Source organism: Anastrepha ludens, chromosome 5 (genome assembly GCF_028408465.1).
Source record: "Anastrepha ludens isolate Willacy chromosome 5, idAnaLude1.1, whole genome shotgun sequence".
NCBI classification, from domain to species: Eukaryota; Metazoa; Arthropoda; class Insecta; order Diptera; family Tephritidae; genus Anastrepha; species Anastrepha ludens.
This window is the reverse complement of record NC_071501.1, coordinates 65,512,077-65,584,165: the sequence shown is the minus strand read 5'-3', so window position 1 is coordinate 65,584,165 and position 72,089 is coordinate 65,512,077. Positions and strand designations below refer to the sequence as shown.

The 72,089-nt window shown below is 37.6% G+C and overlaps 2 protein-coding genes across 2 annotated transcripts in view; both read left to right on the top strand.

Moving 5' to 3' along the window:
- Positions 1–21,534: 21,534 nt before the first annotated feature.
- Positions 21,535–32,750, top strand: LOC128864492 (fez family zinc finger protein erm). Its single transcript, XM_054104179.1, has 2 exons — positions 21,535–21,984; positions 29,546–32,750. The coding sequence occupies exons 1-2, from the start codon at positions 21,973–21,975 to the stop codon at positions 31,709–31,711; spliced, it is 2,178 nt and encodes a 725-aa protein (XP_053960154.1). The 5' UTR covers positions 21,535–21,972; the 3' UTR covers positions 31,712–32,750.
- A 37,884-nt stretch (positions 32,751–70,634) lies between these two features.
- LOC128864739 (uncharacterized) overlaps positions 70,635–72,089 on the top strand; it is a 2,435-nt gene continuing 980 nt past the window's right edge. The window contains exons 1-2 of the mRNA XM_054104493.1: positions 70,635–70,899; positions 71,733–72,089. The exon at positions 71,733–72,089 is cut by the window's right edge and continues 980 nt beyond it. Coding sequence (XP_053960468.1) covers positions 70,635–70,899; positions 71,733–72,089 — 622 coding nt within the window. The remainder of the gene's footprint in view (positions 70,900–71,732) is intronic.

The following is a 72,089-nucleotide window of genomic DNA, read 5'->3' as shown; positions in this document are numbered from 1 at the left end:
TATGTACGTATGTATAAATATGTGCTACATTGTGTGCAGTTCCTGTAGGTGCCTTTCGCTACTGCCGCTCGCCTACGGAAACACCTTTTACTGCAAACGCTTTCATCTTCATATTCTTTGCTTTTGTAAATGTCTCGCATCCTTTGTTCAGTTCTGATAGATAATTCTTTAATCCTCAGCTAATTAGTTCATTAAGAGGTTAACTCTCAATAACACCCACTAATTAGTATAACGCTTTATTGTTTTTCGGGTGGTAATTGCAATTAATTTTCCTTTTTAATTTACTCACACGAATTAGTTGTATTTCTGTTTGTTAACTGGTTAAGGCAGAAAATGGACAATTGGAACATTTAAATCCCTCTTTAAACTACTTACCCGTCTATTGAAACCCTTTTCGTAAATTAACATTTTTTCAATAAAAAAAGGATAATACTGAGTAGAGTAAAATAAAGATGTACACCACAAATAGCATAACACAACCGGCTCCCTTATATCCAAAACAACAATACTTTTTATTGCAAAATCTCTAACATTTTAAATTGTATGCTAATGTGAGTGCTTAAATAATTAGTATAAAAACTAAAATGCGATTTTCTTTTAAATAAAAATTGCAATTGATTTTAAAGTAAAACCTATAGACGGAAAGCAGAAAAACATAGACCTCGAGATCTCATTGAGTACATGGAGACAGCGAGCAAAAGGAGCATTGCAGGCATAATTGGTTCTGCCCTATGAAAATAGAATGGATATTTATTACGTAAAGACCTGGTAGGGACCGAGAATTTAATCATTTCAAGAGTGGAACTGTCAATTTCACCCTTAATAATATTAAACAAAAAAGACAGCGAAAAAATCGATCTTTTTCTTTCTAGTTGTTTAAGATTAATTAGAAGTAAGCGGGATTAATATGATGGGATAAGATAAGAGAAATTAGGAGAAGAGAGAGCATACTTAAGAAAAACTTTTTGTACTCGTTCAATTATGTTAATAGAGAATTTGTGGTAAGACCGCCAAATAAACAAGGCATATTCTAATGTAGATCGCACAAAAGCAGTAAATAACAACTTGAGTGGATAGGGTCCGCAAAGTTCGAGCTATTTCTTCTTATAAAGCCAAACATAAAGTATGCTTTAGATAGAAAAAAGAGTATTTGATCAAGGGAGGTAAAACGTGCATTAAAAAAGCCTTGATCTTTCATTTCTTCAGCAGTTTGAAGTATGTATATCTTCAGCGATGTCATAACGAGTAGGTGTGATGTTAGTTATTTTTGAATACGTGTATTTAAAACATCCAATAGACACTATACCAATTAACTAAGCTGTTACCATCAGCTTTAAGTTAGGAATATATCGTCCGCAGGAAGTTGGCAAAAGAAAAAACAGGTACTAATGTATACCATATATAAATAAAGCAAAAAGCAAGGGAGTCAAAATATGTATTTGAAGTACACCAGAGGACGCAAAAAAAGGTGAAGACGGGATAACATCAATAGAAATTATATAATGTCTATTATTTAAGTAAGATCACAGTCAATCTAGAAAAACCGGGTGAAAACCCAGACATAGTACAATAATTTAACTAATAAAATTTCATGCGATACTTTATCGAGTTCTTGCTGCAACGAGAAACTTGCGACGCAGTATTCGGTGATAGCGGCTGGATTGGAAATTGTGGACCTACCTGATATGATACATTTAGTTGGAAAATATAGTATAAGTATATCTTTCCTTTGACAATTTTTTCATGTTTTTATCACCTTTAAAAATTGGACTAACATCTGTCATTTTCCACTCATCGTTTAAGACACTTGAGGTTAACGATTTATTACAAATTATTTTGCGGAACAGAGCAAGAGCAGAACAATGTTAGAGAAGAACAACTGAAAAACCAACATCATCTGATTCTGTGGAGGGTTTTAGAGCTAAAATACTTTCCTCAACATCTTCCAATGACAGACTCAAACAGCAAAAATAAGACCGAAGCGTTGGCTGGCTAAATTGCAACTACTTTATTGAAATTCATAAGTTGACATGTGGACTTGTTATGTCAGATTATATCCGCAGGGTTGCATAATTAATAAGAGTAAATTACATTCAAAACGATTTATTATTTAATGCATTAGATTACATTTTAAAATCGATAATTGGAACTGATAATTTTAGATAGTTGAATGACACTTTTAATTGCTGATTATAACACAAGTACTCTAAGTTCAGAGACGAAATAGCATCTAAAGGACTTAACCAAATTGAAACAGATTTATCACTAACATAATTTGCTTTAAAAAATCAGCAAACAGGTTTACCAGACCAGAAGGGGTGGTAGCTATTCAGAAAAAAAGCAGATGGAACACTAGAAATGAACTTTCTTTAACCTTGTTCTTATCATATCACATATATATTATTTTCAAGTGAAAACGAAATCGGAAGTATTGCAGATTCTTGGAAGTGTTTAGGGAACATTCAAAGTAAAAACCTTGAACTAAGATAAATCAGTCTATTAATATTTCTATAAATATCCATTTTATCGGGCACGGTTTTTCCAGAAACATTCTTTTAAATAGTTAAGATATATCCTGAGCATGAAATAAATCGAATTACAAATAATCATTTTGGTAATATCTGGAACACGGTGACACCTGATGTGTCCAAACAAACCCGTATACCTTCTAAGACATGCTCGCAACAACTTACTATGTAATATTGCAGGAGTTTATAAGCTATAAACAAAAAACTTAAAGAAATCAATAAAAATTTCTTCGAAAGAGCGAAGACGAACTACTGCTCAAATTTTAAAATTTTTTAAAGCGTTGGAAATCCTATAGGTCGTAGAGAGTTTGTGTGTAAAATCAATTTTAGTGGGGTGCTGCCGCATGTTTGAATAAAAAAGAAATAATTTTTTTAAAAATGTTCACCAGTATTACAGCATGGGTATCAAGGCAAATACCTTTAAGAAAAATGTATTCCAAAACGTTTTTTTAGTGTTGCCACCCATATTTTATTGCAAAAATAGCTACCTATCACGAATTTCCTTCGAAATTGAGATATAAGTGTCAAATAATGGTTTTTAAACAAAATAAATGTTCTGATATGGCATTGCCACATAATTTTAATTGGTGGCGCCACCTATCTTTTTTTGAAATTAAAAAATTCATTACAAAAATATTAAAAAAAAAATCCTAGATGAAACCTGTTTTTATGTCAACTTTGACATTTGTCAAGTACACGATAGAATAACGCTTTAAAAGTATTGAAACTTATTATGAAAACGCAAAATTCGTGATTTTTTTGGTGGAAATATTCGTCCGAATTAGTGACAATTCAAAAGTTGGTGAAAAAATTTCGTGAATTGGTTCTGTCGAGGATATAAGCAGTACTTGCAGACTGAAAATTGGACGTTCTATTGCTGCTGAGAACATGGCTGCTGTAGTGCAAAGTGTTGCTGAACAACCTTCAGCATCGATTGGCAGATTTTACCTGTAGAAGTGCTCATGGTGTACATTGAATTGATATAATTTTTCACATATAATTGTTAAAAGCCATATCTTGAATAAAAATAGTGAAACCTGTAAGAATCTAATTTTTATATGTTTTATTTTGAAACAAAATCTGGCTGTGCCTTTGAAAGACGATTTTACAAAGAAAGTTTTCTCGAAATCACGATTTTCGACTTATAGTGCGCACACTGACCGACGTATCGTAGTGCCTTACCGCAGCTCTTATGCTGGAAACAGCCACCGTAGTCCATCACCGTAGTCCATCACCGTAGTCCATCACCGCAGCCTCTAGAGAGCACAAAATTGAGCAAAACTCTTCCCGTAGAGAACAATTGCGTTCTTTTAGTTACATATTTACACAATATCGGTTTGTGTGTGTATGTGGTTGGTTGTATATATCTAGACAATGTTGCATTGATATTTTCCCTTACACACTTTTTCACACATCCGCGTTATCAGTTACAATATTTCATTGTTTAATAAACCAAAGCCAAAAACCAACAAATGCTAATAGTTCATTTATCTATAATTAACATTATTCAACATTGTTTTTAAGTTATTTTAACAAAAATTAAAATTTTTCCAAGTTTATTTTGTGAATGATTTCGAAATGTACTGTTTGGCAACACTGTGTGGTAAGAGAGCAATCCTGAGTGGAATTTTCAATAATCCGGCGATAAAATCTACGATACTACGATACGGAAGGTAAGTCATTTCTCATTTACATGAAGGTCTCATTGTAACAGCTGACAGGGGACTGCGTTTACGTCGGTGACTGTTTGCAGCATTAGCCTCGGTCGTAACGGCCGTGAGATATGGCTCACTAAACGTAACTAGCGGATAATATTCAGAATTTTTACATTACCCAAAATTCTCTAATCCACTGTCTGACAGTCAGATTCGTTTGTTGAAAACTCGTTTCCTTCTGATTCCGAAAAGTTACGTGCTAATAGTTCAAGTTTACGAAATTTTTACATACAAAAATACATATAAACACATGTACATACATAAACGTATTTTTGCATATGCAGATACATATGTACATGCATATCTAGTTAACAAAATTATAATCCACTCCGCATTTAAGCTGAGCAATTTCAACCCATTTCTTGAATGCCATTCGCTTTGCATCATTTTTTCATGGCTGCAAAAAGTCATACCAATTTGCATAAAAAGTGAGTTGTTCATTTTTATAGTAGTTAAAAAATTTACAAACGTTCAAGTGTGCATGTCCATGGAATTTACGTAGCATATGCACATAAATCTTTACATATATGTGTATGTACGTATGTTTGTACATAGAACGAAAATGGTCATGTCATTAGGGCATTAAAACGATGGTTGAAGTTGTTACAAAATGCTTTGCTAATTTTATTGTTGTTGTTGTTGCTGCTGCGCTGTGTACAATCCGAGTAAATAGAGACTGACATTTCGTTGTTTACAACATTTGATGTCCAGTTCGTTGCCATTTGCGCGTCATTTTGTTGTAGGCAAAAGCATGAAAGGATCAAACAAACGAGTAGATACAGATATACTCGTATGTATACATATGGACGTGTACATTATGCAGATGTGCATACACAAAATACAAATATTTATATGTATATGTGTTTGTAGACACAAATTATAACCGCTGACGGGCGAATGAACAATTGTAAATTTAGATACATATGGATGTACATATTTATATATGTATAGATATAAATACCCACATACAAAAGCTTTATATGCACAGCTCTTTACTAATCTCACATCACTCAGCTTGCATGTAAACAAATCAATTTCTAGGGATGCCGATCGCGAAATTTTGTAGTCCCGAAAAATTGGTATTTGTAATTTCTTGCGATTCATATGAAATGGAGGCAGAAATATCCTCTGTTATAGCAAAAAAGCAACATTGATTTTAACTTTTTCATCAAACCTCAATATGGATGGTTTTGTTTTTATTTTCTTTGATAAGAGCATGAAATGCAATACATATGTACATACTGATATGGACATAGAAATATCGCACTTATAGTATCCTCTACACGAATTTTTTTCCTAAAATATTAATTGATATTCATATTTGTATGTCAATGTTCTGCTGTGAATCACTTCTCTCCAATATCCGACAATAAGTCTCACGAACTTTTCAATGCTTTTTTTGCAATCTTTCACTCGTTGGACAACGAAATAGTGTAGTTATATTCCAATCATTAGTCAAGATGATTAAAACTACTCTTTTCGGTAAGTTCTTGTTTGTTATAATGCCAATAAAGAGGAAGAGGACCTCACTGCCCACTTGAAAAGAAGAGCATTATTTGTAACTTTGACGAAAAAGGTACAAAACAAATTAAAAATGCAGAACCTATGAGTTGTTCACTTAAAATGGTGTACAATGCAATCAAATGTACAGACAAAAATACGCTTAAAATAAAAGAAAGTTCGAAAGATGCCGGCGCGAAAGATCTCAATTCAGCAGTACAAGGCCATCGTTCAGAAAAGTAAGGGTAACACTTCTAAGTCCTCTCGAGCGATAATGCTGGAAATAAATGAGCATATATAAAGCAGACTTGTGCGAAGATGCCTTAATCAAAATAAATTGTATGGGCGTGCCAAGAAATTAAAATTAATATAATTGGTGCTGATTAGAACACAACCCAAGAGTTCAATTCCCGGTACACAGCATAGACCGTAAAGCATGGTGATGGTAACTTAAATGCTTAGGGATAATTTTTTTGAAATGGAGCTGGACCAAATAGAATAAATGGGCAATATGGATAATGATATTTTCCTTCGGGTCCATGCTATTAAACTGCGCATTCATGCATGATAAAGACACCAAGCATACAACAAAATGGGTCAAAAATTTGCTTTCTAAGGAAAAAATTGCAGTTCTTAATTGGCCAGCACAAAGGCCTTACCTTAACCCCATTGCAAATCTATGAAACAAGGTTAGAGTTAAGGTTGGGCAAAAACAATTTAAAATGCCAATGAATGACGACAAGGAATACGGGAAACCTGCAACTCTATTCCTTTGGAGAAATCCCAAAAGTTAATGGAAGGTTTACCTCGCACGCGTGAACTAGTTGTAAAAAATGTTAGACACTCAACAAAATACTAATCAAGTAAGGAATTAATAAACAAATTTTATCAATTCGAGATATCGAATTTCTGTTTTTCTTGCAGATCGATACAAGTACGCTATTTCAGTCTCTAGTTCAAAATGTGATAAATTCCGATTTTTCGAGCTTCCTATCGTTGTAGATATTGAATTGTTATTTGTTGAGCGTTGCTTTTTTTATATATTACTAAAATAAAAGAATAGTTTTCTGCAAAAATAACTGTTTTAATAGGCCATACAAACATAATCATCATTACATTTCTTTGTCCATAGCTGTATGTTTGCCTCTGTTTTAAAAAATGGTATAACTTGTTTAATTTTTTGTATTAACATTGATGATTTATAAAAGATCCTTTCAACCACCAAATAAATTTGTTTACTTTTTCAATATTTTTCCATTGATTTTTTTCGACATACCTAAAGTTACTTTATCCGATATTTACACGCTAAAGTATTATTAAATGCGTACATATTTAACCCTAAAATACTTGATTTTTCTATTGTGCTCAAACAATCAGTGTAGACTAATTTTTGGTCAAAATGAACGAATTTGTAGTCCGTTTTTTTATTAGACTCTTACTTTACCTTGTACAAGTAAAAAAACCTAAAAACCGGGATCAGGCATTTACACTTAAATTTTTCATATGAATAATTTTTTTGTATAATAAATTATTCTTATTTTATTCTTTATTTTTGGTGGTACATTTTGCATAAATTAATGTTACATTGTGAAAAAAATGCCTGAGTTTCAGATTTGCAACCGCTCATTTTGCAGCTTTTTTTGGCCGATCGATTAACCATTTTACACCAATGCCAATCTGGTCGTAACGAATATCATTTGTTGGAAAGTAGGTTTTCTTCGACACGGATTCGCATGAGATGCCGAATGTGATGATGGACAACCACGGCCACGGGATTGGCAAGAACAAAACAAACACATTGATTCAGCGACTTCACCACGAAAGTTAGGCAGTTAGGCGGTGATATAAAATGTACGCATTTGCCATTGCCATATGGAAGATATGATATAAGATGCGAAAAATGCTAAGTATTGATTGACATTGTCCGGAACTTTTCGAGAAAGTGTTACAACGGAATTTGATGCAGCGCCAAGGTCAGGAGTATTTTCAAGTATGACGTTATCTCCAGCGCCTGAGTAAATTTTGCAAGCATTAGAGAAGCCGGTCAGATCACATATAGAGAAAAGTTCTGTTCTTCATTTATGAGGTTTAGCGGCATATAAGGCCGGTTTGCCTTGCATTTTTGTCGAACACATTTGCTCATCAACGCACAGCCTTTGGAACCTGGCATTTATTGCATTAATTAATGCATTTGTCGAGTTGAGACATTCGTTGATGTCCTTATCAAAAATTGAGTCATTTGCAGTCTCTTCATCGAATTTCATTCATCATCGGTAAAATCTCTTCCTCAGATAAATTGCTACAAATTTTGAGCGCAATGCCCAGTTCCGTCTTTAGGTGGTTTCAATTTGGAGCAGTTTTAATCTAATTAATTTACGAAATGCCAGCATATTTTTCATCTCCTAATATATATCTTAAATTTCCTAATCACCAATATTTTTTAAGCCCTGTACAATGAAATTAACTATATTTTTTCTTTTTATAAAAATCATTGTTTCAATAAGTTTGGTTTTTTATGCCCGAATGCTGCCAAATGTGTCTTTAAAATACATTTTCTGCGAGTTGAAGTAAGCCAACCCCATGGGTTTTGAACAAACACATGTTAGCATATATTACTATTATTATTCATTACATGATAGGAAAGCTTTCAAATGATATTGATGTACAAAAATTTAAAAAGTTGACAAAATTACATGGCTTTGGCATATTTTCATAGGAAAAAAATTAAATTTATTCCTATTTATATAAATTTATTATTGTGTGTATTCATAATCTATTTCGAGATATTCCTCATCCTATTTTTTTTTATATAAATTTATTTTTATATAAACATATTTTTGTTAAGTTTATTGTTATTATGTAGAAAATACTCTGCATACTTCTGTTGATCCAAAAGATTTTTTATTAAGCTTGTTTGTACAAAATCTCGTAAAATGAGCAAGAAAAACAAAAAAAAATCAGGATGGAAAAAATTTCCCCAGCGACAGTGCATAAGGTAAAAAAAAGTATAAACAATCTTTAGATGAAATCAAAATCAGATTTAATAGACATCAATGAACCACGTTCTATTTTAAAATCACTTACATTGAAATATTGTTGGCCGCGAAAATACTCCTGTTTTTCTCCTCTGCGGATGTCTTATTTTTTATAATTATCTTGAAAACGAAGAATATCCCAAAATCAACTTTAGCACAATTAGCGGACTAATTAAGAGCTGTAAGTTAAGCTTGATGTCAAAATAAAAAAAATTTTGATTTCGGTTTTTTTCGGTTTGAATGTGTGCGTTGGTCACGTTCAACATGATAGAATTCCAGGATTGTTATTACGAGTTCTCGAAAATCCCGAGCTCGTAAGAATTATACAAATTTACATCCCTAATACATACATATATGTATTTATATGAATAAATACGTAAGCTTGCACAATACATATATAGGAATATATGTGTGTGCTATAGAATGAGCAGCTAGAAAAAAATATTTGAAATTCCATCTTGTGTTGTAAAGCCCCGACACATCTAGAAATCGCCACTCATTTGTATACTCTTGTAATCACTTGACCATTAATAAATTAAATTATAGAGGGTCCCACTAAATGCACTCATTTTGAAATATACTACCGTGATCAAAAAGTTCCCGAAATATATTCACAAAGTTAAAAAAAACAAGTGGACTCCTCTGCCTTCAAAGTATTCCCCATTAAATGGAACGCACTTATGCTAGCGTTTGATCCAGCTCTTGAAACATTTCTGGAACTATATTTTCGGTACATCCATCAGAGTCTTCTTCGATTTTGCCATTACTTCATTTCGGCTTTTAAAACACCGAAGTGGTTCCGCGTAGTGGTTTTGTGACTCTATCAAAAAAAAAAAATCGCAAAGAGTCATATCAGCCGGGTTCGATGGCTACTGGATAACTCGTTTCGTTCTTGGCCAAAAATACACGGATGACATTGTGCGAGAAAGCGGCATCATAGTGCAAAATCCGCAAAATCTTTTTTGGAGAATTGCTTCATGTAAACTTCTCATAACGCCCAAATATGTGATGATTCTTAATAACTGTGAATTCTTCTGGCAATACCGTTGTATGGATGCAAACGTGAGCATAGCTTTAGTTTTTGGCTGAAAACGACGTGATTTTTTTGGTTTTGGTACATTTGGAGCTTTCCAATCAGTCGCCCGCGTGTCGTACTCACAAACCCACGTCTCGTCTCTCTACTGTTTTATTTATAATATTTTTTTTTTGGTTTTTGGTGGTGGGTGAGGAGTGTTTAAAATGCCTTCGCACTTACAGCGACCGTCGTCAACTGCGTCGAATGGTGTAGCCACTAAAACAATCCCTCCTCCTCTTCTGGGGAGACTCCCTTCCCGGAACTACCTTGCATTACTTCGGGAAGGCCCAGAACGGTGTCCACTAAATGAACCAAACTATTCACCCACTTCTGGGTCTAGCATATTTGTAGCCAGCTTCACGCTATAGACTCGTCTTGTAATGTCTCAGTGCCGTCATATCAGTGGTATGTGCGGCATGCTCTCAGGCTCCTCTCACATGGGCTTATGGATGTTATACGCTATCGAGGTTTCTTTTGCATCTGCAGCAAAGAAGATGTTGCGGTAATATTATACTGTTAATGCCGTCGTGAGCACGTGACTCGACCATCTGTTATTTGTCGTCAGTTCGTAGACAGCCCACTTCCTATCGAGGGCTAATTTGTTTTTCCCTGCGTTTTGCACCGTCATTCCGCGCGTTGCAGGTGCAGCATTATCCTCTTTGCAAAACTTTTAACTGCGTTCCAACAGTCATGTGATGTACACATGTTATTGATTAAGCTGTGTGGGCTCAGCTGTTCGCCCAAGACCAACTTAAGCGTTCGAAGTTCTTTGATAAAGCGATTGCAGTAGAACACATGCTCCACGCTTTCTATTGCATTGTTGCAGTTGGACAGAACGAAGTGTCCTCAATGTGAAAACGATGGAGGTACTCCAAGACACATCCGTGACCGCTTAATATTTGGGTTAAATAGTAGTCTACGTCACCGTGCTTTCTGGTCACTCATTATTTAGAGTATCATTACCGAAAGAGTTTACCAACATTTCTAAGGTTTTCACATAACTGAGTACATTTTTATCTCAAAATTCAATACAAGCTCGTTGCAAATTCAAATCAATTTTTAAAAATGTAAGAAACTGAAAACAAGTGTAAGGTAGATTTACTCAAGAAGGCGTAACTTTTACAAATATCAAGTAATGGCGATAAAATTTTGGCAGAAATGTTAACCACGGATACGAACGTAATTAGCCAGTGTTGGTCGTCATTCTCCAATTAAAAGCCTGTTCTTTATATTTCCACCTGTTTTGATCTTTTCCTTCTTTTTCTACCATCACTGGAGTTATAAGGTTTCATCGGATCAACTTCAAAATTTGTATATAGACAAAGTTCTGGACACATGTGCTTTGAGAATATGTAAATTTTTGGAAGTTACAAATGCGGGTGCCGCCTTATGCGTCCGTGAAATTTTCCTTGACTAATATCTGGGCAGTGGCCGCCGCAGCCGAAAGGATTGGTGCGTGACTACCATTAGGAATTTAGAGCGAACGTAGGTTCGAAACTCGGTGAAACACCAAAATGAAGAAAAAGTTTTTTCTAATAGCGGTCACCCCTTTGCAGGCAATGGCAAACCTCCGAGTGTATTTCCGCCATGAAAAAGCTCCTCATAAAAAAATATCTGCCGTTCGGATTCGGCTTAAAACTGTATATCCCTCCATTTGTGGAACAACATCAAGATTTACATCACAAAAAGAAGGAGGAGCTCGGCCAAACACCCAGAAAGGGTGTACGGCCAATTATATATATATATAATATCTGCGCAGATTGGACTCGGCGAAGCATTTGTTGAAGGTGACGTTGTAAACGTGGGCGAACTCCCTCAATGAAGATAATTTTACTAAAAAAAAATTTAAATCTCATTTTGTAATAAAACTTTTAGATTTACGTTATAAGCTGTTTTTAAGCTGTCAGAACGTGGCATCAATTGCTCATAGTATTCTTCTTCAATATTGCTTTCGTCCCATTTTACTTGGGGTCAGCTCTCTTAGTTCATAATCGCCAAATTTTTCAAAATTTTGGCTCGTCCCGGTGTTTAATTTAATTGAATAATGAATTTAATTGTTTAGTCGCTTTCAGTCTGCTTTGTACATGTAAATATGTTGGGGCCGCCTTGGCTTGATCGGTGCCGTAACGGTGTTTAGACCTTTCTTTGTCAAGTCGGATTCAGGCTTCCTCTGGATAAGACCATACCAGCGGAGACGGCTATCTTGTATTTTTTGCTCAATCGCTGCCATTTTAAGGCTTCCTCGAATCTATCGGTTTGACATTTTGTTCAACGTGGCCGCACAGCGCGCCGGTTAGTGCTTGCTATTTGAAACATGCTGAGTTTACCCTATGCTGCACGTCTTCATTGACTTCTCCGGCATTTGTCACAATGGATCCCAAGTAATTAAGTATGGAGACCTTGTTTAATGGGCTGCCATCCAGCATGATCGGTGATCTGTTTGTTGATGTTGATTTGGTGGAAAACTCGCAGCACATGACCTTTGCTTTTTTCTGCTTATTTTCAGCCCATGCGACTCACGTTTGTTTTGCCACGATGCTCACATATTAATTTGAGTCATGCCTTTGTCAATTACTTTAAATCATTTTAAATTCTACATACGAGGGGTGCCTTTTATATGTCGGGATTTGGCAACCCTGGTGTTGCAATCTGACAACTGACAGCTGTATCGAAAAGTTTGACATTTTTTGGCTTTTACGTATTCAGAACGTTTCGAAATACCAGCTCTGTTTGTGTTGTTTACAGTAACTTAAAAGATTCATCTCGGTCCAAAAATGGAATTAAATCGTGAACATTTTCGTGCGATTATTTTTTACAACTTTCGATGTGGATTAACTCAGCAACATTTCATGGATGAACTTAATTAATTTTTTGGCGATGAAGCTCCATCAATGACCAGTGTTTATCGATGGTATGGTGAATTCAATCGTGGTCGTAGCTCACTCCAAGACGAATTTCGTGAAGGTCGTCCAAAATCAGTTGTTGTTCCGAAAACTGATATTGCAAAATCGTCATGTGACCTATCGTGAGATTGAGACAATCTTAGACATTAGTGGGACCAGCATACATTCAATATTGCATAAACATTTGACTGTCAAAAAAATTTGTTCGCGTTGGATCCCACACAATTTGTCAATCGCTCAAAAAAAGGCTCGTGTCGATTGGACGAAGGAAAGGCTCAAAAAATACGATCGCGGGGCTTCGAAACACGTCTATGACATCGTGACAGGTGATGAATCATGGATTTACGCGTATGAGCCCGAAAGTAAACAGCAGTCGACTGTATGGGTGTTTCAAGATGAGCCAAATCCAACAAAAGTTGTTCGCGCACGAAGCACTTCCAAGCAAATGGCCGCCTGTTTTTTCGGAAAAACTGGATATGTCGCAACCGTACCACTAGAACAACGCAGAACAGTAAATTCTGAGTGGTACAGGATACAACCATTTATTTGCCAGTTGTCTTCCAAGAAATTAGGAAAACCAATCGCCAAAGACGAATCATTCTTCACCAGGAGAATGCGAGCTCTTCGACCCAAATTGGGGGACATCAGAATTCGTTTTAGAGGTATGGTTCCCTCGGCAAAGTTCCTTATTTTGATCCCTAGAATACGATTTTCACAGAGCAATGGGCGATTTTTTTGCCTCCCCACAAATCGACCCGGCCTAACATACATATATTATACTATTTTTATTTCCTAAGGTCGCTGATCTTGACCAATTTTATATAACTTCGTGATTTTTGCTGGGGCGCATTTTTATATGGTGTATCACACTGCCATCGCTTGTATCACGTAGTTGCAGGGGTCCTAGGTTTATCCAGGGTATATCAAAGTCCACGTAATGAAGAACATTTTTTACCTGCCATTCTTGGAGTGACCAAATATTACTCTTTTGCGCACGGCTCAAGCAGCTCAAAACTAGCTACTAAACACGCGTTTGAGAGCGAACTAACGAGAGAAGACTAACTCAGATACGGTTACTTCGACACACTTGATTTGAGAGCTAATCTGTAGCGGCTGCCCATTATTGTCAAAGTGCGCTGGGTGTATCTGCGAGTGGGTGTTTGTCTTGAATCAAGCGGCTTGCTATGCAAAGCGGGGCTTGAGATTCGCCAAGTATTTCACCGCTAATTCCAATGCAAACATTAAAAATGCCTCGAATAACTGGCTCAACCTCGCATAGGACAGAGGAAACTGACGAAATTTTATGATTTCAGCCCGATCTAATGAACGGTTGCAGTGTCACATCCAAATATTATATATAGACTAACATAGATAGCTAATTACAACGCTAATTACAACAAAAAGGAAATATTTAAAAATATTCAGGTGATTAAAAGTGAATAAAATAGGTACGAAAGAGAAATAGATGCGCTACAAAAAATGAGTTTATTAATAAGACTGTTAAAATTATCAAAGTTTAATCAATAACTCTGTGCCCACCATTATTGGTAATGACGTTTTGTATTCGATTTGTATAAAATTTATAATCTTACATCAGCTCTCTGTGGGAGTGGAATGCCATAGTTCTTTGATTTTTGCCGTAAATCCGATTTCTTCGAATCGTTACATGAAGACACGCCTTGAATTAGCAAGACCCAATTTTATGCTTGCGTTAACGTAAGCCAAAATCATACTCGCGCTCATTTCTAGTTCAAATCGCTATACATATCTAATTACACCAATATGTAGAATAAGCTAATATATAAGTGAATCTTAGTTCACATGGTGAAAAGATTTTTAAAGGTGTACTACGTAGCAGTGCTTATGATACCTACCATACTTGGAATGTGTTTCATAAAATTTAGCTTATAGACATTCCAAGTGACTTGGAATCTAATATTCCCCCAAATTTTTTTTTACCATACCTAACGAGCAAATCTGGTAATCTATCATCCTTGACTAGTTCACGTACACGTTAGTAACCAAAATATTTCCCCACTTTGCCTGCAAATGAACTTGAATATCGCTCTCAATTCAAACCAATTCTCAATTCAAACCACTCAACCAAAACCCCCATATATTTTACTTCCCTTTGTACGCTTTCTTTGTTCATGACTGTTCAGCTTCATGGTGTCAAAGTGAAGGCAACTTAAGTATCTAATGGCACTAAAGGTTACGTTTCTATTAAAATTGACAATGCAAAATGGCAAAACAAATGACACAACGTAAGTATGTACATACATATGTACTTGTATATGTTATAGTAATAGGGAAATTTATATTAAAGTGGGCATTTGTATTTTCCGCGAATTTGATATACATATTTGTTTATAAATAGTGGTATATAACATTTGCAATACGCCGAGCGCTAGGGCATCAACGTTAAGTGAACAACTTGTATAATTTAATTGAATTTAAAAAAGAATTATTCGCAAAAATGTCAAAAACAAATGCTAACTAGCTGGAAGTAAGAGCTTTGGTCGTGTATTTTGTTTAAATTGCTTGAAAGTCAATTAATATATAATAATATTGGTACAAAATGAATGCTCTGTGATTGTTAGCTGCATGCAATATTAATATTAATTTCATCTTAATTAAAGAGGTGCTTTCCATTTCAATTCAACCGGGCTATTCGGGCCAGGCCCTTCGATTTCGATGCAACTCAAATATGTTGCTCTCTGGTCAAAATAATGAGACGTATTTTTTTGTTCGCCCGAAAAAAATGTTTTTCAATATTTATCGGTAATTTTGTTTTTCGGCTCAAAATCGATTTTTTTTTAATTATTGTATATAAGAACATTTTTTTTTAAATGCTCATAACTTTTTCAAAAATGAACCGATTTTACCGATTCTGGGTTCTAAATGATTGTAATTACTTACACAAGTAGAAACAATTGCAAAAAAGTAGTTGAAAATTTTTTATTTTGCAAAAAACAAAAAGTGCAAAACAGGGTTTTACTCAAAAATGCATTACTAAAAAACAACTCATTTTAGCTACTGGGCATTCAGCTCAATTGAAGTTTGAGGTGTCCTCTTGATTTGGAAAAAGTTAAAAAAAAATACACTTTTTGAAATATTGAATTTCGAAAAAATTTCGTTTTTTGCAAAATAAAAAATTTTCAACTACTTTTTTGCAATTGTTTCTACATGAAGTAGCTCGTGCAAGTAATGACGATCATATTGAACCCAGAATCATTAAAATCGGTTCATTTTTGACAAAGCATTTAAAAAAAATTGTTCTTATATAATTAAAAAAAATCGATTATGAAACAAAATTGCCGATAAATCTTGAAACAAATTTTTTTCGGGCGAACAAAAAAATACGTGCCTCATTATTTTGACCAGAGAGCAACATATTTTAGTTACATCGAAATCGAAGAACATTCCCCGAATAGCCCGGTTGAATTGAAATGGAAAGCATCAAGATTTAAAAACTTAGAATACAAGGTTATGATGAACAAAATTTGTTTAAAGTTTAAAATAAACTCGGACGTAAAATAACAGGCACACAGCGACATAAACTTTCAGTACGAGAAATTACAAAGCTCAAGGCCACACTTTAAAGCTAGTTGAAGTGGCTTTAAAATCAGCAGTTTTATGCATAACATAGTACAGGGTCGGGCACTCGAAGTGTAACCAACTTCAGAACGCTCGCGCGGGCATCAGCTGTCTGTTAGTTGGCTAAATGATATTTCAGAGTATTGTTTACACGCGTGCGCAAGCATTTTGTCGAGAGTAAACGCGAAAAAGAAAATCAGTAATGGATTTCAAACGTAATAGTGTGATTGCATTATATTTAGTTTGTATATTATTTTCTGAAGTAACGCCGTAACTTCAAAGTTTACAATTTTCTTTGGCTTCCTAAGCAAAAGTAAAAACACATTTGCATCTAATTAAATAATTTTAATTATTTGCATTTCTGCATGGCCTACTTTCTTTCTTGGATTATATCATTTTTGCAAATAAGCGATATGCACAGGGCTGTGCAAAACAAAAACCACAAAATTGTTGTAGTTAAATCGAAATTTTTGTTCAATCTTTTCAAGCAAGTCGGGCAAAAATTTTTGATTTAATATTACAATAATTTCATGTTTGTATATACAGCTGTGAACATAAAAATAGCAGCAAAAAGTTATTTTGATGGCATTTATTTTTTTTCTATAAATCATGGAAAAGAAAAGTTCAATACCAAACCTCCACGAAGGGTTAAGGGGTTTCATATGAGTAGAGTTCACCTGAATAAATCTAGCAACTACGTAACTACTGTGCCTTCAGTTTTTTCAAAGAATATTGATACGATTTTGCACAGATTTTGACGAAAGTGCGTTTTTTACTACTTATTTATAAGTAAGCTTCCCTGTAAGACGGTCCCAGAATTGCAACGTGCTCCAAAGGGTAAGCTCGACCCTCTGACATGACTGAACGTAGAATACTCCGGGAAGTTGCATTAGTAGCTCGCAGCCAACGAAAAAATCCGCTCTTGGCCCCAAAGCTTAAGGCAAAATAGTTTTGTATTACGGCACAGGTTCACGACAATATGCTAGACGTCCACTTGGCACAGAAAATCAGTCAGAATACAGTCTAAAAGCAATTAAACCTGGAGAATGAAGAATAATAGAATGCGGATGTTTCTCATATTATAGCGCAAGCCCCATACACAAAATTAATGGCATTATGGACATCAATATACAAATAGAAATAATGCAAAATGTTATGTAGCCGTATTGCAGAGAGGAAATGCCAATGTTTCAAAATAATAATAAAAACTTCCTAAATGTCTCAAGAGCCGGTTAGTAAGTGCGCAAAGCAAAATCAACAATTCAATATTTTATATAACGTCTGCACAACTGCGGGGCATAGATTATATCAAGCGGTCGATGGAGATTTGTGGGGCACATGCCACCCTATTTTTAATGCTTGGAATGGTTCTATGGCCTAGTTGCGGAAAAGTTGTCTAGAAGCCCTTTTCCTTAATGTGCTGAAAAAGTTTTTGTTTGGACATAAGTCCGGCAATTGGGCAGGCTACTGCCCCTGAGGAAGTCTTTAATCAGTTTCGATATGTGTGCCAGGGAGTTGTAGTGCGGAAACCTCCATCGAAGCAACATTCCATTCGGCATATGCCATAATTATTGTCTGTTAGATTTCTTTATATAAAAATCTGTCCGTTATTCTCTCTATGTTTGTAAAAACACGAGCATTTCTAACAGAAAAAACTTGTCTGCACCATAATTCCGGCACCTTCGTGCTTGAAGCTTATTTTGCAGTTCCGTGGATCAAGAGATTACCATTTAAACAGTACACATTCCGTCGAGCTATTGGGCTTCGATTCGTTGTAAGTTTAGGTATATTTACTGTTATCGTTTCATTACTTCTATAATTTCCTGGATTGAGCTTCGATTCGTTGTAAGTTTAGGTATATTCACTGTTATTGTTTCATTATTTCTATAATTTCGTGGATTATAAAATAACGGTTCCTGAGTTACGTCTCGACTACTAGCAACGACATTCTGTACTTACTTCCCGTTGATCTTCAAGTTCAATCAATTTCCGTTTAGAGCGCTATTAGGTTGAAGGAGGTTAGCCTCTGGAAGTATCTCCTTTAGGACACGGTAACATTTTGAGGCAGATTTCTCCTTTCTTTTTTGTGCTTCGTACAGTTCTCTCCATTCGTAAACTAGGTTTAGGGGGTTGTGTTAGGGCTATATTTCCAAGCAGGGCTCTATTTTATCGTGTATATATTTTTATCTCAAAAACACTATGGCCACAGTTCGGTAGAAGCAGGACGCTTAAAGTGCTGGAAATCCCACGTCGCTCAATTTCCAAACTCACAGCGGTCACCGATCACTGGGTGATTGGAACTTTTGTGGAGAAGCTTCGACTTCCGGACAATCCCTATTGCAAACGCTGTGCGGATCCGGCAAAGAAAGAGACAGTTGAACACTTTTTTTGCAAATATCTAGGTCTGCGGCTAGGCGCTTGAGGTTGCTTAGTTTGCTTTTCGGGGATAGCCTGATGCAGTTCTCCAGCCTAAATCCCAAATCTCCCTTTTTTACTTTTTACGTAATCCGTTAAATTTGTCAGAGTTTTTTTCCGCTCGGATGCAAAAGAATACAGTTAATACACCGTGTTTGTATTTGCGTAGGCAAATATTCTGGTTGAACAGCTAGTTTTAAGTCGTTAAAGATGGTAGCAAAGCTAACACCCGGATTCCTGGAGATTAAATTGATTTTCTGAGCAGCTTTTGCTCTATTTCTCAATCTTTCTATCCATAATAATAGTTTGGGGAAAAATAAATCCTTTATATTTGTGTAAGAATCAAAGAAACTGTAAACTCTATGTTGACTTCCATTGTTAGCATCCTGTAACTCGCATCTGAATAGGCAACGAGCATAAACTTCAAATTGTTTGATCCATACTTTATGAGTTATCGCTCACTACAGCCATCTATAGAGAAAGTATTGAATTTCTTTTTCTCCAAAATAATATAATCAATCATATAATTCAGTCCAATTTTTGCAATAAGAAAATAGTGCAATCCTACTCGAAATCGGGCAAGCGCCTGTTCGATTAATTTGAGTGGAACATATCCATATCGTTTCGGAGCTAATCGCATCTTCTTTACCCTTCATCGCTACCTATTCAAGTAAATTTCAACACTCCAATCCGAGGATATTTCGTGATGCAATTTCATTTGTTTAAGTTTCTCAACAAAACCCGATTCAAGGATATAAAATAAAGATTTGAATAAACTACGTATGCACTTTTCATCAAACTGCTACAAAAGTGATGGTGTAATTGGTATGAAACAATGTATAAGAGCAAACAAACCCCTTTGTCCAACTGAAAGCTACGCGATCAATATCGCCGACCTACCTGCAGTATGCCATTTTGTTTGTCGAACAGCGTGTGCCTCTTTGGGGCTTTTGAGTAGGCAAACATGAAGACAAAATAAAAGCGAAAAATATCAAAATAGCAACTGAGCTGAACTGAACTGAACTGAACTGAGTAAAGCACATTCAAGAGGTGAGGCTTGAAGGGGACACAAGCGATGGCTATGTCGCTGACGACGGCGGGCATCTAGGAAAAGGTTATTAAAAGTGAATGAGTGAAAAAGGCAACGATGACACCGACAACAGCTAGATCAAAAAATAAAAAATAACACAGGCAATAGCCTTAGGCGACGCCATTTCAACAGCCTCGCTAGCCACGACGGCAACAGCAGAGATGCGCAGTCACACAGCTTATTGAAATGCTAAGTCAGCGCAAAGCCACTGCTACTGCCACTTGTAACACAATGGTAAGCAAAAAGGACGACCGATAAAATGACAACATATAGCGATAGTAAGGTCTGTGCTGGAGGCGCTGAGGGCCGACAATGGACGTATATAGCAAGTATGTGTAGGCGGCGGATGGCAGCTGTTCTAAAATCAACTCTACTACTAATAAAGTGTTGGAAAAGTAAAAGGCGAAACGTCGAGCAGCTGCCATGTATGCATATGTAGACACATTTACATTTTTAGCAGTAAATACACACACACATATGTATGAATACATATAAAAGAGGTGTACTATGTACAGGCATATGTATGGGTAAATGCTTTTGCTCTAATGACTTTGTAGGAGTTTGTAGGTGGTGCTGGTTGCGGCTACCATTAGTCGTATCAAATCCGCGAGTATGGGTTTATGTTTAATAAATGAGAAAGAAAATGCTCCTGTCACGCTGCTGCCTTTTAGTTAACTCAAAAAATAGCAGCCACAAGCAAAAGAAAAAAATAAAACAGCAACAATAAGCACTCGAGCAAAAATGACTCAGCTGTGCGCCAGGGTTTTCGTGTTTGTGTGCGTGTGCCTGCACGACTATATAAATATTTTATGGGCGGGATTTCAAAGTGTATGCACTTCATTCCAATTCGACATTTTGTACACCCTCAACACTGTCTCAACAGCGTCCCTGCTGCAACTGTTTGTCCAACAGCTTCTTACTTTCATAAAGAAAACTTAATAATGAATTTGCTATTTAAACGAGAGAACTTCATCAATGCGCCTCACCAAAAGGAGCAATGGTTGTTGGCTAATGTTCATCGGAAACAACATTATTGAAATTTCTCGCTCAATGTTAATTTAAACACCATCATCGCCAACCTCATTAACTACACTTTTGCCTTCACTCTCACGCTCACTCTCACTCTCTCTCTATGCCTGTGTGCTCTAGTCCCGTTTCTGTTTAATGCAACCATAGCAGCCATTGAACCAGTTAATCCTTAAACACATAACAAATGTTGTGCAAATAAGGCAGCGGAATGGTTCTTTTCGCTGTTCGCTCATCATTCACTCGGTGGCCTTCATTCGTCTCTTTCACTCCTCTTGGCTGCTCGAAGGCATTCCTAAGGGTAGTTCATCGAACAGTTGTCTCGTTCTCTGCACATATTCATATACACATATAGACACACTCTCACATAAACACCTAAGTATTGTGTCCGCACTTACCTGAGCATACAAAACGCCGCCAACGTACCTTGCTGACGAGCATTCTTGTGCTCTCTTCGTAAATTTTTGCTCCTTTCACAGTCGAATTGCTTGTGCTTTTGTGTGATGTTTGTTGTTCTTATTGCGATAGTTGTTGCTATTGTTTGTGCGCTTACTTGCTTGCTTATTTGTCTTGTTGTTGTTGTTGTCGTTGTTTTCCAATTGCCACCAACCACCACCGTCATTACCCTTAGCACATTGTCCATCAGCAGCAGCAGTTGCAGATCCTTCTGGCATTTTTCTAAGGACTCACTTACCTGTTTCCCTTCATTTCGTTACGGTCGTCGGCTGTGTAATGACGTTATATGTTCTCGTTCATCATAGTCTTTTGTCAAATTAAGTGCTGCACCATTCAGCTTAAATGCTGGCACGCAAAAGCGTAAAAAAGGACATTACAAAGTGTTTGTTAAGAAAATTGGCGAGTGTGTACCAATTTGGTGGGTCTAAACTTGCTAAGGAAAGAAAAGTTGGAACTGAATTTAATATGTGAAAAAGTGTTGAAGTGCATATATATGTATGTATGCGTTATACTAAATAAGTGAAATATTTAAAATTTATGTCAACAGAATATAAAAGACAATTCATTTACACGAAGTACGCATTGCCAACAACCAACAATAAGCTACAATCACAACAAGACAGCCGATAAATATGGTTTATTTTGTACGTATTTTTGAGTGTTAATTTTTACTAAATTTGTTTTCTTTTTTTTTAATTTTAAAGTGCATGGTGAAAATAGTTTTTAATGTACATAAGTCATAAGAATTTTTTTTTCTATAATATAAACATCTAACAATAATAAATACGGATGCGCCATTTAGAACATCGCTGTTTTAACATTGAATAACTCCGATTCAGCCGATTTCGACAAATAAGCAATATAGATTTAGGATATTCTTATTCACTTATTTTAAATTAGTTTTTAATGCAATTACGATTAAACGCCCATTTCGGGCGTTATAGCAGCTATTTCGGCTCGTATGTTAGCATTGAATTCAACAATGGCTTTCGGCTTGGTGGCGTCAAGCTTACTTTTTAATCAATCCCACGAGCAAAAGTCTGGTACCGTTAAATCTAGAAAAGGAAGAATTTTTATTTTTAAATATTTTTTATTTTATTTTTTTTAATTGTTTTAAATAAAAATTTGCCAGACTTTTTCATGCATTTGCGAAGCCGCTCCGGGAAGTGCGCCAGCACTCAGCATTCTTTGAAGAAATATGGTCCGATAATAGTTTTTGAGCTCAGTCCGGCCCAACAAATTATTTTCTCATCGTGTGGTGTGGTCTCTCTGTTGCTCAAATTCCACAGTTCTTTATTCTGGCCAAACATCTTCAGCAACAGCGAGCTGTGGAGATCAACGAATAAGGAACCCATCCTTTGGCAAATCAAACGGAGAAAGTGGCGATGGATAGGTCACACCCTTAGAAAGCTGGTAGCATCACGAGAATGGCACTGGATAGAAACCCGCAAGAAAGCAGAGGTCGCGGTCGGCCAAGGGTACGTGAAGAAGGTCGATGTTCACATGGGACAGCGCAGAAACAACAGCCCAGAAACGTGTACGATGGAAAAGCCTTGTCGAAGCCCTATGCTCCCGATCGAAGTGAACAAGGGGGAAGAAATCCGGCTCGGCGGGGATAATTTTTGCGACGGTATTTACATGTAACAAACGACGCTGCGTGTGCGTTGCGTTAAAATTTTGGGTAATTTGTACTTTGTATGCGAAGCGATGATGATTTTGCTTGCATGGTAGCCAGAGGCTACAGACCCGTACTAAAAGCAATTCTTCCCCAAACTACGAACTGTGTTGTTTGAAGGCGCCGAGTATAATGTAATGCTACAATTTCAGCGCATTCTCTCAGTGAGAATTGACTCTTATCTAAAGTGGTACTGAACATCATTTCAGAATCGTGCACGTTTGTTAAGACCGCAAATAAATCCAATGAAATCAAATATCAATGCAATATTGAATGCTTGCGAGTGGAACTAATGTTCAAGCATGTCTCAAACTCACGACTTTGCAATATCACTTTAGGTAAAACATCGATTTTTTGTTGACACACAAACGACCGTTTCATAATCTGTTCCATATAGTTCTCTTAGTGATCTCAAACGCTATTCAATTCAATGCTTTTCACAGACCCTTTTTATAATTTTTAATGCAAAGATGCACTTTTCGATGTTTTTTGGGGATGAGCTAATCTGTGGGCAGCCTGGTTTTTTATTGACACTAAGCGCCTCTCTAAGCTTTCGAAACTGCTTGTGCCACTCGCACGGCGTAAATAATTATAACCATGTGCTTTTTGATACTTTAAAGCATTAAATATTTTCCTTTGTTTAATCCAAATGTGAATCACAGCTCTTTGCGCGAAACTCATCTGCCGACCACAGTACAAATTAATAAAAAAATATTGTCTGTTAGCACAAGACTAGGTGCAAGAATATGAGACGCAAATCTTTATTTAACCTTCAGCATAAATATTTAGCATGGACCCGGTCTCCCAGGCTCCTGAACCTGCGTGAACATATTTACAGTACTTCCTACTAAAATTGTTAAGGAAACACTACGAATTCGGAAATATGTCTATGTGAAAACATTTAATGTTGAAGCAATTTGTTTTTATTGTAAAGAACAAAAAAATATTATCAAGATTCCGAAAGCCTCCGATGCTAGCGCTGCACTACTTTCAGTTTGTATAATAATTTTATTGTTATGTAAACCTTTATAAAATAAAATGGAATAAAAAAATATTATCAAGGTTGGCACACGTAGCATACTTAGTCTTCTTTGTCATTACTGTGGTCTGTGAGACCTAATGATGTCAATCCCGGGATCCCGGTCTTTGGTCTTGGAATCTCGGTCTAGAACTTAGTTGATCCATCTACTCTAAAGCTGTTATATACCTCCCTTTTGCCTTCAAAGCTGGAATATGCTGTATTTATTTGGAGATCATATTATGCTCGTCATATTAGTAGGCTTCAACGTAGGTCAGAAATCTTTGCCTGTTATGCTTTGCATTTCACTGATCCATTGAATCCAATAAAAGTCGGTGCTTGCTCATTAATCTAAAATCTAGATATTACAAGGACTATTCTCTCCCTCACTTGACCTTTCGATTTGATAAGTAAGGCGATTGACTCTTCTTCGAAAATTAATTTCAATATTCCTCAGCGAAGCTTACAAACTTACGACATTTTCTGGTTATGGATAGTTAGAATTATTTATGCTTCCAATGCTTCGATTTCTAGAGCATTGAGAGAATTTAATGTGTTTCCAAATCATATTGCTCTAGATTTTTCTTCCACAAAATACTACTGCAAAGTGTTGAATTGTGTGAGTGAATTTGAAGTATTCTCTAATATTCTTTATCTTTAAACTATAAGAAATGTTATATTTTCTTTATGAAAATGAAATAAATAAATTATAAGTTTAGTTTATTTTTGATTGAATTGCTTAGCATTAATCTGCTTTTCATAGTCTGTAAGAAGTACTGAATTTTTAAATTCTTAAATGAATGAATAAATAAATAAATATAAATAATAAAATAAGTTCTGGCTATATCATATCAAGTTCAAACCAGATTAAAATCGAAATAATTTACATCCTTAATCATACCTCTTTTCACAGTTAAAGGCAAAGCTTCCTTTCCATTAAGAAGAATTTCAAACGTTCAAATGTCGTCCATATTTATTTATTCAATTAATAGTCTAAAAAAAAACAGTATTTCTTACAGACTATGAAAAACGGATGAACCCTAAATAATTTAATCAAAGTAAAATTAAACTTATAACCAGTTTCAATTGTAATGAGGGAAAAAAAAAGATAACATTTCTTATAACTTACAGAGAAAGATTATTAGGTAATATTAAGAATTTCACTCAACAATTCATTTAGTACCAATTTGAATTGGTTCTTTGTTGAAGAGAAATCTAGGCCAATTTGATTTGAAAGGGAATTAAATTCTCCCAAAGTTCTGGAAATCGGAGCATTGAAAGAATAATTAATTGCTACCATCCTTAACCAGAAGAAATCATGATTCCGTAAAAGTACGTCCACATATGCAGTGATAGCAATAAATCCACAAAAAATAATCTACCCTTTTACATATGGCAGATTAACTGCAAAATTGACAATCAGCTGTCAAGACTGTTTTGAAATATTTTTCTTCTAAGAAATTGGTTTGGTGTTTTTGGTTTGTTTAATTATTATTAACGATATGAGAGAAAGACAAGGAGAAAGAATAACGAATTTAATTGCGCAATTGACTGCTAGTAACACACAGTAGGAGGAAATCCGTAAACGATGCCTACTGAGGTTGCAAAAAATTATGGCAGTGATACGCACGCGAAATTCGATATTACATTTTATAATAAGCAATAACAGGCCAAAGCGACTATAAACATACGCTTTTTCTGTAATATGAATGCAGAATTCGTAATATCTAACAAAAAACTCATTAGAATTATTTATACAAACCATTATCCTTTGCCGGGGTCCGTTTTATTTAGTTTTTTTTTTTAATTTTCTCTTTACTTTCGTAATATTAATTATTGATTTCACAGAAAACTCAGAGTTGTATAGGGAAAAGTATGATTATAATCAAAAATTATTTTATGATCTCGGATTTCGAGTTAAGCTCGAAAAAGGAGATAATTTACTTATACAAGGTGACGCAAAAGTAACCTTGCGATGTTTTTTGGCTGTAATTTAAAAAAAAAATGAAAAACTTTGATTCTTCTTGTGGATTATTTTTATTTGGTCTTTTAAGTCGAGAATATGATGTCATGTAAATGGCCGCCGCCACAGTTGATTGCCATTTGAGCCCTCCCGGCGAAAGGTCCTCACATTCTTGACGGATATTGTCTTTAAGAGCTGCAAGAGTCTGAAGCTTGTTGACATAAACTCGCGACTTCAAAAAGCTCCACAAAAAGAAGTCTGGAGCGGTCAAATCAGGCGGTCTTGCTGGCTAGTGAAAATCGCCAAAACGGGAGTGGCACGTGCAGTGTGTGCCGTTGCACCATCCTGTTGGAACCACATGTTTTCCAATCCGAATTCATCAAGTTGCGGCAAAAAGAACTCGTTGATCATTGTTCTGTAGCGCTCACCATTCACAGTAACCGTTTGGCCCGCGACGTCTTCGAAGAAGAAAGGTCCGATGACTCCTCCAGCGAAAACAGCACACCATACAGTGACTTTGAGCGGGTGTAATGGCTCTTCGTGGGTTACACGCGGATTTTCAGTACCCCAGAAGCGTAAATTTTGCTTATTTACGTACCCGCTAAGATGGAAATGGGCCTCATCACTCATGATTATTTTTGATGAAAAATCATCTTCCTCTTGGTGGTGATGAAGGATGGCTTGAGCGTATGTTAGACGCGATTGGCGGTCAGCAGCTAACAGCTGATGCAAAGCCAAAGCTGCACTTTGGACGGTAACATCTTCAAATCTTGTACCAAAATTCGCTGTAAAGACCGTCGACTGATACCCATTAGCGTGGCACGCCGTCTGGTCGATGTCGACGGCGCCTCCATGACATCCTCGGCTACAGCAGCAATATTCTCTGCAGAACGGCTACTCCGGGGTCTGCCACGCCTGGCAGCATCTCGTGTTGTGCCAGTCTCTTCGAGGCGAGCGGCTAAACGTCGCAGTGTTTCACCAGTAGACGTTGGACGGCGAGGAAATCTGCGACGAAATTCACGTTGTGCCAAAGTCACCGACCGATTATTGAAATAGTCAGCAATATTCCGCGTTCTGGAGCAGTGTAGCGTAACATTGTTTGTTAACGTGTATGTATTTCGCATGTGTTTACTACACAAATGCCAAAACAGAACTGACATTAGGGGCCAATCGCAAAATTTATAGCATTTTCTGATAGGAGGATTACTTTAGCGCCACCTGTTATGTGAAAGTATTATAAGGTTCTCTAACTTTAAAGTGTGGCAACGCTACATTTATTGGTGCACAGAAAAATATTCCGAAAACCTATTTTTTTTTGGAATAGAAGGCGTATGTATGAAATCTAAATCAAGCCTATTGCAGCATGAGCTTCTTCATTTTATTGCAACAACACCGCTTAGTCTATCCAGACGCACGTCACGAATAGGAGGAGGCCGGTCAAACACCTAACAGAAGTGTATCCGCCATTTATTTATTTTGTTTTAACTCCTCTTGGTCGCCTGCTCTGTATCAGTGCATTGGCTAATGGCTTCTGAACTGTTTTCCTTTCTTGTAGCTAAGCACAACGATAGCCAATCTTCACTTCTGAGATTTGTTTCGATTTGAAACATTGTTTTCAAGCACTCAGCATAGCTACGCATCATTTAAATAACTTGAATTTATTTAACAATCAATTTACGGCCATACTTGCATACCACTTTAGTTTCTAAAAATTATTAATTTTATAAATTACTCTGAGTACCAATTTCCAGCGCCTGCCAATTTAGACAATTAATCAATTTATATAGTGTTAAAGGCGTGTAAATATTAACATAACGGACACTCACATACGTGCATACATATGTGCCCTCATAGCTGCCAACAAGCATGCATCCGCATACACAAATTCTATATGGCAATTCATGTACGAAGTTATTTATGTATGTGTGAGTGCCTGAATACTGCTGCTCGAGTCGAATTTGTGCCTGCTGAAAGAAATTGACCCACTCAAGTGAGAAATCGAGTTAATTAAAACGAGCCCATCAAAGATGGTGGCACCCACTTATATCCACACACACATGTACGCATACATGCATGGATTTGTACTCCATGTGTTTGCACATATCGCAAGTAGGAAGTAAAGGCTGCTAACTCAACTGTAAGCCAAAGCAGCCGCAACGGATGTCTCGCATTAGACTTGGCGGACGCACGTACGTAATATAAGGCGGCTGTGCTATAGCATCACAACAAAAAATTTGGCGACTTAAGTGGAAAAAGAAGGAAGTGAACTTTCACACTTGCAGTCAAGTGTAAAGAGTTGAAAACAATCAAGTAAAAATTTGAAGACAGAAGGAAGTGAGTGAATGTGACTATTGTGAAAGGGAAAGGAAGTAGCGTACCACGATTTGGCGCGAGTGTTTTCATGCAAACAGCACAAGCCCAGCTTTGGCTATGAAAGAGTGCACAAAATCAAAGGATTAAGCTGAATGGCAGTTTATATGCCTCTATAGATGCAAGAAATTAATACAAGCACCAGGGAATTGATAAACTTTGTACAGCATATTAAAGGTCGCCTGAATGGGTCTGGCCCATATGCTGGGAAATCGGTGAGGTATGCTGGCAATAAAGGAGTAAACCACGTTTGTTTGAGTACTCAGTGCGCAACAGGAATAAATAGAAGCCACATGCAAACGGGCTTCGAAAAAAGTCGAAAAAAGTTTTGTTGAAGGCAACGCAGTTTGATGTGTGACAGACTGAGAAGGACGGCAAGATATGGCACGGCAAGGATATTGTCAGGATGCACTGAAGTGTGCACTCGAAAGCGTTCAATTAATGTATCAGGCTTTGTGTGCATAAGGTTAGTGGTTATGCACTTACACATGTTCCTTAAATCAATCGCCAGGCAATCGCTGGGCAGTCGCCGTGGAAAGGGTTCGACTTCAATTGATGGGCGGCGAAGTGCAAAAGTGATTTCGTGTCGTTTTTGTTTGACTTTATATGCAAATTGCGGTGTGTTTATGATTCCTTTTTTATTTATTTCTGCAGCTTTTGTTAAATATTGATTTCGAAAATGCCCTAAAATCGTGCTTGCGTGCTTGAGCGTCCCTAACGTTGAAGTTTTGATATCCTGCCGGCGGGAAAATCGAAAACGTAAACGATGCTGCGGCTCGGTGTTGCACAAATTGAAAAGCGGAACTTAGCGAAGACAACAATAATAACCACGGGATTTCATAGGGGGCGTGGCATATGTTTGGCGCGCTGTTGCGCTTGTTTGCGTCGATTTGCTACGCTTGAGTGCATCTGCATTGTGGCAACAGTTCCGGCGGCAGCACAGCGGTGCGCCGCAAAGCAAGCAAATAAAAAGAGTCTAAAAATAATGAAAGAGGTAGTTCAGAGTTAAAATAAATGCGAAGTGTAGAAACCACAAAATAAAAAAAAAATATTTAAAAATTTGTTTACTCAGCTGATTTCATTGTTTTGAATTAACGTATGAGTTTTTAATTGCTAACCCGTTGCTTCCAATCGCTCAGCTCACACTAATCATACTTTCTCTTTCTCTTCTTCTTGCAGAGTCCGCGTGGCATGCAACCGTGTAGTCCATCGGGCGTTATTGCAGTGATGCCGCCATCGAAGAGTCCCGCCATGGAAACGGCCGCCGGCCAGCAAGCGAATGTCCACGCCGTCAGCGAAAGTGGCACGGACAAGCAGCATAATGTCGAGCAGCACGTTTCATCGCCTGTATGCAACACAACAACTGCCAGCACGAATTTACCCAACACACGCGCTTGTCCGCTCAAGTTTTCCATTGCGAAAATCATGGAACCCGATCAACGCGCCAGCAACGAATACGTCAATGCACAGGATGACTCTGAGCGTTCGTGCAGTCCCATTGAGGTTGCTAGCGATGAGTGTGAGTCAGAGCGTGTAGAATTGCCAATGCACGCTACTAGTCAACAATGCACCAATGCCGAGAATTACGACTCCGCCTTCAAGAAGTACGTGCCCTCCTCCGCCGCTGTGGCTGTCGCCGCCTCCACTGCTACCAATGTCGCTGCTGTGCAGCAGTTTGTCAATTCACGTCATCAGGAACTGATGTCGCAGTATCCTCTGTTGTACTATGCGCCCAATCAGCTAATGTGTGCTGCAGCCGCAGCGCAATATGCAGCGCTTACCGCCGCACAACAACAAACGTTGCTAGCTAATACCGGCGCTGCCACGCATTTGAGCAATTTCACCGCTTCGTTGAGCAGTTTTCATACGCAGTCGTTACGACGCAATCTTAACGCTTCGGGCCATCATTTGGCCGCTGCAGCAGCTGCGGCTCAAGCACAAGCGCAGCATGCACACCATCAGGTGCTGGTAAATGCACATCCACAGCTTCAGCAGACGTTGGAAAAGCAGCAGCATAAGCTGCGTGAAAGCACCGTCGGCAATGGCGCATATCATGGCATGAAACGCAAGCATAGCGCTAGTGCTGCTGCAGCATCTGCTGCTGTTGTTGCTGCACAATCATCCGCGCCGGTCGTTCATGAGCATGGCTCCTCGCGTGCCTCCTCACCCGCATCACGTCAACTACGCTCGCCATCTCCTAATTCACTGGACGACAGCCCAAATTCTACGACAGGCAAGCAAAAGACATTCTCCTGCTTGGAATGTGGCAAGGTCTTCAATGCACACTACAATCTCACGCGTCACATGCCAGTGCATACGGGCGCGCGACCATTTGTGTGCAAGGTATGCGGCAAGGGTTTTCGGCAGGCATCGACGCTGTGTCGCCACAAGATCATACACACCTCCGAGAAGCCGCACAAATGTCAAACTTGTGGCAAGGCCTTCAATCGCTCCTCCACGTTGAACACTCACACACGGATACATGCTGGGTACAAGCCATTTGTGTGCGAGTACTGTGGCAAGGGTTTCCACCAGAAAGGCAACTATAAGAACCATAAGCTGACGCATAGCGGCGAAAAGGCGTACAAGTGTAGCATTTGCAACAAAGCCTTTCACCAAATCTACAATCTCACCTTTCACATGCACACACACAATGATAAGAAGCCGTACACGTGCAAAGTTTGCGCCAAGGGCTTTTGCCGCAACTTTGATCTGAAGAAACATATGCGCAAGTTGCACGAGCTGGGTGGCAGCGATTTGCTGGACGATGATTCGCCGCCAAGCTATGAGCGTCGACGCGAGTATACGCGTCGTGAGTATACACGCCGCGACGGACATCATAGCTATCATGCACATCTGCAGCACGGCAGCCAATTGACGCCTGACTCCTCTGCTGGCAGCTTGTCTCCACCGATCAATGTCACAACACCACCGCTTTCTAGTGGAGGCGGCGGCGATAGTAGCAACTCCGCCTGGCATGCGCCGCAATATCAGACACTAATCAGTGCGCAGCAAACGTCGGCCGTTAGTGCTGCAGCCCCATCCGCCTACGCGCCGCACCATTTGCTACCGCAAGTGGGCAGTAGTTTTCGCACGTCCGCTGGTTACTCCGCCAGCTCTGCTTTCATTCAAATTGCCAACGCAGCTTCGACGAGCGCATCGGCTGCATTATCCGCCAGCCCGACCAGTGCCACACAAATATTATCCGCTCATCATCAGCACCACCAACAGCAGCAGGCGCAGCACAACCACCATCATCATCACAGTCAAAACCATCAGCGACTCTCCGCAGCTGCAGCCGTCTCCGCCATGGATCAGGTACCCTTCATTGCAAAAGTATTCTGACAGCGCTACTATGCGGATAGTTTGGCCACAACCCCAACGCATCATGCCAGTACATTAACCGCTTCCTCGAAGAGCATACTCATCGATTGACTGCAGTTTGTAGCGGCCGCTGCAGCAGCTACAGCTACAGCAACAGGGACAGCGAATTCCAGTTTTACTGTTACCGCGGCATCATCGCCGACAGCTGCAGCGGATGATGAGCTCTTTATTGACGCTGTAGACGATGTAGAGCAGCTGGATTTGGCTCAGCCGTGTCGCGAGCAGTTTGAGGATCATCGTACCGCGTTGGGAAGTGCCATTGAGGTGTTAAATGGGCTGCTCTGAGGCGTTGACTTTGCTGCGTGCCTGTAAATCGGTGGTTTCAACAAAAAGGTTTCATGGTAAGGGAAACAGTCCCTTATTCGCCAACAAATGATCTCCGTTATGGCAAAAGTGTGCAATATTGCGTTTAAGCGAAACATGAAACGAAATGAAGTATTTGAAGTATTGTATTTCAATTTCAGGCGGACATTTTCATAAATTTAGCTGCATTAATAATTTCTTTTTTTCGAAAAAAATCGTCGTAATTAAAAAGGAATTGCTTCAATCGGAATAATGGAATTGTGCAGAGGGTAACGAGACAAAATTGCATTACTCACACATTTAAAAAAAGTGTGTTAATGTATGTGTGTAAATAATAAGCAACTTAAGTGTGAAACAAAGTCCAAATGTCTGCTGTAAATACAATTAATGTGGAGCAGTAAATGTATTCTTAAAGCAATAAGGAATAGACAGTTGTTTCTATGTATGCATGCATGCATATACCAAAATGATAAATGTATAAGTATATGCTAGGTACGATTACTTAAATGTGAAATTCCACTAAATCACCACATACATACACCACTACATACCTTTTACGCCCACGTGCAGTTCAACTTTAAATGTAGTAGTTTTAGTGAAATTGTAATATAGTTTTAGATATGAATAATTGTGAGATTTACCTATTATAAAAAATAAATTCAAAATGAAAATATATACAAATTAGAGGCGTAATTAATTTTATTTCAGTCTGGTGAATTGAAATTGTTTGCAATGAAAGAAATAAAACGCACGTTCATGTGAATCCAAAAATGGTGGTTTTGAATTCCATAGCTGCAGGTTTCAAAAGCTTCTTCAGTCGTCGAAAAATGTTGACTTCGTATTTTATTTTTGATGTTCGGGAACAAAAAAACAGTCAATTGATGACAAATTAGGGCTGCAAGGCGGATGCTGAATTAATGTAATCTTTTCAGTACTCGAAAATTCTCTTATGTGAGCCGATACGGGAGAGCTCGCATTGTCTTCGTGAAGGATCATTCGTCTTCGGCGGTTATTTTTCCTTAATTCTCCGAAAACTACTGTCAAACAAATGGTTGTTTACCAACCACTCAGAATCGCCTATTTTAAGTTGATATTTATATTATATTCAGGTATTTCGAGAAAATAGGCGACCATTTGCTTTGAGGTGCTTCTTCCACGTTCAACTTTTGGAATACTGTCGATTGCTGTTTTTTTTCCGGCTTATATGCATATATCCAAAATTTGTCATCTCTTACGATGTCGTAGACGGGATTTGAACCACCGCACCTGAATTTCTTCAACATTTTCTTACACCAATCGACACGAGTCCTTTTTTATGCAATTCTCAATTTATGCGGTATCCAACGAGAACAAATCTTCCTGACGGCCAAATGGTGAGGCAATATTGTATGTATACTAGTATCACTAATGTCCAAGGATGCCTCTATCTCGCGATATATCACATGTCGATCTTGCGTGACGAAGAGATGCACAGTATCGATTGTTTCAAGCACAACAACCGTTTTTGGACAGTCTTCGCGAAACACATGCCGCAAAGGTTGAAGGCCTCGTTGGAAGTCGTTGTACCAGCGTTTCACAGTAGCTAAGTGTAGCGCTTCAACACCAAAAGTCGAAACAAGCTGATCAATGCTCTCCTGTCTCGATAACCCTTTTTGAAAATCGTAATAAATCATCGAACGAAAATTTTAACGAGCTAATTCCATTTTTTAGAACCTTCATTTTTTAACTCCCTTAAAAAGAACAAATAAAGCTCGTATGTGAAGACGCTATACCTATGTAAGTGTATGCTAAATAATATGAAAGTTTTTGATAAAAATATCAAATTACAGACCATCACACGTAGCCTTGCAAAGGCGTAATTATAAAAGCCAACCCTTGTAATTGGGGCTTGCACCCTTTATTGGGTGTTTGGCCATGCTCCTTCTCTAAGGGGATTTTTCATTTCAGAAATACAGGCGCTGTACATTTAAGGCAAAAATAAACTCGTTTTTAAGAATTTGGCTTGAAGACAGTTTTTTTCATTTATTAATTACTATTTCTCTGTGTAAAGTATATAGATTTAAATAAATTGAAGTAATTTTCAAGTAAACTACATCTATTAAAACCCAATTTTTTGCGGTGCGTAACGTAGCTGATGATGGGATTATCAGAAACAGAAATTTGTTAAAAATTATAGGGTCACCACCTGAAAAATCTTCATTGATTTGTGAAAATATTAAAAAAACTTTAAGGGAAGCGCGAAATTAATTGAATATTGCCTGTAGTCGCGTAATTAAAAAGAACACCGCACACGCTCGATAACAATTCATTTCTGTCCTTAAATGTTAACACTAGAACTACGAACCGGTCAAAATGACCGGTTGGAACATTTATCTCCCATTTCCTCTTAAATATTCCAATTACATTTTTTTCGATAATGTCATGATTTTTATTAAATTTGTGTATAGAATAATATTGTAGATTATTTTGATCTTACGCTTCCAATTTTCAGAGTTAACTATGTGTTATAACTAAATATACGAACCGGTCATTTTGATCGGTCATAAAAATATCATGAATACTTTTTGTATATTCTTGAAATATTCTTTTTGAATATGGAAAATTCCCGGAATTCAAAGATATAACTGTAATATGGTATATACAGTTATACTAAATCCGTAATATGAATACAATTTCTACAGTCAGTCTGTAACCCCTATACTGATAAGTTATCATAAATCGTAGCATATAAACATTTCAATTTAGTATTCTTACTTACCGTGTATAGTTGCAAATGACAATAAATTGAATATTTTTTATATTTCTTTATAATCTCACATTATTCTTGCATACATTGTAAGTGGTTTCTGATTGAATATTTTTTTCATTATTAGAAAGGGAAATAAAATTATAGTTTTCAGTTAGAAGTTATTACCCTGAAAATGGTGTCACATTCGAAAAAAAACAAAATTTCTTGAAGATATAACAAATATATGCGAAGATATATCCGAAGTTGTCTGCAAATCAACAAATATTTCAGCGGTCCAGTTTGATAAAGAGAAAGTCCATGTATCCAGTGATAGTGAAGAGGAGAACATACTCAAGGTATGTAAAAGAAAAAGTGTAAGATTTCCGCCCTATTCCGATGAGAGTGAAGATCAGCAAACTGAAATTGCTAATGGAACTATTTGGAATGAAATCAAAGCTGGATCCTATCCAGGGAGAAAACCAAAACATACCATTTTCAAACAAAAAGTAGGACCTACAGGATATGCAAAAAAAAAAATTGTAAAGAATGTTGTGAGTAGTGCTTTCTCATTACTAATTAATCGTGATATTATACATTATATCATAACATGCACAAAACAAGAAGATTTACGAGTTACTGGTGAAGAATTGGATTTATCAGAAGAAAAATGCAACGCTTTTCTGGCCATTTTATTTGCGCGTGGCGCTTATGAAGCCAAGAACTTAAAATTATCTTATTTATGGTCCTATGTTATGTAATTTTGTTTTTTATGTTATGGCATTACAATAAATGAATAAAATATATTTCTTTTGTTTGATAATTTAATTATCTTATGAATTTTTAGTTTTATTTCTAAATTTCTACTGTTTTGTGTAGTTAAACAAAAAAACCGGTCAAAATGACCGGTTAGTTGAAATAGGTATATGGTAAATCTTCGTAGTTCTAGTGTTAAAGGAATAGCGGAAATGAAAGAGCAGTAAGTTCTTCACTTAGAGAGAGTATAGGTGAGTAAATAGGTAGGTAAATAGAAATAAGAAGTACGGAAAGTATAGCTGTAGAAATAAAATCAATGATTGAAAGTAAATAGCGAAAGGTAAGAAAGCGAGAAACAGTTATATATGTACTTATACCTATATAGAAAAATAACTTAATATTAAACTTAAATATAATTTATTAAATTTATTAAAAACTAGTGCTATAATTCAAAAATTTCAATTTAGTGAACAACAGCAAATGTAATTTATATATGTAAATTAGTTCTTGCCAGAATCTGGCTGACACCACCTAAGAACGATAACGAAATAAATCTTAATAGGAACCACGCAGTGAGATACTAGATTCTGGATATTCGAATTCAAGTCGTCGCGGAAATTTTTGATGACCCTGTCCAATATGTGCGGCGTCGTTGCAACAATACCGCCTCGAATGTGGGCCTCGAGCTCATCCCAAGTGGCTGTCTGGTTAGCGTAGACTAAAGTCTTGACGGAAAGAAAGGGCTCAGAGAAAATAATTGAGGGATGTCAAGTCGTATGATCGCGGTGGCCAACTGACGAAAGCTCACCATGAGATGAGTCAATCGTAAAATTTCTTCTTCACAACTTCGAGCGTCGTGTTGCATGTATGACATGTAGCGCCGTCTTGTTGGAACCACTGCTGTGATAGCGAATTATAGGTAGATCAAATAATATCAAAGAAAAATTTTAATGAAACTAAAGACTGTGGCATTATTTTTCACAACAAGCTGCTTTAACAATCAAATTTATTTGGTTATTGCGAAGTCTTACTCTGTTCTAGGTTTTGTGCGTCGTGGCGCTGTGAAGTTTTGTTTATGAATTTCATCCGTTCTCATTAAGAATGTGCGTTATTTGTTTGGAGACCTTCCACACAACTTCCTATAGCAAGAATAGAGTGGAAAGCTCTCGAAAGCCGTAGATCAGTGGTATGGGAATAAGTTTAATTAAATAATACATGATGTTAGGTGAAGTATGTGCCATTGGAAGCTACAACTTTACTCCATCTTTCAGGCAGCATACGGATTCTTCTTTTGACTTGATCCGCTCTCTAATAAGGGCTGACTGCATTGATCGGAACAGATGGTAATCCAAAGGTGCAATGTCTGGGGAATACGGCGGGTTGGGTAGGATTTTCCAATTCAGTCCCTCTAAATATTTCTGGACCAATTTAGCAACGTGTGGCTTGGCGTTTCTTTGAGAGCTCGATTCGAACTCATTAACTGCGGTCGGTAACGATCGCCAGTGATGATTTCAGATGGTTTCAGGAGTTTATAATAGATGACACCCTTCTGATCCCACCAGATGCGCAGCATAGCCTCTGAAGCATGAATATTTTTTTTCGCTGTCGATTGAACTGGTCCACCTGTCAGGTTCCAACATTTTCAACGCTTAGGGTTATCATGTTGTTGTTGTTTTTGAAGTGGTTGAGTATTTCCACTGAAATAATCCTAATTAGTGACCAGCTGCGTTTTACTACCACCGTCCTCGTAAAATAATTTTTTTTTTTTGTTCGAAGTCAAATCTATTTAGTGAGGTCCAAGTATAGCAGCCAATTCTTTATCTCGATGTCTGAGATTTCATTAATTTGCTGCAGGAAAGGCTTACCAAAGGAGCGGAGTCGTGCCCTAGCTAGCCCTAGACATTCACATAAGTAGTGGAAAAGATTTTACTTCGCACCTTCTGCTTGACAGCTCCTGCAGATAGGATTGAAGGGTAGATTGAGTCTAGTTGCATGATCCCCTACTTTCCAATGGCCTTTAAGGGTTGCAGTGATGCGTGACATGTTTGACCGGGAGCATCCTAACAGATCATTCGTCCTTTGGATTTTGTATGACGGCCATGTGTTTTTTGTTGTAACACATGTAGTTAGTTGCTTCCAACTTCTTTCGGCTAAAGCATGATAGTGTGAAGCAATGGATGCTTTTAATGTGTTGAGTGGGGTGGAGACTACCACCGCCTCTGCTCTTTCTAGTCCCGAACCTTTCCTTGCTAGCTCATCCGCTATCTCATTACCCAGTATATTCCTGTGACCGGGAACCCATATCACAGTGACTTCAAGCCAATGACTGAGCAATTCCAGCTCCTCTCTACACTGTAAGACTAAATTAGATGAAATGGAGTTGGAGTCCAAGGCCTTTATAGCTGCTCTTAGCTTCTCTTGCACCAACTTCCTTGTAGAGTTTTAGTGATTTGCATGCTTCTCTGATGGCTAACAGTTCTGCCTGGAACACGCTGGCATAGTCAGGAAGGCGAATTGACTGGGATAGGTTGAGCGGCTCCGAATGGAAGCCAGCTCCCACACTACAGTTCATCTTAGAACCGTCGGTATAGATTCCAATATCGTGCCTTCCAATCACCTTCCCTTTGCTCCATTCGGCTCTCGGTGGAAAACGTACGGTAAAGCCTTTCTTGAAGTTTAGGTCGGGGTCTTTGTTTTTGAGCAGCGAGGGTCCCTGTAGGAGGATCTTACTGTGACCGTACGACCTTGTTGTCTAGCTTCCTATGTCTCTGAGTCTCACCGCACTGCAAGTAGCTATTGTTTTAATGTATAGATCTAATGGTAGCAGATGAGTCAGTACATTGAGCGCTTCAGTAGGACTGGTGCTAAGATACACGCTATTCTTTGTATCTTGCTCAGCTTAGTTTTGTTGTATTTCTTTTCTGTTGCAGGCCACCAAACTTGTGCCGTATATGTTAGTATTGGCCTTACAATGGCAAGACCAATTGGATAGTTTTGGTTGGAGACCCCATTTTTACCCAACATTCTCTTACACGTGTAAAGTGCTATATTCGCTTTCTTTACCCTGTACTCTACGTTGGACTTCCAGCTGAGTTTGGGATCTAGGATAACACCTAAGTATTTCGCCTGTGAGCACTGTCACTATTGTTCTCAATATATTCTGTGTTGCCTGGGAAATGTGTATTTACAAGATGTTCTAGTGTGTCGGCCGAGGATTTTGTCCATTCTCCGTTATCTTTCTTCAAGAAGGAAGGGCAGGAGTGTTCTTTGGAGAAAAGCATGCCTAGTCTGGCCGTATCTTTGGTTGATTCGTCGGATACCCTCCAATTTGTGACTATTTGGGAATTATTATTTGTGCATAGGGTAACGTCTAAGACCTCTTCCCAGCCTGGAAAATTTGCCGAGCTCGGAAAAGTGAAGGTTGGGGTGGTCCGTAAATTGCATATGTCGAGGTTGGTATTTAGTAGGAATTCAAAAAGTGACTCACCTCTTTCATTCGTCTCTGAGCTGCCCCAGAGCTCGTTTCTGGCGTTTGCGTCGTAGCCCATCAACAGTTTATCTCTCTTGTTCAGTGCTGATAGGAATCGAGCTACTTCGTCTGGCGGCGCCGGTTTATCATGCGGCACATACACCGATGCCAGGTATACTGCCGATTTGTGCAGCTCCAATTTCACGACAGTAAAGTCGAGAGTACTGAAATTAGAACACAGAAAAGCTTTTAGGTGTTTTTTAGTGATGATGCATGACCGGGGCTTATCGTCTGCTTTATTGTAGAATATGTTGATGTTGTTGTTGTTTTGGAACCCCTTAACCTCATTGTCTCGGACCCAGGGCTCCTGTATAAATCCGATGTTGATGCCCCCTTCCCTGGGGAAGACATCCAAGTTCTCTGTAGCATATTTCGAGTGCTACAGATTCACCTGTATGGCTCTAGGCATCGGGTTTGTTGTCGTCTTCAGCTAGGTCAAGCTTTTCTAGCCTTTCTAGCTGTATATTGTTGTCGACCTCATCTGGGTCCTCCTCATTTTGTGGTCCTCCTCTGCTTTGAAAATTTTCAGTTTGGCCTTTCTTAGACCAAACCGCATTTTGTTGTCAGATTGTTTCAGTATTGGCAGGCATCTCATCTGTTAATCTGCAGAACGAATGACATGCTGTTCTTTTGTGGTTTTTCTGTCTTCGCGATTGCCCAGCCGTCCATCGGCACCGCAGGGTTGTGTGACTTTAAGTATTTCAGTACGTCTGCACCGCTTAAGTCCATCACCGGTAGCCAAATGCGAGCGCGAGGGGGGCAAGGTATGTCTTTGGCCGGAATTAGCTTAAGTTTTAAGCCTTCCAGTGAGCTGCTGATCTCAGCAACACACCTTTCTAGGACAACCCTTGACCAGTCGTCGTCGCACTTGATTACCCTACAGCCTCTCAGTATGCCTGCAGAATCGAAAGAAAGGAGAGCTCCGCCCTGTGCTCCAACTACATGCTTGTGTAGCACGAGCTTGGACAATTTGGCCGCCCCCACTTCTGCAGGACTACTTTGCTGCTGTTAGTGGTTTCGCCTATCAGTGCATAGAGGAGGTTATCCTTAACCACCTCACTGAATGGTTTTTGTTTTGTTGTAACTGCGATGCTGTTGGACACCTTAGGTCTCCTCGGTGCCTGATCGATCACATCCTGTGACCTGTTCCTCTTCATCGCATCACCTTTTTTGTTGTTGTCTGGTTTGGGTTTCTTGGTTAGGAAGCCTCGTACTCCTTGACCACCTGCTTGTATCTTATTTTATCGGCCACGTCACGCTCGTCAGTCGCTCCAGCAATCTTGCTGAGAATGAATCTCGCCTTCGTATATAAGACTTCATGAGGGCACCCTCCGATTTAGGTTTTTTTGCGGTCAGAGTCTCTCTCTGAGTTCCGACTGCCGCCTTTTGCTATGTTGTCGGTAGGTCTGTTTGTTGTTGTTGCCTGTTTCGTAAGGGAGTGCTGTGGCTAGCCCTTCCCTTACTCCTCGCTGACTCCGTCGTATCTTGGCTGGAAGCCAGCAGGTTATCCTCCTCGAAGGAGGGTATTGTGGCGCAGCGCGGCACGAATTTATTGTTTTTGTCTTTTGTTTTGACCATACTGTTTCTTACGGTTGCTTCACCTGACTGCGTGAAGCTCCACAGCCTACGAGTTTCGAGGGGAAGTAATGGGGTCCCCCCCGGCAGCGCCCCTTACCGCGATAAGGCCACAGTTACTCTTGAAGACGGCTAGGTATTCGAGAGGGAAACTCCGTTCGCGATACACATGTTTCAGTTCCCTGCACCATTCAGCCCTCGGCACGATTCCAAGAATACCTTGGCTTGGGAATGTGTTGGTACGGTGTTCTCCGTATGGATGATTGCACGAACAGCGCACGCGCCGTTTCGCGAATGGGTTGTTCGCCAATCCCTATACAGAACTTCCCTCTTAGTTCATGGTGGGTAAGATTTCTAAATAGAATCTAACCTCCATTTAAGCCCCATCCCCGCGGCAAGGAGACCAACATGAAGGAGAGTGTTATCATAACAGATCCATTTTTCATCGCCAGAGACGATCCGATACCCTTCAAGAAACATCTCACACGTCACCAAACGCCTCTCGATATCCCCCTCCTTCAATTGATGTGGCACCCAGTTACCTGCTTTCTGGACCATTCCCATCGCGTGCAAATGTTTACCGACATCTGATCTGTCAACATCCAACTCTTTAGACATGTCATCAAGGAGTCGGCATGCGTCTTGATCCAATAATTGTTGTAGGTGAGTATCTTCAATTTTTTTCTCTTTACAAGTTCTATTTGATGGAGCGTGATTACCGTAAATGTTGATCAATATACGACACGTTTCAGCTGCATTTTTCTTCAAAAGGTAATAATGAAGAATGACTTCCCGCAAATGACTTCTTTTTCGGGACGAACGTAGACATTTTTGGCGTCAGATAAAAAAGAATCTTTACACCTCAAACGAATGTTATCTACTGCGATTGAGACCTGACGTATACACCTTCAAACCACACAAAAATATTATCAGCAGCGATACCTCTTTAATGAGAGCGGAAACTTTCTCCCATACCTTAATCTTTTAATGTTCCCTAGCGCAGTCTGCGACTCTCTTATCCCTTCTATTGTGCAAATGTTCAAACAAGTGCTCATTTATTCAGAGTCATGCGAGAATTGAATATCATATTCCAAAATGTTATAATAGACTTTACCTGAACCAGCTTTTGGAAATTTCCTACAGATGCTAAACTTCTTTATTATTTTATTTTAATTTTAATCGTAAGTCTACATACACATATATGCATTAATCAGTAGGTAAGAATTTTTGGTTCATAGGCTTAAATAAATAAATAAATACATAAAAAGATTTATACAACGTAGTGGAAGTTAATAGCTAATCTTCAATGAAACGATGCACAGCACTTATTTTCGACCAAGTCATGGCACTTAATATGAAAATGTTTTCGAGATATCTGTAGGCGATCTCCCTTCTGTAGTTTTTAAGTGTAAATTTCTCCCCCTTCATAAAAACCAAAAATATCTTATGCTAGGGGAGATATACAATTGCATTTAATTTTGTACTAAATATAACCATTAATTAAAGAGAAATATTTTAAGCACCTACTTCATTTTGCATTTTGCCTCTTCGGACGAGGCTGGATATAAAATACAATTTTAATAATACGAGTACGATACAGATGTTCAGACATACATATGTATAATATATATATGATTACATTTATATGTATATATATATTTATATGTAATTGGTGCTTACACCCTTTTTGGATACTTGGCCGAGTTCTTCCTCCTATGAATTGTGCAATTTATGAGGAGCATTTTCATGGAAGAATCACATTCGGAGGTTTGCCGGGGAGCGTTACCTGCCGAGGAGCGACCGCTATTAGAAAAAACTTGTTGGTATATCAGGCATAGATATTCAAACGTATGTACTTTCGGACGGCAGCCACGCACCAACACTTTCGACGACAGCGTCCGCCATAGTACGAGCATATGCGTGCATATATACCTTTGCATACTTACATAATTAGATATACATACATACATAAGTAGAGTATGTTCTCTGAATGCAAGCCTTGTTAATGCGCAATGGGGAGACGCCCCTCAACCGTGATGAAAATGTCGAGACATTGGCCAATTTTAACAAGCCCAGTCCCTTGTGAGAAAAATGAGAGGAACACTGAATATTTTTTGTAGGAACACTGAATATTTTTTGTAATACGAGTATATGCATTTAGATTTGTTTTGTATAAATACAAAGGTTTCCCTATTTATCGCCTAAATTTGATTTTTTGACATTTTTTGCCAAGGACTGATGCATGTGAATAAAACTTCGCATAAAGGGATCGCAGATTGTAAATATGAAGTTAGTTTTTCAAAATTCAAAATAACGTAAAACAACTATCCGATTATAATATTTGGGGTTGCTGATTACGAACATGAAGTTTTTATTATTACATGAATTCAGTTTTTCAAAATTCAAGATAGTGGATCCAATATGGCAGATGTCTTTTAAAAAGTATCATACAAATTTAATTAAAATTCGTAAAGGGCGTATGTCCATGACTCGATGGAGATCTTAGCTCGGCTCCTGGAAGCAGAGTTTTCCTAAATTCAGCTAAGTTGCTTTATTTCAAATATTTTTTCTATATAATTAAAGAGCATACATAACAATTAAAACGTATATATGATTTTGAGCTTGCCGACATAGAGGATGAAATACAAAATACTTAAAAAAAAAAGAAAAATAGAAATGTTAAATAAATAATTAAATAAAAATTAAGAAACTAAAAACAAATTCACAAAAACGTACGATAATTAAAAAAAAAAAACAAATAATTAAAAAAAAGTAATAAAAAGGAAGTAAAAAAATAGCACTGCAACTTCTTTATGGTACACACCGGCCTACATATGTTGTAGGAGCTACAAGACTAATATAAAAAATTAAATCAGATTTTTAGTTAATGTAAGTGTAAGCTATGTGAACTTAAATCAGTTGGAAAATGATAATATAGAAAAATAATATGCAAAATAAACTGAAACTTGTGTACTTTTATTTGCTCTGCTCACTGTGCTTGGGCTCTGCTCGTTTGATGAAAAATTTGCATGTGAAAACAACAAGAAAGTTATCCAGCAAGATTCGTCGCTAACCAGTACACCGCATAAAACTGGTATACCTCACTATTTTCAATGATGCCAAACCTCTCTTTTGATATTAGGCAAATCTCATTAGACTGCGTTCATACAGAGCAAATTTTGCTGCTTCAACTTTGCGAATTATCTTTTGGTTTTGCGCATCGTGTTCACATATGGCAACTCCGATTCCTTAGTTTTTGGTTTATAGCCAACAACAAGATAGAGAAGAACGAGAACACAAAGGGTTTTGACAAAGCACGCGCATTACAAGTAACGAGTCGGAGAAACAAAAGCTTCCTCGTATGAACTCTGTCTTACTAATACTCATTAAGTGCTTCCAAACAAACGTTAATTTGGCAGCTTTTCCAGTGCTACTAATATATGACTATTTACACCAGTTGCTTTATTTGTCCGCCACTTCCGAACGCTTGGCGAATCCAATGCGTCTATAAAAAGACAATCTAGTCCTCTCAACCAATTTCAGAATTTTATTTTGGTCGATTTTCTTCACTTTTCAGCGGCTTCTGGCCCATAGTCCAACGTCTGAGGCCCACTTCATATAGGGTGGGCCATGTAAAATGTGCTTTTTGAATCGGCTATAAAAAAAAAATTAATGAATATTTTTTCAAACCCTTTTTTGTATTTTGAATATTGAACATTGTTATTTATGAATGAAAAATAATATCGTTCAAATAATTGGCACGACTGGCTTTACAGTAAGCCATTCGATCAACTAAATTTTTAAGCACATTTTCGATTGTTTGGGCTCCAATTTCATGAATGGCAACTTCGATTTCGTGTTTTAAAGCGTCAATCGTCTTTGGATGGTTCGCATAGCATTTGTCCTTAACGGCTCCCCACAAAAAATAGTCCAACAGGCTTAAATCACAGTTCCGAGGCGGCCAATTGATATCGGAATTCAAAAACGGTAGCCAAAAGTTCGAGTGTAACTTTGGCAGTGTGACAAGTTGCACCGTCCTGTTGAAACCAAATGTCCATGTCATCCTCTTCAATTTTTGGAAACAACTCGTTGAGCATGTCACGGTAACGCTCGCCATTTACTGTAACCGCGGATCCTCGCTCATTTTCGAAAAGAAATGGCCTGATGATGCCGCCAGACCATAAACCGCACCTAACAGTGACTCGTTGTGGATGCATTTGCTTCTCTACAGTAACGAGTGGATTTTTTGAGCCACAAATCCGACAATTTTGCTCATTGACGTAGCCACCGTTGTGAAAATCAGAAAAGAAGAAGAAGACTCACCACTTTGGAAATAGGTTTTCAATATTTCCCAATTTTGTTCAACCTTTAAGTAAATTATGAACACATTTGACACGTCATTTGTGTTACCATTCTCAAAAAAATAGGTGGTTCAAAAAGCAAACGCTATATGGCCCACCCGGTATGTTCGTTTAAAGTTCTTCGCTTTGAAATCTCCTTTTTCTGAAACAAAGACTTAGCACTTGGCCATTTTTGCTGAGTTATGAAAAAAAACTCGCGTACACTCAGATGTTCGAGATAGTCGTTTTTTTCAAGAATTTCTGTATGTTTGTTATCTTTTCATGTTTGCATGTATGTATGTACATAGGTATATACTGTGCACATAGACATCTAAAGCCTCCATTTTCTTATTTAACTCAGAAATAAAAGTGCATACGAATGGCTGTCGTTTGTTGCTTTTGAGAGCAACTAAAAAATGCAAATGCAAATGCGCATAAATGAGAACAATTAATTTTGCATATCATGAGACTAAAAACGCGCACACTTTTGTACATTCACTCAGTCACTCAATAGCATACAATGGCTGATAAATAAAACGACGGTCATTATGCAAAAAGCTCCAAAGCAGTTGGGCACATTCACGTACACACATATTCACTTGTATAAGTGAGAGCAAGCGTGCATTGTATGTACATTTAGGCACAACTAAGTTGGTACTCCGAAGTTGGGGGACATCTTCAGTGTTTACTTAATTAGAGGCAGCTCTGAAGAAGTGCACGTACGTTCCACTCGTATGGTCGGAGGAGTGGAACAAATGAATGTACAATTTGCATTCATATTGCGAATATGTTTAGATACAACAACACATGCTAACACTTTTTCATGAATGTAGGAGTGTATGCAAGTAGTATATACGTACATATGTATGCATGCCAACTTGCAAGCATGGCACTCGATGGCAACACATTTATTTGCATTTCACTTTGATGTCAAAAAGACGGTTGACAGCGGTTGACTAAGTGCTGCGAATATTTGGGCGGTAACCAACTGTCAGCCATGGTTGATGTGTCATTTTAAGTGCGCAGAAGAAGAAAACAAAAGCTCATATATACCCAAAGGCTAAGCGGCATACAAACATATACTTATATGTATGCATTTTCGCAATATTTTATGGGTAGCGCAAAGTTTTTCATGCTTTGCTCTAATTGTGGTCTGAGAAGAAGGAAAGAGCTCTTGGTTGCTAAGAGAAAAGTAGATACCAAGATATGTTAAAGGAAAAGGAACAAAAAAAGCAAAAAAACCTAAAAATTATGGGTTCGCAAAAAAACTGTTTTGGAGATATGTTAAGCCATTTTTTTTTTAAATCATCAAAACTAAAGCAAAGTTACATAAGACGTTCAAAGTGTCCCCCTTCCCTTTTCAAATAGGCACGGATATTCGAACTCTTTCTAAAACTTCCCAGTTGCTCGGGATTACTGAGATTTTTTGACTAATTCGTAGCTGCAACTCTTTAATGTTATTTACAGATTTTTTTTATTTCCTTGACAATAAATTAAATAAATAAAAAAAAAAGAATGTAACGTTGCAATTTAGTGTCGTTCCTAGTCGGAACTTGCCATTACCATTGACTAACTTTTTCAAATATCAAAAAAAAAATATACATAAATAAAAACCAGAGTACATATGAATACTTGACGCGTCTACCTCTTCAGTGATGTTGTCCTATAGATGGGGGGAACTTAATGCCGCCTCCGAACGCCACATGGTTTTTTTACACTTGTCATTGCCTACCGAAGGGCTATTACAAAAAAACTTTGCATCATTTGCTCACTCATTTGATCACTGTCGAACTAAATACTTAATTTTTATTCATTGACATTTCATCACGGAAAGACTTACGCTTCAACAACGTTTACAAATTACTTGTATAAATCGTACAATTATATTACAAAACACGACGCTCTGTGAAAAGTGTTCATCGCGCGCTCAGGCCAACTTATGGTGTCCAGCGATGAGGTCCATTTTTGGCTATGTCAATAAGCAAAATTGCCATAATTGGGCTAAAGAGCAACCCGAAGTCATTCAAGAACAGCCATTACATCCATTGAAAACAACCGTTTGTGCTACCTATGGGTTGGAGAAATCATCGGCCCATATTTCTTTAAAGACGAGGCTGGGGTCAATGTAACAATGAATCGCGAACGCTATTGCGCTATGATAAACGACACCTTGATGCCGAAATTTGAAGCCTGTGATCTGCATAACATTTGGTTCCAACAAGGTGGTGCTATTTGCCTTGCAGCCTATGAAACAATGGATTTACTACGTCATCGTTTCGATGAGGAATTTATCTCGCGTCTCGGACCGGTGGATTGGCCAACAAGATGATGGTGATATCACACCTTTGAACTTTTATTTGTGAGGGTATGTAAAGTCTAATAGCTTTGTGGGAAAAATCAGCTTCGGTTGAGGTATTGGAAGCCAACATTACTGAAGTTATTCACGAGATACGGACCCGAGCACTCCAGTGAGTCATTTAAATTTATTGTTTACGGGTGGCCGAATTACGGCGCAGTTGCGACCAAAATTTGCAAGGGATTAACTTTAAAAAATAAGTGACGTAAATGGTACTACACAAAAATGATAAATATTACCCAATCAATTTGAATTTTCGTTATTTTATTTCAATGTAAAACCCGATGACTCTAAATGGATCACTCTTTACATGGGATTCTCCTAGTCTACCATATCAGTTCGCTTTCAGAGCCTTATGCTTCCTTCTTATACAGATTTTTGTTCTTTAGATAAATACGTCTACTTAAATTAAAAATTACATTATTTATATAAAAATTACTAATATATGAGTGATGTTCTTATACAATGGACATCTTTTACGTAATCTCATCATTGTACGTTCGTTTGCTAAACCAAGCTCAGCCAAATTCGGCACATTCCTAGGTAAGTTGAAAAAAAAAAACGGAGTCTGGATGAGCTATTGTGAAATGTAGAGGCATACAACTTTTAATGATGCGTTTTTGTCCGTTACCACACACGTTTTCATCTGAGAAGACTTCTACTAAAATTTGGCGAAAAATATTTGTAGAACATTTTAAAAAATGTTAATATTGGAACAAAATAACCAACAAAATATTGGCTAAACAGTTCTACAAAAATATGTGCCATTCCATTTTATTATAGACTCTTAAAGACAATATTAATGATGAGTTATAAAGGGGTTTTCAATTGGCGCGGATCGATTTTGGCGCCCTGTGGCAGCCATTTTGTTTTGGTGACATCTGTCAAATCTTTTGTTTATTATTCAGTTGCTTATGCCAAATCATCATGGCAAGTTACACGATTGAACAGCACGTTCAAATGATAAAACTTTATTATCAAAATGAGTGTTCATTAACGCAAACGTTGCGCGCATTGCGCCCATTTTTCGGTAGACGTGGTGGCCCTTCAAAGTCGACTCTTCAACGTTTGGTGGCCAAATTTGAGACGACCGGGTCAGTAAATAATCAGCCAACACCCGTACGTTCAAAGAACGCAAGATCAGCCGAGAACATTGCCGCGGTCCGTGAAAGTGTACAGCAGAACCCGAGGCAGTCTATTCCTCGCCGTGCACAAGAACTTGGCCTTTCGCAGACTTCAACTTGGCGAATTTTGCGTCGAGACTTGGGCCTACACCCGTACAAGATCCAACTGACCAGCACTCAAAGTTGATGACCGTAGACAACGCCGTTTGTTCGCTGACTGGGCTTCGAATCGTTTGGAAGAGAACCCCAGTTTTGGGCGAAAAATCATCTTTAGAGACGAGGCGCATTTTTGGATGAATGGCTGTGTTAACAAACAAAATTGCCGTATATGGGACGACACCAATCCACACGAGGTTCACCAGGTGATAATGCATCCTCAAAAAGTTACCGTTTGGTGTGGATTTTGGGCCGGCGGCGTCATTGGTCCGTACTTTTTTGAAAACGACGTTGGTGAGGCGGTCACCGTCAACAGCGAGCGCTACACAACGATGATAACCAATTTCTTATGGCCCATATTGAACCATATGGACCTAGACGACATGTGGTTCCAGCAGGACGGCGCTACGTGCCACACAGCAAACGCCACGATAGACATTCTGCACATCTACCCGCCCTTATTGAAAAACCCTATATAAAGTATAGTATTACACAAGTTTTTTTAAATAATTTAGATCAACTTGAGACCAAATCAGAAAAAGTAAGTCAATACACTGAAAAAAAGTTGTGATGTTTTGGGACAAAGCCGCATGTAGTCCAATAATTTACAGCTTTCCTTTTTCATGAGAGCTATACCGCTTTCTTGTCTTTCTTTTTGGTTGCTGCAGTGATTGATAGTTAGGATGCCGTAATATCTATGCTTTTCATTATGCTTATGAATATCTGGTTATGCTCTGAATATCTGCAAAGCGAAGTGCATAAAACGGCTTTCGAGAATGAAAAATCCTCATCTAGTTCTTCTCGTTGGTCTTCGTTTTTACCTTCTTCATAAAAAAAATTGTTAATGAAAAATATCGTAAGCTTTCCCTGCCAACTGTGTGCTACGGAAACCTCAGTTCCAGGTGGGCCAAATCGGTCGATCCCCCGCCGTTTCCCAGAATTGGAAACATTTCAGTGCAAAATGTTGGGAATTTGGTTAAAAATCTTGACCTAACATATAGTACATGATCTCAAAGTCAAACTAACTCAAGAAGTTGAGCCTTTTGATGGTTTGAAGTGCTGCAATTTCGCCAAGTGAGCTCTGAAGGAGTTTGAAGAAAAAACTGTATTTCAAGGTAAAATACTTTTCAGCAATAAGGCTCATGTTTTACTAATGGCAATGTCAGATTTGGGTAAGTGGAGGGCAAAAGTATATCGCATTCCTAAAAAGGCACCATGGATCTCATGTCGGAGATGTGATTGATGCGTCGATCAAAATCAGCAGCTTAGTACGATCTATGTGGTTCATCAATTATATATAAGTATATGTATATAAATGACACATATACATACATATATGATATATGGCCCTTACAACCTTTGTTGGGTGTTTGGCCGATCTCCTTCTATTTGTGGTGTGCGTCTTGATGTTTTTCCACAAATGCAGTGCGGTCTAGTTTTATGTTATGTTTTAGCCTGATTGATAAGTTAATGAGGTAAGTTCACATGCCACATGGCGATCAAACAATATATCTATTCAAATAGCCGAAGGCGCTTCTACCACTTAACGTCCTTAGATTTTTTTCTATGGAGTTACTTAATGACTGTTGATTTATGCTGGCATGCCAACTACGTTAAAAGAGCTCAGAAGCAATACAATGTGTAGAAGAATAATGAAGAATTGGTTTCTAAGAGTTGTACACCGTAAATGTGATTACGTTGGTCATGAGCGAAATCAACATCCGTATTAAAATCTAAAAGAGTACTACCGATAGAATTTTAGCCCGATACCTCAATCACTCAGCGATTTATTTAATACAAAATTCCCATTTAAAAATCACTGACTTAATGATTGGGCCAGCGAGTGTATTGACCCAACTGTAATTCATGGCAATGCATGCGAAAATAAATATATATAATATATACATACATAATTGGTACTTACACCCATTTTGGGCATTTGGCTGAACTCCTCTTCCTATTTATGGCCTGCGTCTTCATGTTTTTTCACAAATGGAGGGACCTTGAGTTTTAAGCCAGATATTTTATATGAGGAGACTTTTCATGACAGAAATATACTCGGAGGTTTGTCATTGTCTGTCCGGGGCGGCCATTGTTAGAGAAACCTTTTCTATTATTTGGTATTTCATGCACTGAGATTCGAACTTGCGCACTTCCGAGTGGTGGTCACGCCCAAAGCCATTCGACTATGGCGGCCACGAAAGGAAATACGAGTCATAAATATCCATTTTCTTTGTGTATTTTATAAATGACACTTGAACTTACACTCTCTAAAATGTCTATTCACATTTACAAATTTGGACGAACAACAATTTTTGAAAAAAAATATTTCGAAAAATATTACAACAAAATGCATCAACAATTTGTTTTTCGACCAGGCTCAATTAAAAATTCATTGTTATCTTGAAGTTATTCGCTAATATTTTTTTTTTGCTATGCTACAATTTCCATATCATTTCTTTGATCCTGCTGCACTCGAGCGGAAATGTCAAAAATTTGTCAAAGTAAGTGGTAGTAGTGCCACTTCAACTGACATTTTTTTTTATAGTAAATTGTGATTTTTCCAAAATTTTATTCTGCATTCAAAATGCCGTGAAATCCCACAGATATGAGTATAAATACATATATATATTTGTGTAGATTTGGGGCTGCAAGTAAATTATTTATGCAAATTAAATTCATTGACGATATCATCGATTCATGGCGAGCATATGTCGACGCCACAAGGCGGCCATGGACACACGCGTATACGCTTACATACCATACCTACATATAAGTACATACATATATACTTTCGCATGCAGCAAACTACGCCACCACCACCATGAAAAATCCATTCTATTCAAGTTAACAGTGAGGTAACGCCCCCTGATGGGCGCACGACGCTCTCGTAGCTTTGCCCAAAATCGAATGCTGTCTCTCAAACAAAGCAAAAAGTCTGCTCTTCAAGTGTCCTGACTTTCAACACGTCCGTTTTACTTGGCGGTACCGCTTTGATCCTGCGTTCACTTCTCTGTTCGGACGAGCGAAAGATAGATGAATACTTTTATAGCAATAGGCACTACTAAATGTCCTTAAATTATTGCATTAAAATAATGAAATATTAACACATCAAACACGGCTCGAATTTTGGCTGGTGTGGGTATTCTTTTTGATCGAATCATTACTTTGCATCTGCCCGCTGTGCCGAAGCTGATTCGCGCTAGGCTCAAGTTTTACAAAAAGGACGACAGTGCAGCCGATGCGCAATCATCATAATCATCACCGCCGTCATCTGTACTATTGTTGTTGCGGCGCACTTGAATGTGCTTGAGTACGCTACCATCTCCCTGCTTGTCCGCACGTCCGCTGTTGCTGTTATCATTTGTTATTGAGCTTTTTGATATTTGCGCTTTGAACGCATTCGCACAGCTGAGTGGTTAAATTTGTGCACTCGAATTCAAAGCGAATAAACTAAAACACGATGAATGCTCGAAAAAGGAAACTCTGTAAATGAAGACCTTATTTACAAATTGACTTCGGTCGGTTGGTGTTATCTCTCTCCATTAGCAATTTTACTGTTCAGCAGCAGTAAGCTTCCTCTTTCTTTTCTACGAGTTTGGCATGTGGCTGTTGTGGTGGTAGAGCGTGCGTGTCAACATGCGGGTGTTGGTTTAAAGTGTGTGTGTTTTCACTGATTTCGTACCGATAATAAAGTGCTGGGCTTTTCATTGCTTCTCCTTTGTTGCCCCCTCACACTCCCCTCTCTCTATTTGAATGATATCTTGTTCTTCCTCTTTTGGCTTTTTGAATAGAATTTTGATTTTGTACTTTTGTTCTGATTTTATATTCGCTTTGGTTTTGGCATACATTAGTCGCATGCGAAGGCGTTAATTAAGGTAATTAATTTTAACCAATTAGTTTGTATGTTTGGATTAACACAAAAGGCTTGGTCGTAACTAAATTCTTATTTGCATATCAGTGACAGGAATCTAAGCAAATTTTCGTGACATCTTGAAACTTGGCTTTTGTAAGACGAACTATGTTGACGAACTGACGAGTTCATTAAATCCCGCCATTTCTCTTTCTTGCTCTAATGGTGCCTATAAAAACACCAAGTGACCCGTTAGCCCGTCAACTTGACCCATTTGACCTATTGAACGCAGTGGAGGCCTCCCTTTTTCTCTGTCACCAGCAGTATCGCATATATTACTTTCTGGATTGGTTCATAAGACCACAGTCACTGACTAGTTATCAGAACCAGCCTTCAGTAGGTTTTTTTTTCTAGTTCGCAGACCTAAAAACCTGCTCGCCGGTAAGAAATTTCGCTCGAGTGAAGAGGTTATTATCACAGACACTGAGGTCTATTTTGAGGCAAAAGATAAATCGTTTTACAAAGGTGGTATTGAAATGTTATAGCGGAATTATTGCGTTGTTTTTGATGGAAATTTCGATGATGAAGAAAGCTAATTTTGAAAAAGAAACGATTTTTTCTTTGTTAGGCCCGGAACTTTTAGCCCACAATGCTGAAAGTACTCGTAAACCACCGAATCTTGTATAATTTAGTTATGCGGTATACTGACATCATAAGTACATGCAATATGTAATTCCAACATGGTATGAATGTATGTACATAAGTAAATACATGAAACATAAGTATATACACATACATACGCTGAGGTACTAAGTATAGCGAGCGAATCGCATGCAATTATTATAAACGAATTTGTTTGAAGAAAAATTGCTTATTTATGAGACACATTTGGGGGAGTGGTTGTTTATTATGAATAAACAATTTTTTATTGCAGAAATGTGATTTTGTTAGATAAATTAATGGAATCGACGGCAAAATTATATACTGGTATATTTACTCGCATTTACATGCATATATATGATTATACATATGTAAACATATTATATATTTCTAGAAGTAATTTATATATGTATGTATATATTCGATATAAACACGAGTGGTGCCACATGAAAATTGCCTATTAAATAACTTGTAAGATTAAATGAAAGATAATTTCATATTTTTAATGATATACGATTGATGTGAAACTGTATTTCCTACACTTCTTGTAGTCAAATATTTGGGAACACTCGCAGAGTAGCTTGAAGAAGTTTTTTTTCAAATTTTCGACATTTAATTTCAAAAAAATCAACTTGCACAGAAATCAGTTATCAGAAAACATGACAGTTTGAAAATTTACTTTCAATTTGCTAGCGTTACACTATCAAGTATCTTTTTTTTTTGGAAAGTGCTATCAAACCATTCAAGTCCTTCCATTCAAATTATTGTTAAATTGGTGGGCAGTTGCAAAGGGAAACAAATGGGAAAGATTGTAGTAGGAGCCGTCAGATGAAAAGTATTTCGGTTCCAGTGATGTGCTCGCTTCTACACGATGGGCGCATGCATGTACATAAGTGATATGTGGTCAGACCAATTCCTACATTTAACACCAAAAATGGTCCTCGACCAAAAGGCGTTTTTTAAACTAATTTGAGGTCGCTGAAACCAAAAATTAATTTAATTAATTAAGTACCGGAGAACCTACCTATTGGCCAACTGACGTAAAGAAAATTCCAGACTTGATCGATTTCTGCATAACCAAAAACATAAGCCATAACCAATTGACAATTCAGTCGTGCTATGAACTTTCTTCTGACCACTCGCCGATATTACTTGAATATGTAAGTCATATAAAATCTATAGATACACCTTTCGCATACTTAATGACAGAACCAACTGGGAAAAATTCCGCCACCATATTGACGATCAACTTATACCAAATGTGATATTAAAAACGCAACTTGACATTGAACATGCCATTGTCCATTTTAATGACGTAGTACTAGAAGCAGGGATCAGATCGGCACCAAAGCATGCAAATAGAACAAATACACCAACAACTGACATTACTATTAAGAAGAAAATTATAGAAAAAAGAAAATTAAGAAAAAGATGGCAAAAAACTAGATCACCTGACGACAAGAGAAAACTAAACTTAGCTACAAAAATTCTTAAGGATACCTTAAATAAGAGAAATAACAAAGAAATCGAAAACTATTTGAAGAATCTGACTCCCTATCAAGATACAAACTACTCTTTATGGAAATGTACTAAAAAATTAAAAACTCAAATAAAACATCAACCACCACTAAAAAAAGATGACAATTCATGGGCTGTTACAAAAGAGGAAAAAGCGAAAACATGGGCAAATTACTTCGAAAAAGTTCTATCAAATGACGAAGAAAAGAAAATCAACAACCAAAACAACTTCCACTATGATTTTACAAAAATAAAAAGGACGAATACACACGAAATAATAGCTTGCATCAAAAAAGGAATAAAACATAAAAAAGCTCCCGGATATGACATGATAACAGGAAAAGCATTAGCGGAGCTACCAACCAAGGCATATGTATACTTGCGAAACGTTTTTAATGCAATGTTTCGCTTACAATACTTTCCGAAGCTCTGGAAAGTGGCAGAGATTATTGCATTGCCAAAACCCGGTAAAGATCCAACTACCGTGTTATCATATAGACCAATAAGCTTATTACCGACAATATCTATTGTAAAATTGCTGAAAAATTACTGCATGATCGGATAAGCCAACTTCTAGACCAAAAACGTATAATAAAGGATCATCAATTTGGATTTAGAAAAAAACATTCGACTATTCAACAGATCCATAGAATTACAAATAAAATCCAATCAGACCTTGAAAACAATCGATACTGTGCCGCAGTATTTTTGGACGTAGCTAAAGCGTTTGACAAAGTGTGGCATGAAGGCCTACTCCATAAAATAAAAAGAATGCTACCTTTTGACTACTATCTCATCATAAAAAGCTATCTAACCGACCGAAGCTTCTATATTAAATATGACAATCAATGGTCAGATATTCATCAAATAACTGCTGGAGTTCCGCAAGGAAGAGTTCTTGGCCCTCTACTATATGTTTTATTCACCGCAGATATACCACCTCCTGACGAAACTAATTCTTCAATTGCTACGTTCGCAGACGATACAATACTATTAGCATCAGACAAAAGCTTAATTATCGCTACTGAAAAACTGCAGCGATATACAAACGCAGTTAAGGAATGGTTTGATAACTGGTGCCTAAAAATAAATGAAGACAAAACCGTACAGGTTATATTTACTAACAAAACAAAATTTACCGCAGTTCCAATTAAAATAAATGATAAAGCAATTACAATAGAATCAGCTACTAAATATCTGGGAATTCACTTGGACTCCAAACTAAATTGGAGTCACCACATAAAGCAAAAGGTCAAACAAATAAAAGAAAAACTTCGACAACTTCATTGGTTAATCTGCTCCAAATCCAGACTCACTATTCAGAACAAGCTGTTAGTGTACAAAACTATGATTAAACCAATCTGGCTATATGGATTACAAGTGTGGGGAACGGCTAAAAAAATACATATAGAAAAAATCCAACGACAGCAATCAAAGATTCTTCGAATTTGGCCATGTCTGACAGGTACACGAAAAATGATGACATCCACAGGACTTTAAATATAGCAAGAGTAGACGAAGAAATCAAAAAGATAACAACAAGGCACTTTGAAAAAATACACACACACAGTAATGCAGAAATCAACAAACTTCTTGAAAGGGAAAGAAACGGGGAAAAGGCGTTTAAAGAGAACCCGACCAAGCGACCTAGTATGATAAATGCTAAAAACCATAAATATGTAAAAAAAAAACAAAAAAAAATAATTAAAAATAGTTGTAAAATGTAATCATGTAAAGTGAAACTTGTATTGTATTATTGTATATTATTTAATTGATATTATTTCGTTTATTTTAATTTTATCGCTTTTTGACACTGGCCATTAAGCGATGTATATAAATCCTGACCAAATTGTTTAACAACATACTTAATGTCAAAGGACAGATGTATAAAATAAATGGAGAATAAACAAAAAAAAAAAAAAATTTTTTTTCAAAGAACGGTTTCCGAGATATTCCCAAAAAACCTGTTTTTTGGGCAATAGTGCAGTTATTACCTGCAATCTCGAAAACAGTGCGCGCCATTTCTTTGAAGTGCATAAATTTCGAAAGGCACACATATATATAACCTACATGGCAATATATAATTCGTGTCAATGGAAGACGTATTTTTGCAAAACAGCTGTTGGAAGTAAAAAAAGGCATTTTTGACATTTTTTACTAAATTATCAAAATTTATTAACTTTTTCTGGAAGAAAGAATTTTTTTATATCGACATAAGATAAGTTTTTTGAAAGACCATTTTGTCACCTACATTTTGAGCCTAAGTTTGACTGAATCGACGAAAAATTGTAGAAGTTATAACGTATTATGTGAATGAAGACAATTTCATCGTCTGTCGTATATACTTTTGATGTGTTATTGCTCCTGAAGAACGTGCGCAAAATTTATCGCCTTCGTCCCACATAATTGTCATTATTGATGGATAATATGGATTTTCTTGACCATGCCACAAAAGTACAGATAAGAGCCAAACCATTGTTTTAAGTTTTTTGAATGTTAGCTGAAATTATCTTCGCAGGATAAGTTTATACCACAAATAGGAGGAGGAGTTGCTTTTAGTCGTAAATAAATTTCAAAGGTATTATTCGAAAATGTTGGCTATTGGTAGTGTGAATAGCTAAAAAATAGTTTCAAAAATTCCACTTTTGGAAACATCCGCTTTTTGGGCATACAATATTTCTCACAAAAAGTACAGCAGACATGTAGTGGCTGCTCCTGAAATTACTTCCCAAAATTCTTTCATTTAACAGGCTTTCTGAAAATACTTTCCTTGAGATATGTATCTGTCAGTTCATTTTAAATTGCAAAAAATGTTTTTTCAATAGACGTGCTCTAGCTTTATTATTATCATTATTGTTGGTATAGCCGTAGTCGAATGGGTTGGTGCGTGACTACCATTCGGAATTCAGAGAGACACCGTAGGTTCGAATCTCGGTGGAATACCAAAATGAAGAAAAACGTTTTTTATAACAGCAGACATGAAAGTCATATTGGAGTACAATACATTCCCAGGTTAGTAAAATGATAATTGAAGCTACAAAGCCGTTTTAGAAGTCCTGTGATGATTCTCAAATTATTTTTATTTAATTCCACGCAATCTTTAAAATAGCTCACTTTAAAGCTACCTATCATTGATTTACATTACGATAAACTAGGTAGATTGTCCCTTTAAGGGTTTCTCTGTCTAACCTCTACTTTCTCAATAAGAGAAGAAAAGTTACCTTTTCCTTGGCCACAAAATCTATGGGCCTAAAAATGGTGGCGCGGCTCTTTCCTGGCTAGAGTTGAGAGCATTGATTGCTGTCTGGCTATCACTGAGAATAGCATGCTTCTGATGTAATAGTTGTGTTCAATATTAAAGTGTCTTTTTTACGGTCTGCATATATCTCCTCCTGCACGTTTCTTGGTGAGGAATACAGTGAACTATGTTAACATGTTCTGGTTTATCGAATAGGTTTTAGATGACTCTCCCAAGTGCTTTTTAAGACTGAGCTGGGCAGTCCAGACAAAACTGGATATCGATAGCACCATGTTCCACGACATTGAGATCTCAGGGGCTAGTTGAGCAAGAGTATGAAACATCTTGCGATTTCGATGAACATCTGAGCCAATGGTAGTTTTAGTTGTTCTTAGGATGCCTCTTCTCGTCTGGAGCTAGATATGAATGTGAAGAGGTGTGAGTTCTAGGAGAACCTCCATTGATCCCGTCGGTCATGCACGCATGGCTTCTGTTATGCCTACACACCCAAGTCTTTATAACCTTGTTAGTGTGTTTATTGACGATTGCTTCGTAGCGCAATTCTCTCAGACAAACATGTAGATCCAACGCAGTAATTTTGGCGCACATCCCAATTTTTCCTTGCAATCGATTTACACATCACGAATGCTTCATTTAATTTATTTTCATTTTTTTACTTAAATGAATGATTACAAGAGCCATACAGACTAAACACTTATATTTTCTTAAAACACAATTTTACATGATAGAACAAAAAAAGCTATTATGAATAGGGGGACGCCATTCTCGAATAGAAAATAAATCTTGGCCTAGCAAAATCTAGGTCGAGTGGTCTGTAAATATATTTAACTCAGTAAGAGCCCTCGTAATAGGAGCAAAGTTATGGTATTTCCATTTGACTGCTTTGATGTTAAATGGGTAGTAAAAAATTGTATCGTTTTGTTGGAGACATTGAAACCCATATGGTGAAAAACTTTAGAACAATCAACAGAACCACAAATTACATTAAATTGGATTCAAAACCACAGATACATTCTCGAGCTTAGAATGAACTAGGGGTCTTTAAAATATTCTAATCTCTTCTATGTGTGCCTTCCACAGTAATTTTTGGTCAAATCGACCAAGAATCTGTTAGCATCAGTTCTTTAGGATACGAAAGGAATTTTGTTTGTGGATAACTTGCAAACTGATAAAACCATAAATTCTGAATAACTTTTTACACCAGCTAAAGGAAAAAATGCGTGATAAAATACTCGTACCTGGTTTGCAAAAGAACAAATATTTTTTCATCAGGACATTGTATCGTGTCACAAGAGCATTTTGATAATGGCTAAAATCCATGGATTAAAGTTCGAATTGTGAGAACGTGCATCGTCTTCACCACATTTGGCTCCTAGAAACTTTCATCTGTTTGCAGACCTAAACAAATGTATGCGTGGAAAGCGTTTTTCACCAAATGATGAGGCCATAACAGCTGTGGAAGCGTAATTTGCAGTCCTTGCAGATTCTCACTTAAGACTATCCTGAAAAACATAATTAAAGTATATTTCATACCATAAAAACGTGTTTTGTGATAATACACGACCTACTGCCCGAGCTGCTTGGTATCCCTAACTTTCTCATACTTAGTGTTTTGCCATACTAAGTATACTACCGTTCTTAGTATGTATATTGTCATTGAGCGATAGCATTATTAAAATCTCTCTTAACTAAATCCCTATTTATGGGTTAATGTGAGGAGTTATCAAAGATACTTTCTGTATCTAAGAAGGCACATATTGAAGTTTCCTTCTTTTCTAGACCGAAGCACATTGCTTGATACAAAGCAGTTTCTGTAGATCGCCCAGCCCTATATGCATGTTGACATGAGCGCAGTGGTGCATCTGCTAGCATCATGAACCTAATATAGTTGTCTACTACCTATGTATTCTATCAATTAAGGTAAATGGCGTAAGATTAATTGGCCTGAAGGATTTAGTATGAAGTGGGTCCTTCTTTTCTGTATTTAGTATAAATATTATATATATTATATATATTACTTTTGCTGAAATACACTCGGAGGTTTGACATTGCCTATCGAGGGGCGAACGCTACTAGACAAAACTTTTTTCTTCATTTTTGGTGTTTCACGGAGTTTTGAACCTACGTTCTCCGATTTCCGAATGGTAGTCACGAACTGTACGTACTTATGCTTTTTTTGAGTATTGCCGCAAAGATATCATCAATAACACCAATTTTAGCTGGTCGAATCTGCTTATCACTTTCTTCAATCTTGACGTCGTACATATTTCATTGGCAATAAACCATTCATTCCAGTCTTTACCGTAGAAAGACCTGGAAAGTGTGTCTCAGGAAGTAATCTAACTTTTTTATCTTCCCTTTCGGTGAAAGTGCAGCCCACTTTGTTGAAGTTAGTCAAGAATATACTGCTCTTATAGCTAACACTTTATATAGTCCAGAAGTCTCTTTGTCGTGCTCAATGCATTCGCAAAAACTTCTGAAGGTGTTGCGTTTCGCTTTCCTAATCTCCTTAGTGTAAAAAGTTAGAGCGTGTTTCTATTAGGACCTCTTCGATTCTGTTTAGCCAAGTAAGTGACAACACAATATTCAGCAGAGTTGCCATGTTGTTAGAAATTTATAAATATTTAAAGGCATTAATTATTAACTGCAACAACTGTATCGGCCTATTGCTGAAGCACAAAGTGTATCATCCGAAAAACATCACTCAACAGTTGTACGTTAGCAACGCGACTTTACCATAAGAATGTATAAAGTTTGATTAGTTGACTTTTGATTCGCGAAATCGTCCAATTTTGTTTTTGAATAAATTTTTTCCTAATCTAAACTATCATTTTGAGTGATTGCAATTATTATTATGACCTTTACCTCATATGATGACGTCCAACGATTTTTGAAATAATTTATTTGGTGCCACCTATTAAATTTGAATGCTTTGTAAAAGTTGTTCGTTTGTTGAACCATCCGTTTTCTCTTGTCAAATTTTTGTCAAAAGAAGCGGGATAAACCATAAAGATTTGCCGATGACAGTTCAGTGATGTGATATCGCTAAAGACACACCCTTTTTATATCCATTTAATAAGGCATTGCTATTCTTCTCCTTAGTCATTTGAATATCTATTAGATATATTAGCTCGCAAATATATAGACATAAAATTGTATAATAGGAGCATCACATACACATATGCGTCCACATAGCTCCCTTTGTCTACGTTTTATAAAATGCACAGATTGTTATTAACGATATCCTACTGTGTCTTCTGCTTATCAGCTATTGAATTTTTCCAATCTAATTCTATTGTTTTGCCAAACAAGGACGCCGAGAAAATGTCTAAACAAGCATAATCGTTATCACCTTTTTTGTACAGCGAATTTAATCAATACTTAACGAGATACTCAATACAAGCAGAAGAATAGTACGCAGAGCTGTAGGCACGTAAAGTTAAGGTGCCGTCAGACGTGGCAAAGAAAGTTTGCTTAGCAAACCTGTTGCTTAGCAAGCCTGAATAATTTTGGAAAGTAATTGCAGAAGCAGTGGCGCCATGCAAGTGAAGCACTTTTCCAAAAATGATTAATAGGTAAACTTTTTGAAGTCTCCTGTTTTACTTTTCATACTGCGATAACCAACACTTTTATGGAGTTATTTTTGAAAGTAAATTGTGACTGCGTAATTCAAAAAAAAAAAAAATCATAAAAAGTAATAATTTTGTCGTTTTTCGGGTTATTTGTTCTCTCGAGCAACTTAAAGATGTGCGACCGAGAGAAATGAGTTTTACTCAACATTTTAGTTTTCCCCATTTCCGTTTGGTTTTCAAAAGCACAACTAACCTTTTATAAAATGCGCATACTAATCAATTTAATGCGAAATCTTATGTGTTGAGTTAGTGTTACAACCATCTAACACAACGAGCAAAGAAAATCTACCAATATGGTTCCATTTATAAAAAACACTCAGAAAGTAAACCTTTCGATTAATTGTGAAATATCACTTCATTGAAATAGCTGGTAGTCTGCTGGCTGGGGTTTATATCCATGATTTTAAATAAAAACAAGATGTTAAAGAGTGGTGTGAACCTGGTTTTTCGGCTTTGAAACGAGTTCGTGTGCAGAAATCGGTCAAGAAGGTGTTAGCTTACGTTTTTTTTGGGATGCGATAGGAATTTTTTTATGGATTATTTGCAAACAGGTAAAACGATGGTTTTAGGCTATCTGAAGAAAAAAATTCGTGAAAAGTACCCGGTTTGCAAAAGAAAAACATTCTTTGTCATCAGGACCGTGTGACAAAAGAATTTTGACAATGGCTAAAACCCATGAATTGAGGGTACTCGGTGGTCTAGAGCACGAAAATTTCACCTATTTTCACGATTTTTTTTTTGCCATTAAAAATTTAAAAAACGATTTTTCAACTTTTCGGGCTTATTAGTACGTTTATTGAGCATACAAAAAAATTTTTTTTTACTTTTGAAACAATATTTATTATTATAAAATGCCGCTGAAGATGACCCTCTTGAAAAATCGAACTCGGACGGCGTACTACTCATCTGAAACACAAAATTCAAGAAGATTCTTAATCAGAAAGAGTGCAGTTATGGTCGGAACTAGGACAAATCGAAAAAATTAAAATTTTACAAAATGGCGCACTTTTGAAAAAAAAATTCGTAAAATGGGGTTTTTTATACTAGTTTTTTAGTTTAAAAAATAGGAAATTATTTAAATAAAATTATGATTCTAGTTCCGACGATAGCGATACATGTTTTGAACAACATATCCAAATTTTAAGTGATTCGGTTGAATAGTTTTTTTGGTTTCATCCCCGCCGTGTTCAAAAAGGTCGTTTCGAAATATTTGAGTTTAAAGTTTGAGGTACAGGAGCGCGCGGACCGCTCTCTACCTAGTTAATGGGCTGTAGAAGCTATAATATTGGGAATTTCCGCATCAAAGTTTCATAGTATATTATTAAGATACTATGTATACTTTCGAAATATCGAAAAAACAAAAAATCGATTTTTTGAAAATTCTAGACTACCGGGTACCCTTAAAGTACGAAGCATCCACCATATTCACCAGATTTTGCCTCTGAGGACGTCCATCTGTTTCCATAAAAAATGTATGCGTGGAAACGTTTTTCATGAAATGAGGAGGTTGTAACAGCTGGGGAAGCTGAATGGAATTCATAAATAGGAATCTGGTTGGAATAAGTGTATTGAAGTTCAGGGAGACCATACTGAGTAATAAAGTTTATTTCAAACCAAAAACTGCCTTATCCAAGGGCAAAATTTATGGAACAACCTAGAAGAAAACTTGCTACCTGAAGTCAGCCTTTGAAATTGAGTTGATTTCTGGTACTTGCGGTGCGACTAAGTAGTAAGTTTCTTTTTCAAATTGATTGCCGAAAACCGAAAAGAACTGTCTGAAACTACTTTTTGAGCGTACACGTAGGACAGTCAACATTTTTGGTAGCAAAATGAGTTGCAAATACGTTTCCCTTGCCATGTCTGGTTGCAGCTTAAGGTAAAGTACCTATTGCAACAACAATGTTGGTGCACTGCATATTTCTCCAATCGCATATTCTTTTGACATGTCAGACCAATCATCATCAGCGCCTTTGTAATTGCATGTAATCGACAATAAATTGCAGTCTAATCTCTTCCGGATGCGATTATAACTTATAAGCAAGCGCTCTTCTCTGGTGCTGTGCATCAATATAGCCATGCTTATATTATGTATGTACGAGTTACAAACATACATACACACAAAAGAGGCAAATGTGCGAAGGTTTTATGGAATTTTCAGCACATTGTCTTATTCAACGCTGCTCACTCGCCATTCCCCAGTCACCAGTCACCGCTCACAACACTCAACACTACATAGCTGGGTCGATTCTCAGGCATCTACTCGCTTATTGCCGCCGGTGTCAGTCAATTCGACTCGCCATTCTCACCAACGCATTATCCTTGTTGTTTGACGACGATGATCTCTTCAATATACACTTTGCGATGATGTAATGATTCGCATGCCATTCTCAAGGACTTAGTGAGCTGGAGTTGCTTGCGCTAAAGTACGGTGCAAATGCATTTTTTGTTGCGTTGTGCGCTTGTTGTTGTTGTTGTTACCGCTGCTTTGCTGTTGTTGCCTATTGTTTGGCAACTGAGTATAGCCACTGTTGCTTGCTTTTTGCTTGATTTGTTGCTTTTTACTTGCCATTCCGTTATTATGCTTGGCTTCTTCTTCCACTGGCTGCTGTTGGCGTTGATGATGAGGAGGTTGTGACCTATCTTTGTATCGTGTTAAGTGAGTATCGCTTGTTGTCACATTTTATGTGATTATAATTTTTTAAAAAGCTAAAACGCACAAAAGATAGAAGAAAGGTACATAGCGAAAGACAAAACGCTGCTACAGAAAAAAAGAGCGCACACAAAAAACATTCACAAAAAAAAAAAAAAAAATTCGAGCAGAAATGGAAAAGCCTCAGACGCTGCACTTTCCTTTCAATTATTTTGCAATCAAGTGAAATTTTCTCAAAGTATGCAGCAGCAACAGCTTCTTGACATTTTCTATATCTTTTCTTTAGCATTTTTGATATCCCATTTCTTTTTTCCAATTTTTTTCGCCCTTTACTGCTTTGTATTCGTACTTATATGCGTTGTGCGCGCGACACTTAGTGAATGCACCCCACTCCACAGTCTTTGCCTCGTATCTATGATACAAGCATCCAAGTAAGTAGTATGTGTGTATGTGCATCCACTCGCATACAAGCACTCCTCCGCATTGCCTCGTTTCATATCCTTGTCAGATTGGCGAGCACACTTCCCATTATCGCACGTCGAGGTCTTAGCGTTTTAATTGTGTCCTTAATTGTGGGGCGTTCCCGTGTATATTTCGCATTATGAGCGGGATATTATCTACGCCGACCCCACGTTTTTATTAGTGATACCATAAACATTTATAAATATCTCCACACAAATATAATGTATACAAGTGGATATGTGAAATTTACCTACAGTGAAAAACCAAATTACTCAGCAAACATTCAAGTAATGAACTGAAGTTTAATGCAATACTAGTCAGAAAGTCACTAGAACTGTACCAGTTGAAGAATGCGCAATTAGGATTTTAGGCAAAAAAAATTTCCTGTTAAATAAGAATAAGTTAATCGCTAAAGATACCTGTAATGAGGATTATATGAATATGAACCTTGGGGGAGGCAATCATCTGTGTAGTGAATTCTAAAAATTAGAAACTACAATATAAGATAACTGAATCACTACATATTATAAAACAAAGTCGCTTTTTCTGTCCCTATGTCCCCTTATACGCTTAAATCTTTAAAACTACACAACGGATTTTGATGCGGTTTTTTTTTTAAAGATAGATTGATTGAAGAGGAAGGTTTATATCTATATAATGTGAAGAAATATAATAAGGGGGCGTGGCAATCGGTCAAAATGTGGCAAAAACACATAATTTTTTTGTTTTCACGGCCATAAATCATAAACGAATCAACCAATTAAAATGAAACTTTCTTGAAGTTTAACTTTGAAATATTTACTTTCGTTCTGCATCAAAAAAAAAAATTGATTTATTTGTTATTTAACCAAAATTGTTTAAACAAAAGCAGCTCTTTTTCCAAAAAAAGCTGTTTGTGTGTTTGTTCGCTGTCAACCGAATGAAGCAACAGGCGTTAAGCGATAATCTCACCACACCTCATTAATGTTGAATTACATCGTACGGTGACTTATGTATGTATGTATTTACGCATCGCTCGCATTATTTCATTTCGGACGTATGTACATATGAATCTATGTATGTACTGAATTCCATGTAATTATATGTACATACAATTTTACAGCGAAATAAAACGCTATTTTCACGTTCTATATTAGTAAATCGCACATAATTAAAATACAGTTTTTGAATAGTTTTTATTGATTCGGAGCGCGTTTAGTTTGCTATCGATTTTTTTTTGTCATTTACTTTTTACGACAACTAATAGCTTATTTTCGAAGCGATTTCAACAAATAGGTACAACATTAATCCTTATCCAATTAAATACCTTAAATACATTGTTGTTTTCATATAGATCTATGTATATGGCTCTTTACAGCATATAATTAAAAACAAAATTTTTCAAGATATTATATCAGTAATTAGTAATTGAAATCTACCGGAAAAATTGCGTTAGCTGTTGCGTCATCCGGCATTGCCGCTACTCTTTTGGAAAGAGGCCGAACCACACACTCTACAATCAAGCACCCGCTGAAAATCGCCACCGATGATGATAACAGCGTCTGTAGTGTTTCTAGACAGAGCAATACAGGAAAATTGATGCGTGACTGCTCATTAATAGTCTGGGACGAAGCTACCATGTCAAACAAGACCTCTATGGAAGCACTGGATAGGACAATGCACGATTTGCGCAACAAAAATTCACCTATGGGTGGATGTACAATTCTGTTCTCAGGAGATTTCCGTCAAATCCTACCAGTTGTGACTCGAGGAACACGTGCTGACGAAATAAATGCTTCGCTAAAAAGATCCCACCTTTGGTCGCATGTCAATAAATTAGATCTTAAAACTAATATGAGGGTTTCGTCATCTTCACGTGAGAACAGGCTATTTCCAGAGATGCTGCTAAAAGTTGGCAATGGAGAATTAACACAAAGTGAGGGAAGGATTAACCTAGAAAACCTTTGTGTTTTGATAGACAACATCCAAGAGTTAGTCAACAATGTCTATCCAGACATTGATAACATAAGTTATAAGACAATATCTTGGTTTAAAGAAAGAGCTATTCTGTCACCAACTAACGAACAAGTAGATAAAGTAAATAACTTGATTATTTCAAAGATTGATGCGCCGACGAAAATATACTACTCGGTCGATACTGTTCTCGATTTGGAAGAAGCTGTTCAATTTCCTACAGAATTTCTAAATTCTTTAAAACCGTCTGGACTCCCTCCTCACAAAATGGAGCTGAAAATAGGTTGTCCTGTTATTTTATTAAGAAACCTAAGTCCACCTAAACTTTGCAATGGCACGCGTTTGCTGGTAAAATCACTGAAAACTTTCATAATAGAGTGCACAATACTCACAGGATGTGGTACCGGAGAAGATGTATTGATTCCCCGAATCCCTCTGATGCCATCGGATCTACCATTCCAATTTAAACGCTTACAATTTCCGGTAAAGACATCTTTTGCAATGACCATTAATAAATCTCAGGGTCAAACCTTCAACGTTGCAGGCTTAGATTTGAGTGTTGACTGTTTTTCACATGGCCAACTGTATGTCGCTCTTTCAAGAGTAATCTCTAGAAAAAACATGTTTGTATTGTCTAATGACAAGAAAGCTATGAACGTTGTATATAAAGACATTCTGTAATATAGTAATTGTTGTAAAAATAAAATAAATACATATGTAAAAATGCAAAAAGTTAATATGCAAAAATGTAGGGTATGAATTTAGATATCCCAAAGATAGCAGGAAATCTTCATGCTATAAAGAAAGGGGAATTGTTTTACTCCAAATTTAACGCGTGCGGGCCAAAACTACTGGATCGATTTTAATAATTTTTTCAGTGAGTGACATAGGGTATATATTTTATACCCGTGCGAAACTGGGCGGGTTGCTAGTACTTAAATAAAAGATAAAATGTAGATGGTGGGCCAAATAAGACCTACTAATGTTAAACATTTCTGGAACAACATCAAGACGCACACCACAAATAGGAGGAGCTCGGCCAAACACTCAAAAAGGGTGTACGCGCCAATTATATATATATTTACTATATAATGTTAAACAAAAATAACTTTTGCAATAATCATTTATTTTGGTTAATTGTTTTTATACATTGAATATATTTTATGGAAATTATGTTTGAAATATTACATCAGACAAATGTCCACCATTTTTCTCGATACAAAGATTGGCTCTTTTTAACGCGTTTTCCATTACACCACATAATGTTTCTGGTTGAAGGCTCAGTACTTCGTCTCGAATATTTTGCTTCAGCTGTCTAATAGTCTCTGGTTTATTAAGATACACTTTGTCTTTTAAATATCCCCATAAAAAGAAGCCGGTCGCAGTCAAATCTGGCGAACGAGGTGGCCAAGGGAAATCTGAATTTTTGGAAATCAGGCGTTTGCCAAAAATTTCACGCAGCAGGTCCATAGTTCGACTAGCAGTATGCGCAGTTGCTCCATCTTGTTGAAACCACAAATTAGGATACTGCTCCGCCATTGGCCGCAAAAAGTTTTCAATCAATGTTCTGTAAGAAGCTCCTGAAACCGATTCCGGTGTTTCATCCTCATTTTCGAAGAAATATGCACCGGTAACTCTAGTGGCCATAACACCGCACCAAACAGTACATTTAGACGGGTGCAACTGATATTGGCGTGTTGCTCTTGGATTTTCAAAGCCCCACAGTCTACAGTTTTGTTTGTTGACATAACCATTTAAATGGAAATGCGCTTCATCCGACATATGCCGAAATTTACGCTGCGTTAAAACAAGGGTCGTTGACAAGAATAGAAAAATTCGATAATTTTACCGCGTTGTGTTGTACTGTAGGGTTCCATAATAAATTTCCGACCATTCAATTATAACCTACAAAAAGAGCAAAACAAATATGTCAAAAAATAAAAAAGTTATTTGCGCATAAAATTTGTAGGTCTTATTTGGCCCACGCTGTATAATTGACGCTTACGCCCTTTTATGGGTGTTTGGCCGAACTCCTCCTCCTATTTGTGGTATGCGTCTTGTTGCTTATCCACAAATGGCTGGAATCTATAGTTCTCTGCCGTCTGTAGAGGGCTTTCTTATAAGAAGTCTTTTCTTGGCACAAATACACTCGGAGGCTTGCCATTGTCTGCCGAAAGGCGACCGCTAATATAAAAATCATTTTCTAGCAATTAGGGTTTAGTGCATGAGGTTTCGAACCTGGGCTCTTCCGAATGGTAGTCACGCAAATTCATATTTCAAGAAATATGTAATTTTTAGATATAAAATCATTTTTATTAGGTCGGGCGACAATTTTAAAGAAAATAAACAATTTTGTGTGTTTTTTTAATTCATAATAAAATATTTTTTAAGCATTTATTTATCAATTTTTATTTACTTTTTCAACTCGTCCAAAACTAGTGATTTTTGCCATAAACTGGACACAATTTTTTTAGCCCCTATTATGAAGTAGTTCATTAAGAATTACAATTCTGGTACAAAATTGACATTTCGTAGGACATTAATATGCTAAAACTGCCAGCTACTAACATTGAAAACAGGTAGCACGAATTTTTAGCTGCAAAACACTATCTTACTACAAACTTTTCAATGCTAGCAACTGGTACTTTTAAGTTGGTTATTTCAAATGCCAATTGTTCGCCTCTGCATTAGCATTACACCAGGCACTGTGAACTAGCCACCCAATACAAAATTATATGCCAATTTAGAAATTTTAGCCCAATTTGTGACGAAGATCCACAGTTTTGGACAAAAATATTTTCATTTCGTTTATTAATTCTCTGGTTACAAAAACCTTACAGACTAGAGGTACAAAAAGAGTTAAAGTACATATAAATAATATTTAAAAGTAATTTGATTCCAGCCTAGACATACGGAGGTTTACGTACCCGGAGGTCTACGCTCCTTAGGGATCGGACGGCTAAGCTGAGCTCTAAGCTACCGGGGGGGTCGGCAGGTTGCGGATCGCCGGAAGGCCTGCAGTAGCAGGGTAGTTGCGAATAAGTTTTTAACGAATAAGCAATCCCCGACAGGGAGCGGCTGAAACAGAGGGCGCGGCACAAAAGCTAGCTAGTCCAATGAAGTCTCAGTGACAAAGGCGAATAGACACCGCCCTTCAATAACTATGTGTCCCCTTCATCATGCGTGGGCATGGTGAACATACAAAAACCCAGAAGCGTCTGACTCACAGTGAGCGGCTTTCTGGTCAGCGTCTGCTCTCCTAGTTGGAGCGGCTGTATTCACACCATCACACACGGAGTGTGATGTAACAAGCGGAAATGGCAACGAAACGGATATAGATTTTGACAAACGAATTGGATTAGAACACTTCGGGCTGACGGATACAACAGTCTGTTACCTTAGTACACAGGAGTGAAATCCTGTAGAAACGGCTCTCAGGTTAATGTTGTAGACCGCCTCCGTCCTGTTAAACCCGTGGCGGGTCTTCAAGTACGTTCAAAGCTACGTCGCCATTAAGTTAGCGGTACAGGCTCAGATGAGAAATTCCTGACTTATGCCATCCTGGCTCTGAACGCAACAGCTCATAAGGCTTTGCGTCAACCCTTGCGCGGCCTCCCTGCATAGCATAGATAACCGCGGGGATAACACGGCAACTGTACATCGAGCGGTGATAGCGGCTTGAAGCGGGGACCCAAATACGATGAATACAAAAACTCAACAGACAATTAAGCAAATGATGTCAATACAGCAAAGAGGATCACCTGGATACGAAGGCTTGGAAGCTTTCCGAAGGAAAAGTAAGATCCAACATTCGCCCCCACGGACTTTTGGGGAAAAAAGCAGACCCACCGAGAGGGCTGACGTCTCTCTGACACCGTCCTTACCTGAAGCAAGTGAACGACAAGCGCTTGACACTCCCACAGGTGAACAAGGCCTACATCCCGGAAAAAACTCACCGAAACAGGAGTTTATAGCGAAGATGAGGATAGGTGAAGAAGAAGCTCTCGCGAAGTGCCGCCTCACTCTTAAGAAAATGAAGCTGGCAATGCAGAAACAGAAAAATATAAGCAGCGATGTAAAGTCCGGAGTATCCGAGTTAGACGAGCTCTTCGACATTATCGAAAGTCTACGACGAAATTGGACAAAAGCGGAAGAAGAGGCCGAGAAATCAAGGGCGGCGAAACCACCAGAAGCACAAACTGCGACAAGCGACCTGATGACCCCGACTGCTGCATCATCAAAGCGGAGGGCATCCAGCCCGGTAGAGCAAGGGGCGAAGAAAAAGGTATGCGAGACTGGTAAGACGGAGTGGCAAACCGTGACAAGAAAGAAGACGAAGAAACAAGACGTAGAAACAAAAACCAAGCAGAGACCCCAGACAAGAAAAGGCGAAAGGAAAATTAAAAGACGGTCAGAAGCGGTACTCTTCAAACCAGCAGAAGGACGAAGCTACGCTGAAGTTTTGCAAAACCTCCGGCAGTATGTTAAGTCAGATGAAAACCGGGTGGAAGTTCGAGCAATAAGGAAAACGAAAACGGGCGCGCTTCTCCTTGAACTTGGCAAAGGCGCAAAAGCCGGCCCAGAATTCCATGAAACTTTGAGGGGCAAGATGAGAGACATAGCCTCCGTGAACGAGTTGAAGAATAAATCAACAATAGAAATACGAGATCTAGACTCGCTGACTACAGCAGACGAAGTTGTAACAGCAGTAAACCGAATACTAGACGAAACCAATGTGGAAACCATGGTTAAGCTATCAGCACCAAACAGCCGAGAACAGCTAAGAGCGTACGTGACGTTAACCTCTGAAAACGCGGGCAAAATTCTCCAGAAGGAACGAATAAAGATCGGATGGATCAATTGCAAAATGAGGCTCTGCATTGACAAAAAGAAATGCTACCGATGCTTTGAAACCGGACACTTACAATGGGAGTGTAAGGGGCCTGATAGAAAAGGTAAAGGCCTGTGTATACGATGCGGGAAGCCAGGGCACAAAATCAAGGAATGCAGCAACCCACCAGACTGTTGTATATGCCGCGATAAAGGTCTTGCCTACACTGACCACATTCTAGGGTCAGCTAGATGCCTAGCATACAGCGAAAATATGTCGAAATGATAAAAATTCTTCAAGGCAACATGCACAGATGCACTACCGCAGATTTACTCCTACCACAAATCATGCTGGAACATGAAGTAGACATAGCAGTACTAAGCGAACAGTACGCCTCTCCAAGTGCTGGCTGGTTTATAGAAGACCTCTCTTCTACAGCAGCAATATGGTGCAAGGAAATTTCCAAGCTCCATGTGACGAATAGCGGAGCAGGAAATGGATACGTCTGGATAGCGAGCCATCGCCTCACAATCATAAGCTGCTACCTTACGCCAAGTGATACCATCGCGGGTTTCCAAGCTAAATTGGAAAATATTGAAGATTTAGCTCGCCAAATAAGCGGAAATCTCATCATCGCCGGAGACTTTAACTCCAAGG